A 61,419-nucleotide genomic window follows, 5' to 3' on the forward strand; every position below is an offset into this window, starting at 1 on the left:
GAGGAAGAGTGGGATTAGCTTTTCTGCCTCGGTAGTGAAAGTCATGTACCAGTTTTCCACCACGGTGAAGGCAGAGGGAAAACAAGGGCAGGATCGTCTGGGAGCTTCTGGTGACGCCATTCCACCAGTTTGCTGTAACCCGACTGCTCTGAAGACAAAGCAGTTGCCGGAATTGACTCCTGGAGATTGGCAGCTCCTCAGCGATGCCCTGCCATCGGTACCATTTGGTCAGCGGTCTAAAAAGGAGACATGGCCCAGCCCAAGTGGAGAGGACTAAACACGATGCGGTAATACAATTACTGAGAGAATGGACCAGACTGGAGTTGAGGAACCAGATACTATACCGGGGTACGTCGCTTCCGGACGGGCTTCGGTGTTCCCAGGTGATTCAGCTTCACAAGTATCACAGGATTGTGTTAAAGCCACTTGATGATGATTCCGGCCATTTGGGAATTGACAAGACCTATGGATCGCTCAGAGATCGCTTCTTCTAGTCCCGAATGAAGCCGGTGGACGAAGGGAACTGCAAGTCGTGCATTCGATGTATTCAGAGGAAGACGCTGCCTGCGAGGGTCGCTCTGTCGTCCCACCTGCCGAGTGCCCGGCCCCTTGACCTGGTGTGTATGGATTTCCTGTCAATCGAGCTAGATGTCAGCAGCAGGACGACTGTCTTGGTCATTACTGATCAATCCACCAGATATGGGCAAGCCTTCCCTACCAAGAATCAGAGGGCGTCCACGGCGGCCAAAGTGTTATGTGAGAATATTTGATTTATTGTGGACTCTCCAGATGGATGCAGGAACGGGAGGTTTGAGAGCAAGCTCATTCATGAGTTACTGAGCATGCTTGGGATGTCGAGGGTTACGTCTTATCACCCGCGCGGTGATCCCCCAACCCGAGAAAAGGACTCAGACTTGCTAGCTATGCTCAGAACCTTGGAGATCAGTAAAAAAGAACAAGTGGAGTTAATATAAGGCTATAGGAACATAAGACGTAGCAAAGAATTAGTCCATCTGTCTCATCGAGTCTGCTCGGCGTACAATCAAAGTTTCTCCCTTTTTGCTATCTCCTCAACCCCGGCCTTCTCCCCGTGACCTTTAATGCCGTGTCCAATCAAGAACCTATCAATCTCTGCCTTAAATACACCCAACGACCTGGCGTCCACAGTTGCATGTGGCAACAAATTCCACAGGTTCACCACCCTTCGGGTAAAGAAATTTTTCCGCATCTCTGTTGTGAAAGGGCGGCCCTCTATCCCGAGTCTCTACTATTCTCACGCACAATCGGAATCATCCTTTCCAAATCCACTCTGTCCTGACCTTTCAACATTCGAAAGGTTTCAATGAGATTCCTATGCTCGTTGAATCTATACTCAATATACTCTATACCCCCCCCCCCCATACTTCAGAATTCCAGAGAGTACAGACCTAGAGCCATCAAACATTTCTCATATGATACACGTACAACACGCTGAAGGAATATCTCATATGATAACCCTTTCATTTCTGGAATCATCCTTGTGAACCACCGCTGGACCATCGCCAAGCCAGCACATCTCTTCTACCATGAGTTCACAATACTCAAGGTGCGGCCACACCACTGCCTTATAAAGCCTCAGCCATACATACTTGCCCTTGTAATCGAGACCTCTTTAAATTAATGCCAACATGGCATCTGCCTTCCTCTCCACCGACTCAACCAGCAAGTTAACTTTCAGGGTGTTCTGCCCAAAGTCTCCCAAGATCCTCTGCATCTCAGATTCCTGGAGTTTAGAAATTGTCCGCACATTTATTTCTACTACCAGAATGCATGACCATGCATTCTCCAACACTGCATTTCGTTTGCCGATGAAATCCCCATCCCCGTCATCTCCAAGTCACCGACTGCAATATGGGACATCTGGTCCGCTGCTACGACTGCCCGCCGAATACTCCCCGGATAATCCCCATGTTTAGGCGCGAGGCGAGGTTGCCCATCGACCTTTGTTTTGGGACCCAGATATTTGTTTTTCATCCCAGGACATACTTGAAGTATGTGTCTGATATGAAAAGAGAGCTGAAATAAAAGGCTCATGAATCAGCCGAGGTCACGGCTGCCAACCGAATTCAAGGAAATTAGAGGAGGGATGATAAAAAAACGTGAGGTTCTCCCAATTCCTGCCGGGAGACCGAGTCCTCATAAGGAATTTGGCGCTACCTGGGAAGCATAAGTTGACTGATCTCTGGGCGGTTACGCCCTATGTTGCGGAGAGACAGATGTCAAACGTACCAGATTTTCGGTTAAAGCAGAGGATGTGAATTGGCCTATCAGGATTCTCCATCGGAGAACCACCATCTACCTCTGGGACAAGAGGTGTTTGTTGATACAGAACTTGACCTGGAATTTACACCAAGAAGAAGATTCTGCGGCGACGTGGAAATATACTGAAGGACCAGCAGCAGTAAAGATTAGATTAGTTCCCGTCCCTGAATGGGATGCGACCCTCAAGATGAAGATCTGCGGGTGTGGTATATGCTACCTTTTGCTAACTCCCATTTATTTGAGGAAGAGATTCCCAATCCTTCTCACGTTGAGGCAGGTGAAATTAGGGGTGGGGGGCGCTATCCGTGGCGAGGATCGGCTTCAGCTGGGATGTGAAGAGGATGAAGCGGAGTTCAGCCAACGGGCAGAGGGATCCGATAGCAAGAGGCCACGTGTGTTAGGTCAGGGGAAGGAAGACCGGAAGTCTCCCATGGAGCGCCTGAAACTGAAGAAGTAGATGCTGGGTACGGAGATCTCAAAGAATCAGTGGATACCCAGATATGCTGGCCCATGTAGCACCGGGGGAACGGACTACTACGGCTATCCCCCTAGTGAGGTATATCACTACCCTTTCCAAATGGACTGGAGGTGGTGACATCACGAAATCCCTTTGAAAGCGATGTTATTAAGACGATGTAACAATTTATTTTAAGGTGATGAGGGCATGACCATATTGGCGGATCAGAATGTGATGCTGAGGTTCCTGTTTTTAACTGTTATGCTGGGTGTATTTCATTTTGTTTTGTTTTGCACGAGCTGCTTGTATTCAGCTTATGCTTGGGGTATTGCTGAAGATAGGAGATGAGGAGAAATGTGTGTCATCAAATTAGGATGGTCGAACTGAAAAGGAGGTTTCCCTGGCGAGGATCAGTAAGATGGGCTAGGATACTTTAGGTTCGAGAGAGATGAAGAGAGACGACGCCGGAGAGAAAAAGTCGATGGATTCGACCCGGAGTGGGACCGTGATCCCAGGAATCCCGGGGTGAGATCGATGAAGTATCGATGACTTGGAGAAACCGTAAACTGCACCACTCGCACGTTAGTGTGTTTCATTAAAATGGGCCCTAGTTTTTTTCTTTTGTTCTTTTCCTTGCTAACCCTTTAGACAACTTAGGAATTATAAAGATACATATTTTCATTCGTTGCGGTGAACTGCCTGTTATTTCGTGGTAACAGGGTAGCGGTAATATTTTTAGGAGGGTAGCGAATTACACAGCTTCCTTACCAGCAGAGTGTTTGGGGGGGGGGGGAATTTCGCCTCAATCACACAAGTTTTGCAGGGCGGAGATTCTGTTCCATACACTTACGTAGCCGAGGAAACCGGAGTGTTTCAGTTGCTTATTGCTCATATTTATTTCTACTTTATTTTCATTCTGTGTGTCTTTTGGACAACAGTTCATCTAATTGCTGAGCAGAGCCTAGTCTCATTTGTATAAGCAGGGCATCACCGTGTGGTTTGTGCTTTTTTTTCCGATTTTTCAAGATCCTTCAATGTCATACCTTCCTCATTGCTGGGGAGAAAAATCCTGGCCCTCTAAGTAACCATTCCTGCCCCTGAGCCATCCAAGTCTCTAGAATGTGCACAACATCATAGCTCCAAGTGCAGATCCAAGCTTTAAGCTCACCGGCTTTTTTTTTCTATGATACTCCTTGCATTAAAATAGACACATATCAAACCTTTGGTCTGAGCGCATCCGTTCTCTATTAGCTACCCCTTGTAGTGTCTGCAAGCTTTTTCTATTTGCGATCCAACCGCCTCTTCCTCCATCTCTTCAGTTCGGTTTCCAAACACAGCAATTCCAGTTAAACTCTCCCCAGTAGCATTAGCAAACCTCCCTGCCAGGAAATTGGTCCCCCTGGGATCAAAGAGCATCCCTTCTTTTTCGTACAGGTCACCCTTGCCCCAAAAGTGCTCCCAGTGATCTAGAAATATGAATCCTTGCCCCCCGCTCGAATCCCTCAGCCACACATTTATCCTCCATTTCACTTTATTTCTATACTCACTGTCATGTGGCACAGGCAGTCATACCGCGACTACTACCTTTGTGTCCTGCTTCTCACCTTCCTTCTTAACTCTTTGTAGTATTCTTTCAGGACCCCTTCCATTTTCCTACGTATGTTGTCTGGTACCAATATGTACCACGACCTCTGGCTGTTCTCCCTCCCACGTCAGGATATCGTGGACGCGATCAGAAACACCCCGGGCACTAGCACCATAGTACAACTATCATCAGTGTGTCTTTCTTGCGTCCCCGGAATCGCCTAACTATCGATTCCCCTACTACTGCAGCCTTCCTCTTCCTTTTCTTACCCTTTTGAGCCACAGGGCCAAACTCCATGCCAGAGGTTTAGATACTGTTGCTTCCCCCAGGTAGGTACACCCACCGCCCCAAAACTACTCAAACAGGAGAACGTATTTTTCTTTCCTGCAGTACAATCAAACCTTGGTCAAGTACTGCAATATGCGTCCATATTGTAATATGCGTAAAGTTCCAGCATTATGGTAAAAGTCAGTACGTTGACAAATCAGATTTCTGCACTAAATCCAAGCCAAATTAATGACAGACAGCAGATTTTTTTTTAAAAGTAACGAGGCATTTACTGCTGCAGGCCAGAAGGCGAATTGTTAATGTGCGCAAATACATTGGTACGTATGGACAGGATTCCTCAAAAGGGACTTGATGCTGATCCGGGCAGATCAGCACAAAGGAGGGAAAGCAATACTGCCTCGGCAAGTTAATAGATTGTGTACATGCATGGCCAACGTACTGATGACTATAAACTACTGACATGCTAGCGTAGCGATTTTCAACGCCAGTGATGTGTTCAATTCTTACCGGTGTCTCTAAATTGATGAAATCCTGACAAAGGGTCTCGGCCCGAAACGTCGACAGCGTTTCCCTATAAATGCTGCCAAGCCTGCTGTGTTCCACCAGCATTTTCTGTGTGTTGTTGTCTCTAAATTGATGTTTATTTTCTGTTTTCTGTCAGAGATACAGAGCCAGAGCAATAAAGAGAACACTATCCTGAACATTTAATTTTTTTATGGTAGTTACGTCACTGTTTATTCGTTCCTTACTAATTACGTGCGGTGGTTATTTCCGTACAGACTCCGTAAGAGAGACCGGCACTATTCTCGAGTGGAGAATTCCCCTGGAGTTGTGCATAGAAATAAATGTAAAATGAACTGTTGGAGTAAATATACAGTTTATCCTATCGATCTGGACAAATTAATGGTTTGTATGATCTCTTCTTGCATCAGATTTTGCATTACCCCGGCAAATGCAATCATTAGATTGCAGGAAACTTTAACCGTTCCGTCCACTGACAGAGGACTGGGTCAGATGTTGATATGAGCATAAGTGTGACGAATAATTGTGTAATCATTGGATCGTAAGAAACTATAATTGCTGTGTCAACTGTTTGAGTAGTAAGTGGCATGTGTAATACTTGCCACGTTTGCAGTGATAGAGCCAGAAGGCAACTCATTGTGGATGGACGAGTGCACAAGAAAAATAACTAGAGAGCCACACATCTTGAAGCAGTTTTGGGGTCGTGGATTTATATACTGTGATAAAACTCTGGGGAACATTAAATCTCTGATGATGATGATGTAGAAAGGGACGCCTCGCGATGACAGCCGACTCGGCTGATATGAGGGAACTGAAAGAAGGGGGAAAAAACATTTTTTTTAAAGAAATGGCGAGAAAGAAGCGGACAATCCAGATAATTTTGGAAGATTAGTGGAGTTGTTAACTACGCCAGTATATTATGTGTCTCCAGAAATGGATGCAGAGAGACAGACAGAGGAAGACAGGGAGGGGGGGGGGGGAGAGAGAGAGAGAGAGAGAGGGAGAGAGAGAGAGAGAGAGAGAGAGAGAGAGAGAGAGAGAGAGAGAGAGAGAGAGAGAGAGAGAGAGAGAGAGAGAGAGAGAGAGACAGAGAGAGAGAGAGAGAGGAGCAATGGCGGAAGGAGAGGACGATGGAATAAAAAGTAAAGAAAGGATGAGAAAGAAAATTGAGAGAAAAAGTAGGAAACACATGTAATGCTTTGTAAGGTGTCACTGCTAATGTCATGGCCGCTCTGTAAGATTCCACTGCTAAGGCAATGGATTCTCTGTAGCCGCAATATTTGGCTTATGACAAAAGATAACAGGGGCTTTGGAACATTGAAGGTGCAGATCTTTAAACCGACTGTCTTACCACAAGAAAAACTGGAGCCCCAGCGATAGCAGGATATTTTCTGCATAGATTTTAGGAATGCGTTTCGAGAAGGTCCCATAGGGTAGACGGACACTCTGTTCAAATACATGCGAGCTGCTGCGATACTCATCGGCAGCAGTCTGAGCAACAGGAATGCCAAGTCAAGTCAGCCCGCTGGAACCCACTGCTAGATTTCACTGACATCCTTTGCTTGTATAGAAATATATTGCATTAATTTGAATGACTGCGTTCGTTTCAAGTTTAGAAATAACTGAAAAAGAATCACAAGGACTGAAGTTTTTTTTTTAAACTTTAATTTTAAATAAGCGTATTTTTACGTGTTTAATTAGCTGTATAACTTACTGGGCTTTGGCCAGTTCTGTCGGCGTTCATTGCTGCTTCCGTCCATTTACAATTCAAATCACGTGAAGGTGACAAATATCAACATTCAACTCAGCTATTGTCAAATGTTAACGGATCAGGGACGTGTTCGCGTTTTTTTCTTGCTCCTCACCAAGGCCAAATCGTCCGTCACGTCACTGGAGTGAAGACTGAACTGGTTTACACCCATTTTAACGTAAGGTCAATTGAGCAATCGTGCCTCTGTGGGTGAGATGTTACCGCATATCCAGCATTTAATCGGAACGCCTATTTGCGAGGAAGATCCGCATCAGCCGGTATATGAGGAATGAAACCACAACTTTTTGCGTATTAGCTCGAGCATGTAACAGCGGTATGATACTGAAAGTGCAAACTGAAAAATAATTGTCCGGTGCAAGTCTTCCCTTGATAAACTTAATCGGATTTATGTATCAACTAGTTCGTATACATATCTCGTATCTCAACGTTGCCATCAAACAATGCAATTTAGCATAAAACGGTGTTAAGCAAGTCGAGAAGCAAAACGACTACGTCCAAGGCAGAGCTGATCTCCACCATCGTTTCACCTTTCATGAAAGCTTGAATAATTACTGGTTGTTAAAATGATATCCCGTACAGTATGATCCCACTTATAAAGCAAAGTTGTAACCCAGTTGAGAGTATAAACGAGATCAATAAAATAAAATACCTTCCTGAAGAATTTTTAAACATTGTTTCCAGCTCCGAACGTGGCCCAACGCTGTGACATTACCTTTGAAACTGAGGGTAACCTCGTAACTGAACTGTTCATAACAAATTACCTTGGCGGTACCACTGAGCTCATTATATTCATGTAATTAAATGTAACCTATTTAGCTTTCATCCTGATATTACGGTTAAAATGTTTGATACAGTGGCAGAACATGCGATGTTCTGTCCGCAAAGTTCATTTCATAGCCATCTGCAATAAAAGAAACGGATTAGAATTCAAACAGTAGTAGCAACTGGATGTTGTTTAGATATAAATATGCAATATATTGTTCCATAACGAATATATTGTTAATACAAATCCCAAGAAGATATTTTCGTATCATATTTTAAAACAGTTTATGTCTTATTTTAAATGAAACAAATTTGTTATTTTGTATCTGTTTTCCCCATCTATCATTAGTTAATGCAGTAAAACAAAGGTAAACGCACCTGATTTCTTTCTGCTGAGAGCAAATGTCAACAACGTGTTGAAATTTTTCATGAGTGAATTGATTGGCATGTTTTCCTTCCTGACTGGAATTGCTCAGGTTCAGCTCCGTTAGCGAACTATTTGTACTGACGGCGGAGAAAAGTGTGTCCAGACAATCATCAGTAAGACGGTTGGAGTTCAGCCTGTATTGAAAGCAAGCGAAAATTGAAAACTGGACACACACACACACACACACACACACACACACACACACACACACACACACACACACACACACACACACACACACACACACACACACACACACACACACACACACACACACACACACACACAACACACACACATCCCTGTTGGCGGATGACTGAATATTTGCAGGTTTAAGATCTCATTAGATTGGCTGCACTTCAAATCTATTTTTTTTTATCAGCTTCATATTATGTGTCTAAATACTGATAAATAGAGGTGTCACTAGAAAACTTCTGCGAATCTCTGCGAGCCAGGAAGTATTTAACTAGTTCGATATCTCAGACTGAGATGCCAGATCACGATCGTCAGTGAAGAGGGCCTATAGATAATAACTTGCCTGTCCAATCACAGTGAAAAGTCCCTCCACCTTTAGCCTCACTTCAGATGAACTGTCGTCTTCTGCCGCTTTACCATTACTTCTTGTCGATTTACACTTTCCATCTATTTTTCATCTGTTTTCCAAGTATGCTTTTCTGTTAATAGGGTAGGTTAGTTCCTCTTTGATAACCAGATAGATATCCACCTCTCATATTTCAGCCCTGCCACTGAAATAACTCTCCCTACTATGTGTCGAACATCTCCCGTCAGCACTCTCATTCTGAATGCATAGTCTCTACCAGAATCTTTCCCTACTTTGATGTTGCCTGTTGCCAACCGACTTTGTTCTAAAGCTTGATTGATGCTTATCTGCTCATAAATAGAGTAGACTGTACGATAGCAATTGAAACGCTGTTGAGAAAATTAATAAACGGTGGTCGTCCGAATTATAGACCATTACTCACTCCAAAACTTGTATCTTGCAGTCACTTCTTTTCAGGATATTGACGAGGTGCTTCACTCCAGTGTCTTGTAGGTTATTGTGATTCAATCTAAGTATCCGATACAAACATGATTAACTAATTGATCCCGATAGAGAAAATTCAAAACTATATTGCATTAAGTCCTTCTGCTTACTTCACCACGATGCAGTGAAAGTAATTCAAAGTCAATTCTACAGAAGTTTTTATTAATTGAATATTCCTTTGAGCATAATTGCTGAACTTGAAATTAAATCTAATGTTTCACGAAATACGCATGCAGGATGTAATCGCACCTTCTGCCAACATGGATATTCAAACCACTAAAGCAAGTTAGGCATTAAAATCCGTTACATGCAGTTATAAAACACGCTCCACAACCCTTTCAAGTTCATGAGGTCGAATAACAAACAACCGAATACAGGCAAATGCTGGCATTGGCATCAGACCACCGTTTATTTGCTGAATTCCTATTTCAATCTAATACCATAGAACCATAGAACATTACAGCACATAAACAGGCCTTTAGGCCCTTCTTGGCTGTGCCGGACCATTTTTGTGCCTCGTCCCACTGACCTGCACCTGGCCCATATCCCTCCATACACCTCTCATCCACGTACCTGTCCAAGTTTTTCTTAAATGCTAAAAGTGAGCACGCATTTAACACTTCATCTGGCAGCTCATCACACACTACTACCGGTCTCTGCGTGAAGAGCCCCCCCCTCCCCCATGATCCCTTTAAATTTTTCCTCCTTCACCCTTAACCCATGTCTTCTTTTTATTTTTCTCCCCTGGCCTCAGTGGAAAAAGCCTGCTTGCATTCACTCTATCTAAACCCATTATAATTTTATATACCTCTATCAAGTCTCCCATCATTCTTCTACGCTCCAGGGAATAAAGTCCTAACCGATTCAACCTTTCTCTGTAAATCAGTTTTTCAAGTCCCGGCAACATAATTGTAAACTTTCTCTGCACTCTTTGAACCGCATTAATATTCTTCCTGTAATTCGGTGACCAAAACTGCACACAATACTCCATATTCGGCCTCACCAATGCCTCATACAACTTCACCATTACATTCCAACTCTTATACTCAATATTTTGATTTATAAAGGCCAATGTACCAAAAGCTCTCTTTATGACCATGTATCCCTGTGACGTCACTTTTAGGGAATTCTGTTTCCCTATTCCCAGATCCCTCTGTTCTACTGCACTCCTCAGTGCCCTACCATTTACATTGTACGTTCTACCATGTTGTTTTTTTTTCCCTTCCAAAGTGCAATACCTCATACTTGTCTGTATTAAACTCCATCTGACATTTTTCAGCCCATTTTTCCAGCTGGTCCAGATCCCTCTGCAAGCATTGAGAATCTTACTCACTGTCCACTGCACCTCCAAACTTTGTATCATCAGCAAATTTGCTGATCCAATCTGGATGATCCACTTTATCATCCAGATCATTGATATAGATGACAAATAACAAGGGAGCCAGCACTGATCCCTGTAGCACATCACTAGTGACAGGCCTCCACTTAGAGAAGCAATCCTCCACTACTACTCTCTGGCTTCTCCCATTGACACAATGTCTAATCCAAATTACTACCTCACCATGTATACCTAGCAACTGAATCTTCCTAACTAACCTCACATACGGAACCTTGTCAAAGGCCTAAATGAAGTCCATGTAGACAAAATCCACTGTCTTCGCTTCATCCACTTTCCTTGTAACCTCCTCGGAAAACTCTAATAGATTTGTTAAACATGACCTGCTACGCACAAAGCCGTGTTGATTCACCTTAATGAGTCCCTGTCTATCTAAATACGTATAGATCCTATCTCTTAGTACTCCTTCCAATAATTTACCTACTACCGCCGTCAAACTTACCGGCCTGTAATTTCCTGGATTACTTTTCGAGCCTGTATTAAACGACGGAACAACATGAGCTATCCTCCAATCCTGCGGCACCTTACCAGTAGATACCGACATTTTAAATATATCTGCCAGGTCCCCTGCAACTTCAACTACTTCAACTACTAGTCTACTTCAAGGTCCGAGGGAATACCCTGTCAGGTCCTGGGGATTTATCTGCTCTGATTTGCGTCAACACAGCAAGCACCTCCTCCTCTTCAATCTGTATAGGTTCCATGACCTCACTACTTGTTTGCCTTATTTCCATAGACTCCTTGCCAGTTTCCTTAGTAAATACAGACTCAAAAAACCCATTTAAGGTCTCTCCCATTTCTTTTGCTTGCATACACAGCCGTCTACTCTTATCTTCAAGAGGACCTATTTAATCCCTTACTATCATTTTGCTCTACCTGTCGAATATTTTAATATACCTGTCGAAACTCTTTGTATCATCCTTCACCTTGACCGCAAAAGCCACCTCATGTCTTTCTTTAGCCCTCCTGATTTAATTCTTAAGTATTTTTTGCACTTTTTATACTCCTCAAGCACCTTATTTGCTTCTTCTTTTCCGATACATGTCATACATCTCTCTCTTCTTATTTATCAGAGTTCCAATATCCCTAGAGAACCAAGGTTCATTATTCTTATTCACTTTGCCTTTAATCCTGACAGGAACATACCAACTCTGCACTCTCAAAATTGCTCCTTTGAAGGCTTCCCACTTACCAACGACATCCTTGTCAGAGAACAACCTGTCCCGATCCACGCTTTTTTGATCCTTCCTCATTTCTGCAAATTCGACCTTTTTTTCCAGATTAGAACCTCAAACCGGAGGACCAGATCTATCTTTATCGGTGATTAACTTGAAACTAATGGTGCTGTGATCACTGGAACTGCAGTATTCCCCTACACACATTTCCGTCACCTGTCCTAACGGTATGAGAGTCCCAAGTTGTCTGCTATCTCTGTAGAACTGCTCTTCCAATTCTCGTTGACTATTGGGTGGTCTATAATACAACCCCATTAATGTGGTCATACCTTTCTTGTTTCTCAGCTCCAACCATATGGCCTCGGTAGACAAGACCCCTAATCTGTCCTGCCTGAGCACTGCTGTAACATTACGAACGTCCCATCTGAAGCGCGAACGAAATAACACACGCAAGGCATTCACTCGGAAAGTCATTAAATATCCCCGGACGAAGAACAGCGTAAAGTAATCAAATGGATCTCATACAAGAGAATATCTGTAGAATCTGGAAATCCAAGCAATGCACACAAGATACTACAGGAACTCAGCAGGTCAGGCAGCATCTGTGAAAAAGCGTAGAAAGGAGGATTTAAACTTCTTCAGGCTAGGTATTCCGGCCCGAAACGTCAATTGTACTCTTTTTCATAGTCGTTCCCTGCCTTGCTGAGCTCCTGCAGCATTTTGTGTGTCCCTGTGCCACTGTGTGTTAATCTAAAACTTTCGAGTTTTGTCAACTTAGACCTGATTTAATTAACCGATTTAATGAGGCTAAGTGGATTGTCCCTTGCGTTATTAATTGCGGTGTTATTAATACACTTACCAGACCGTCATGGCCGTTTAAAGTTTATCAGTAAAAAAAACATATACATTACCTCAGTATTACACATTTGTGCAGCACAGGTTTCAGTTTCTGTATCTCCTCTGGCTCTGCGAGACATGAACTGAGATCCAACTCTTCAATCACATCAGAATAGATTAAACTTTCCGATAAGACTGTGCAGTCGAGAGGTTTGAGAATAAGTTGATTTAACTTAATTGTGGTAACGGAAGCCAGAAAATCCGTTAGTGCTTGGTTGTCTCCGAATTCAAGTAAACAGTGCAGTAAGTGTAAAAGCAGGCTTTGAGTACATTTCTGGTCCATCTTCGTCAGACGACTTTTAACACTCTTTGTGAGCCATTCTGAGATACACGAAGTAGCGTCGGAAGGGACTAAATCCAGTTCCATTTTCAAGCGATTGGCTGACTTCCGCGAAGACAGACCGACAAGAAAAAGTAAAAATGTCCTGAGGCTGTCGTGAGTGTCCCTACACGCTTCATCGAGTACCCCTATCAGTCGAAACCTTGGAGCATTTAAGATGTGCGTAAGTGCAGCGAGGAAGTCTCGGATAACGTAGTGTCTGAATTCGTAAACAACACCACTACTCTGTTTGTCTGGATCTTGGAACATAAAGACAGTGATAAAATTGTCGGGACAAGTCTTTAGTTCCCTTAACGCGTCGGCTTCAAACGAAAGTTTGTTACGTTTAATTCCTTTGTCGGCCAATTCGCCAACTTCACGTAGACACTTATGAGTTGTGTTCCTGTCGTACCCGCATATTTGCAGAAGCACTGTGACGTAGTCCAACAGCACCTGGGTCTGGTTTATGACGGGCATTGTTGCCTGTCCTTCTCTTTGTGGTTGGTGAAATTCCGGTGAGGAGGCGAGGGTGACGCAAAATAGAGGGTTACTACACATGTTCCGCAAGATATCACTCTGCTCAATCAGTTGTATAATTTCGTTTGTGTACTTCCCATGGCGGAGATGACGGCGGAAGTATTCTTTTACTTTCTCAGAAGTGAATCCCATTGCTTGGAATTTCGAATCTATTGCTACCTGACGCAGAGTCTCCTGGTTCCAGTGCCGGGTTGTGATCAGCACCGAGCAACCTCTCAGAAAGTCTCCGTCTAAAAGGCAGCGCAGGATGTCCGACACAAAACATACCGACTCTGTTCCTGAACATTTGTATGGTGCATCGAGGTGTCTTTCATTATCGGAGAAAATAAAGGACCGATACAATCGGTCCAAATCATCAAATATAAATAATAGGCTTTTGGGTTCTTTCCACAGATGATCGAGATAATTCTCCAAGTAAGGATATGCTTCAAGGATCAATGTTCTTAACGTTATTCTACCTTTTATTGCATTTAGGTTCTGAATTTTGAAATGAAAGACACAACTGAACTCTTCATATTTCATTCCCATGGCCCAGTCATAGATTATCTTCTGTACAAAGGTGTTTTTCCCAGTCCCGGTAGCCCCATAGACGACATGTATGCTGGTCTCATCAGCATCGCTGTTGCTTCTTTTGAGTATTTCATGCATCTCAACTTCAGGAACCTCTCTTTTATTTTCTCCTGTTCCACCTTCATGCTCATATTGTGTCACGGTAATTCTTGGTTCAGTGTAGAGATCAGAAAATAAACGCGGACTGGGCAAATTCAGTTTCATACTCTGACTTTGGAGATTGTGTCTGTGTTGGAGTATCACGTCTGGAAGAAACAAATAAAAATAAACAACCTGAATGATTGTGATTTGTTCCATCATAGACACGTTTAGTTGTGTCGTAAAGAAAGGGTGATTACAAATCGGCAAAGAGCTGTATTCCTGTGAGTGCTGGGCAGGCTTATTGAGACGGAAAGGATTATTATCGTGCAGCAGCTCTCAGCTCAAGAGACTGCAATTGATGAAATGCGTAGGTAAATGTTAGCTACAAAAGGAGTGTCTGTTGGAGGAGGGTCCACAGACATCACCGGTAAACTGCCGGAACAAAATTGGCATCTGTTTGTCTTCTCAGATGCTGCCCGTCCGGCAGAGATCCACTAGCAATATCCTTCTGCTTATTGAGATAAGGAAACGAAGCGCCTGTTTAATTCTTCGAAACGCAATCAGTGTCTGATTAAAGCTTACTCACCACCGATCTTTCCCTCATCCTGCGACGTGCCTGGCTTGTCGTCTCGTACGGCAGTTACCCGGTCTTCACCGGTCATCTCCGCAGCCTCGGCTTTGCTTTCGTGCTTATCTTCGGCAGGTGTAATTTTCGCTGTGTATAAAATATCCTCTTCGCTTTCTATATTTTGCAGGTCACATCTGTCAGACACATTCACGCTGGCAAGTTGCTCTTCTGATTCTGTATCTTGATCTGCGTCCTTTCTACAAGTGTTCCCGCTATCTCCTGCAGGTAAATATTAAATAGCATAAGAGAGTCGTATCCAGAGAGACACTTCCGATTATCGGGATCTGGGAATAACAGTAGGGCTTGCGGTGATGAAATACTCTAAAACCCGCTGGACTTATAATTTGGCATTATGTCAACTGTGTCTGCCTGTACCGGCCTACATGGCGATCAACTCTAACTTGCTTTGTTGATGTTCCGAGTTAATATGTCACCGGTATCAGAGTGCAACGCAGTAATACCGAACGCTATTAGCAAGACTTTATAATAAGCTAGAAATGAATGGCACTATCAGACCTATCTAAAATCGGATCAACTGTAATACCGTGTCAGTTCTCGGCAACTCTCAATTCCCCATCTGTCGAAATTTGATCTACCATCGTTTTACTTTTCAGTGTGATTCTGTCCGTCACTGCATTCGAGGGTGGAAACTAATATCAACGTCACATCAATAGATTTTCAAACACAGTGGAACTTGATTTTCCTTCGTTTGAGTCAGACGTTTTCCCAAATCATTGGTATCGTCCGATAGCGTCTTAGCGTCTACTCATTTTACCGGGTACTTTCCACTTCGGACAGCGACTAAACTTCATTTGGAGTTTGAGGAGGTTTGGCATGTCAATAAGTGCACACGAAAACTTCTATATCTGTAACATGGAGAATGTTCTGACAGGCTGCATCACTGTTTGGTATGGGGCGGGGCTACTGCAAAAGACCGAAAGAAGCTGCAGAGGGTTGTAAATTCTTCGGCTTCATCTTAGGTACAGGCCTACAAATTCCCCAGGGCATCTTCAGGAATCTGCATCTCAGAAAAACAGTGTCCTTTATTAAGTGCAGCCAGCACGCAGGGCATGCCCTTTTCTCACTATTATCACAGGGTAGGAGATACAGAAGCCTGAAGGAACACAGTGAGAGATTCAGGATCGAATCTTCCCCTCTGCCATCCAATTCCTAAATGGGCATTCAACCCTTGGACAATACCTCCTTTTTTCAATATACCATATTTCTGTTTTGCACGATTAATAATCTATTCAACATAGGTATTGTGTAAATGATTTATAAATTGTTATTATTATTATTCTATTATTATTATATTCATTTAATTTTCTTCCTTATTACTTAGTACATTAAACTGCTGCTGCTAAGTTAACATTTTCCACGTCACATGCCGGTGATAATTAGCCTAGTTCTGATTATGATTCTGATTCTGAAATTTCGTGTCATGGGATTTTAACGAGTAAAACCATGCGCTGACTTAACAATAGATTAACGACTCTGGCATTATATGGCGCAATTCAAAGAGTAATTTATCAGACATTTTGCACCTGGTTAGGATAGTGTCTTACTATAATGACCCCTCACCTCCATTATCAGCATGGTCTTCACCATCCGCAGGTCCGCTTTTCTCATCGTCGGCAGCTTCTACTTCTGTTGCTATTCTGTCTGGTGTACTGCCGTCTGATTCATTACCGGTGTCAAGATTTTCCTTTGTTTCTGTATCAGACCGGGATTGGGATAGGGATTAAAACGTTTGGATATCTGCAAATTTCTCTCTCATTTGGCAAAGCAGAGGCGCCGGACAAGTCGTTCTTTGAACCTAGGGCTAATTTAAAATTTAAATGAGGGCGAAACGGGACAACGCGATAGGGCAGCTGAAAAGCTCCCAGGGCATCTTCAGGGAACTCTGCCTCAGAAATCAGCATCCATTATTAAGGACAACTAGCATTCAGGGAATGACCTTTCCGCATTGTTACCAACGGGATGGAGATTCCGTACCCTGAGAGCCCACGCTGAGTTATTCAGGAAGAGCATCTTCCGCCATTCGATTCCTCAGTGCGCATTGAACACTTGGACAATACCTATGTAGACTAAAAACTGCCGGAAGACAAATGGCATCTTTTTGTCTCCTCAGATCATTCCTGCCCGGCAGATATCCACTAGCAACTTCTCTCTGCTCATTCAAATAAATTAAAAAGAAGCGCCTGCTTAATTTGTAAAGGATTTCGAAAGACAATCAGTGTCGTATTAAAGCTTACTCACCATCTCTCCACCCCCCATCCTTCGATGTCTTAGGCTTTTCGTCACGCAAGCCAGTTCGCCGAACTTTATCGGTCATTTCTGCAGCATCGAGTTCACTTTCGATACTGGCACTGTTCTTATCCTCGGTCCGTCTTGTTTTCTCTTTGTCTACAATACATTCTACTACTTCTATATTTTGTAGAGCATTTTTTTCGGACTCATTTACGCTGGCAGTTTGTTCAGGGTCGTGATCTGACTCTATTCTGTCAGTGATCCCGCCAACGCCTGCATTAAATTATAAATACAATAAGGGAACAACATTTAGAGAAGCACTTTCAACTGGGTGTGATAAATACCATTTGGGCTACCGATAATATACTTAATATTCATAATATATTAACTGTGCAAGAGAAGGATAATCCTTAGAGCTTCTACAGGCTGGTTAAGATCAAAAGAATAGTAAGGGATAAAATTGGTCCTCTTGAAGATCAGAGTGGTCGGCTATGTATGGAAGCAAAATAAATTGGAGAGATATTAAATGTTTGTTTTTTTGCATCTGTATTTGCTAAGGAAACTTGAGTGGAGTCTATGGAAACAAGGCAAACAAGTAGGGAGGTCATGGAACATACAGATTAAAGAGGATGAGGTGCTTGCTGTCTTGTGGCAAATCAGGGTATATAAATCCCCAGTACCTGACAGGGTATTCCCTCGGAACTTGAAGGAGACAGGAGTTGAAATTGCAGGGGCCCTGGCAGAAAGATTTACAATGTCGATATCCACGGGTCAGGTCCCGGAGGATTGGAGGATAGCTCATGTAATTCCGTTGTTTAAAAAAGGCTCAAAAAGTAAGCCAGGAAATTATAGGCCGGTAAGTTTGACATCGGTAGTAGGTAAGTTATTTGAAGGAATACTAAGAGATAGGATCTACAAGTACTTGGATAGACAGGGACTTATTAGAAAAAGTCCGAAAGGCTCTGTGCGTGGTAGGTCATGTGTAACCAACCTATTAGAGTTTTTCGAGGAAGTTACCAGGAAAGTGGATGAAGGGAAGGCAGTGGATGTTGTCTACATGGACTTCAGTAAATCCTCTGACAAGGTCCCACATGGGAGGTTATTTAGGAAGATTCAGTCGCTAGTTATACATGGAGAGGTTGTAAATTGGATTAGACATTGGCTCAGTGAATAATAGCCAGGGTGTGGAGGCCTGTGACTAGTGGTGTGCCGCAGTGATCAGTGCCAGGTCCATTGTTAATTGTCATCTATATCAATGATCTGGATGATAATATAGCACATTGGATCAACAGATTTGCTGATGATACAAGGATTGGATGTGTTGTGGACAGTGAGGAAGGTTTTCAAAGCTTGCAGAGGGATCTGGACCAGCTGGAGGAATGGGCTGAAAAATGGCAGATGGAGTTTAATGCGGACACGGGTGAAGTATTGCACTTTGGAAAGTCAAACCAAGGTAGAACATACAAGGTAAATGTTGGGACACTGAGGAGTCCAGTAGAACAGAGGGATCTGGGAGTACAGATACAAAATCCCCTAAAAGTGGCGTCACAAGTAGATAGGATTGTAAAGAGACCTTTTGAAACATTGGCCTTTCTAAATAAAAGTATTGAGTATAAGAGTTGGAATGTAATGGTGAGGTTGTGTAAGACATTTGGTGAGACCGAATTTGGAGTATTGTGTGCAGTTTTGGTCACCTGATTACAGGAAAGATATTAATAAGGTTTAAAGAGTGCAGACAAGGTTTACAAGGATGTTGCTGGGACTCTAGAAACTGAGTTACAGAGATAGGTTGAATAGATTACGGCTTTATTCCAGGGAGCGTAGGAGAATGAGGGGTGATTTGATAGTATATAAAATTATGATGGGTATAGATAGGGTAAAGGCAAGCAGGCTTTTTCCAGGGTAGAAGAAGACCAGAGATGGGTTAAGGGTGAAGGGGGAAAAGTTTAAAGGGAACATTAGTGTGGCCTTCTTCATCCAGAGAGTGATGGGAGTGCGGAATGAGCTGCGAGATGAAGTGGTGAATGCGGGCTCAATTTTGACATTTAATAAAACACTTGGACAGGTGTATGGAGGAGAGGTGTTTGGAGGGATATGGCCAGGTGCAGATCAGTGTGACTAGGCTGAAAAATAGATCGGCACAGCCAAGAATGGTCAAAGGCCTGTTTCTGTGCTGCAATATTCTATGGTTCTATTATTCCATGAAAGATCATTCACTATCGGATTCGGTGGGAAGCAACACTCGTCCGTTTGATACGAGCACCACAGTTTTCAGCCCGAGATTTTCACTTTCCTTGTGCATTGTCCCATTCTAAAATTCAGTGTATGTGACGCTGCCTGATGTATAATATTTGGCATTATTTCACCTGCGTATATGAGGATCAACTCTAATCTGACTTTGTCTATCGCTGCACCGAGTTAATAGGTCACGGGTATCAAAGCAGGAAGGCAAGACGATATTAGCAAGAATGTGGAAGAAACTCCAAGCCAATTGCAGTTTCCGGTATCGGTAAGGTTTATCTAAAATCGTCTTATCTCGTTCACTGCGTCAGTTCTCTGCATCTCTCGGTTCCCCATCTGCCGAAGGTTGAGCGATTTTAAATTTACTTTGTATCTCTGATTCCGTGCGTCACTACGTTCGACGATGCAAATTTATAAAACACAGTGGAACTTACTTCCTTTCCGTCTGAGTCGGATGTTTGCCCAAATCACTAGTATCGAAGGATAGCTCCTTAGCTTCAACCCTTTTCACCATGTACCTTTCCCCGTTATATTTGAGAGCTCTGCATCCTCTTTTGAAAGCTTACTACACTGCATTTACAGCTCTTACCATCATTTGTCAACGTTTTCCCTCTCAGTGTTAGCTGACACTGCCCTACAGACACTTTAAAAATAAACGGGAATTGCAGAACACAGATCGTGTTGAAAAAAATGCACCACTATGTATATTTGCGCTGTTTTGGTTCAAAGTAATGAAACAGCGCAGTAAGTGCGAGAATCAATGGTAATTGCTGGATTTATAACAGTGTGTCATTTATTAATGCATGCGTTTTCAAATTATTATAAAGGAGGAATGAGTGGCCCCCTAATCTATTCTAAAAAAACAAACGTGGTATATTTTTGTCTCCTCAGATCCTGCCCGTCTGGGGGAGATCCACCAGCAATTTACTTCTGCGTATTGAGATTTAAAATAAACGAAGCACCTTCTTAATTTGTAAGGTTCTTCGAAAAGCAATCAGTGTCTGATTAAAGCTTACTCACCATCTATCCTTTCCCCACCGTCCGATGTGCCAGGCCTGTCGTCTCGTACGCCAGTTACCGGATCTTTACAGGTCATTTCCGTCGCCTCGGCTTCACAAGCATTACCAGCACCGTGCCTATCTCCGGCAGGTGCTGTTTTCGCTTTGTCTGCAATATCTTCTTCTCTTTCTATATTTTGTATGGCAGCTTTGTCAGACTCACTCACGCTGGCAGGTGGTTCTTTTGCTTCTGGGTCGTGATCTGAGGCCATTCTGCAAGCGACCCTTCCAAAACCTGCAGGTAAGTATTAAATAGAATAACGGTGTAACATCGGGAGAGGCACATTCGCTTATCTGGATCCGGGAATATCAGTTGTGCTTGCAGTAATGATACACGGACAATCCAATAATATATAAACTTGGCACGAGAGTTCAATCACCAACGGATGCGGAGGGAGGAGGCAACACTTGGCAGGAGACTTCACTAGTCTGTTTGATACGAGCTGCACAGTTTCAGCACAGATACCTTTTTTATGGTGAGTTCTCCTGTTCTAAAATACTGTACTTTTTTGGCATTATTCCACCTGTGTGTACCTGTATATGCCTAAATAGCGATCAACTCTAACCTGAGTTTGAGTTTTGATGCACCGAGTTAACATTTCACCGGTATCAGAGTTCAAGGCGGCAATGCCGGACGCTATTATCAGGAATTTGAAATAAGCTTGAAAACTATCGAGTATCAGGTATAGGTAAGGTGCACCTAAAATCGGCTCAACTGCTCTATATCGTGTCATTTCTCTGCAACTCTCAGGTCCCCATCTGTAGAATGTTGATCTACCATCGCTTTACTTGTATCTGTGTTTCTGTGCGTCACTACATTCGAGGGTGGAAAGTAATATCAACGACTTTTCAATAGATTTTCAAACACAGTGGAACGTGATTTTCAAAGGCAACACGAGTGAGTCTGCCGATACTGGAAATAAATAAAAGCACAAAATGCTGGCAGAACTCAGCAGGCCAGACAGCATCAATGGGAGGAGGTAGTGACGTCGTTTCGGGTCGAAACGCTTCATCAGGAAAACCTCCTGATTGAAGGGTTTCGGCCCGAAACGTCGTCACTGACTATAGCTCAGCATTTAATGCCATCAATGGCACAATCCTGATTGAGAAGTAACAGAAACTGGGCTTCAGTAACTCTCCCTGTATCTTCGACTTCCGAACCGGAAGAGCACAGTCTGTGCGGTTCCGTGATAACATATCTTCTCGCTGACGGTCGACAGTAGTTGACCTCAGAGGTGCGTGTTCTCAGCTTAGCAGACTGCTCTACTCTCTATGTGCTGTGCGGCTACGCACACATCAAATACCATCTATTGGTTTGCAAACGATGCCACACTTTTTGGTAGAATCTCAGCATGATAGGAGAGTGTACACAGGAGTGAGGTATGCCAACTAGTGTAGTGGTGCCGCAGCGAGAACCTGGCACTGAACGGCAGTGAGACGGAAGAGCTGATTGTGGACTTCAGGAAGCTTAAGACGAAGGAACACGTAAGCATTTTCATAGAAGGATCAGAAGTGGAGACAGTGAGCTGTTTAAAGTTCCTGGGTCTCAAGTCCTCTGACAATCTAACCCGTTCCCAACATATCGATGCAGTCATAAATAGACCTGGACAGTGAATAAACATCATTTGGAGTTTGTGGAGATTTGGTATGTCAATAAATGCAATCAAAAACTTCTATAGATGTACCATGGAGAATATTCTGACAGGCTGCATAACAGTTTGGTATGGGGCGGGGCTACTGCAAAAGACCGAGAGAAGCTGCAGAGGGTTGTAAATTCATCGGCTTCATCTTAGGTACAGGCCTACAAATTCCCCAGGGCATCTTCAGGAATCTGCGTCTCAGAAAAACAGTGTCCTTTTTTAAGTGCAGCCAGCACGCAGGGCATGTCGTTTTCTCACTATTATCACAGGGTAGGAGATACAGAATCCTGAAGGCACATAGTGTGAGATTCAGGATTAGATTCCCCCCCCCCCCCCGCTGCCATCCGATTCCTAAATGGGCATTCAACCCTTGGACAATACCTCCTTTTTTCAATATACCATATTTCTGTTTTGCACGATTAATAATCTATTCAACATAGGTATTGTGTAAATGATTTATAAATTGTTATTATTATTATTCTATTATTATTATATTCATTTAATTTTCTTCCTTATTACTTAGTACATTAAACTGCTGCTGCTAAGTTAACATTTTCCACGTCACATGCCGGTGATAATTAGCCTAGTTCTGATTATGATTCTGATTCTGAAATTTCGTGTCATGGGATTTTAACGAGTAAAACCATGCGCTGACTTAACAATAGATTAACGACTCTGGCATTATATGGCGCAATTCAAAGAGTAATTTATCAGACATTTTGCACCTGGTTAGGATAGTGTCTTACTATAATGACCCCTCACCTCCATTATCAGCATGGTCTTCACCATCCGCAGGTCCACTTTTCTCATCGTCGGCAGCTTCTACTTCTGTTGCTATTCTGTCTGGTGTACTGCCGTCTGATTCATTACCGGTGTCAAGATTTTCCTTTGTTTCTGTATCAGACCGGGATTGGGATAGGGATTAAAACGTTTGGATATCTGCAAATTTCTCTCTCATTTGGCAAAGCAGAGGCGCCGGACAAGTCGTTCTTTGAACCTAGGGCTAATTTAAAATTTAAATGAGGGCGAAACGGGACAACGCGATAGGGCAGCTGAAAAGCTCCCAGGGCATCTTCAGGGAACTCTGCCTCAGAAATCAGCATCCATTATTAAGGACAACTAGCATTCAGGGAATGACCTTTCCGCATTGTTACCAACGGGATGGAGATTCCGTACCCTGAGAGCCCACGCTGAGTTATTCAGGAAGAGCATCTTCCGCCATTCGATTCCTCAGTGCGCATTGAACACTTGGACAATACCTATGTAGACTAAAAACTGCCGGAAGACAAATGGCATCTTTTTGTCTCCTCAGATCATTCCTGCCCGGCAGATATCCACTAGCAACTTCTCTCTGCTCATTCAAATAAATTAAAAAGAAGCGCCTGCTTAATTTGTAAAGGATTTCGAAAGACAATCAGTGTCGTATTAAAGCTTACTCACCATCTCTCCACCCCCCATCCTTCGATGTCTTAGGCTTTTCGTCACGCAAGCCAGTTCGCCGAACTTTATCGGTCATTTCTGCAGCATCGAGTTCACTTTCGATACTGGCACTGTTCTTATCCTCGGTCCGTCTTGTTTTCTCTTTGTCTACAATACATTCTACTACTTCTATATTTTGTAGAGCATTTTTTTCGGACTCATTTACGCTGGCAGTTTGTTCAGGGTCGTGATCTGACTCTATTCTGTCAGTGATCCCGCCAACGCCTGCATTAAATTATAAATACAATAAGGGAACAACATTTAGAGAAGCACTTTCAACTGGGTGTGATAAATACCATTTGGGCTACCGATAATATACTTAATATTCATAATATATTAACTGTGCAAGAGAAGGATAATCCTTAGAGCTTCTACAGGCTGGTTAAGATCAAAAGAATAGTAAGGGATAAAATTGGTCCTCTTGAAGATCAGAGTGGTCGGCTATGTATGGAAGCAAAATAAATTGGAGAGATATTAAATGTTTGTTTTTTTGCATCTGTATTTGCTAAGGAAACTTGAGTGGAGTCTATGGAAACAAGGCAAACAAGTAGGGAGGTCATGGAACATACAGATTAAAGAGGATGAGGTGCTTGCTGTCTTGTGGCAAATCAGGGTATATAAATCCCCAGTACCTGACAGGGTATTCCCTCGGAACTTGAAGGAGACAGGAGTTGAAATTGCAGGGGCCCTGGCAGAAAGATTTACAATGTCGATATCCACGGGTCAGGTCCCGGAGGATTGGAGGATAGCTCATGTAATTCCGTTGTTTAAAAAAGGCTCAAAAAGTAAGCCAGGAAATTATAGGCCGGTAAGTTTGACATCGGTAGTAGGTAAGTTATTTGAAGGAATACTAAGAGATAGGATCTACAAGTACTTGGATAGACAGGGACTTATTAGAAAAAGTCCGAAAGGCTCTGTGCGTGGTAGGTCATGTGTAACCAACCTATTAGAGTTTTTCGAGGAAGTTACCAGGAAAGTGGATGAAGGGAAGGCAGTGGATGTTGTCTACATGGACTTCAGTAAATCCTCTGACAAGGTCCCACATGGGAGGTTATTTAGGAAGATTCAGTCGCTAGTTATACATGGAGAGGTTGTAAATTGGATTAGACATTGGCTCAGTGAATAATAGCCAGGGTGTGGAGGCCTGTGACTAGTGGTGTGCCGCAGTGATCAGTGCCAGGTCCATTGTTAATTGTCATCTATATCAATGATCTGGATGATAATATAGCACATTGGATCAACAGATTTGCTGATGATACAAGGATTGGATGTGTTGTGGACAGTGAGGAAGGTTTTCAAAGCTTGCAGAGGGATCTGGACCAGCTGGAGGAATGGGCTGAAAAATGGCAGATGGAGTTTAATGCGGACACGGGTGAAGTATTGCACTTTGGAAAGTCAAACCAAGGTAGAACATACAAGGTAAATGTTGGGACACTGAGGAGTCCAGTAGAACAGAGGGATCTGGGAGTACAGATACAAAATCCCCTAAAAGTGGCGTCACAAGTAGATAGGATTGTAAAGAGACCTTTTGAAACATTGGCCTTTCTAAATAAAAGTATTGAGTATAAGAGTTGGAATGTAATGGTGAGGTTGTGTAAGACATTTGGTGAGACCGAATTTGGAGTATTGTGTGCAGTTTTGGTCACCTGATTACAGGAAAGATATTAATAAGGTTTAAAGAGTGCAGACAAGGTTTACAAGGATGTTGCTGGGACTCTAGAAACTGAGTTACAGAGATAGGTTGAATAGATTACGGCTTTATTCCAGGGAGCGTAGGAGAATGAGGGGTGATTTGATAGTATATAAAATTATGATGGGTATAGATAGGGTAAAGGCAAGCAGGCTTTTTCCAGGGTAGAAGAAGACCAGAGATGGGTTAAGGGTGAAGGGGGAAAAGTTTAAAGGGAACATTAGTGTGGCCTTCTTCATCCAGAGAGTGATGGGAGTGCGGAATGAGCTGCGAGATGAAGTGGTGAATGCGGGCTCAATTTTGACATTTAATAAAACACTTGGACAGGTGTATGGAGGAGAGGTGTTTGGAGGGATATGGCCAGGTGCAGATCAGTGTGACTAGGCTGAAAAATAGATCGGCACAGCCAAGAATGGTCAAAGGCCTGTTTCTGTGCTGCAATATTCTATGGTTCTATTATTCCATGAAAGATCATTCACTATCGGATTCGGTGGGAAGCAACACTCGTCCGTTTGATACGAGCACCACAGTTTTCAGCCCGAGATTTTCACTTTCCTTGTGCATTGTCCCATTCTAAAATTCAGTGTATGTGACGCTGCCTGATGTATAATATTTGGCATTATTTCACCTGCGTATATGAGGATCAACTCTAATCTGACTTTGTCTATCGCTGCACCGAGTTAATAGGTCACGGGTATCAAAGCAGGAAGGCAAGACGATATTAGCAAGAATGTGGAAGAAACTCCAAGCCAATTGCAGTTTCCGGTATCGGTAAGGTTTATCTAAAATCGTCTTATCTCGTTCACTGCGTCAGTTCTCTGCATCTCTCGGTTCCCCATCTGCCGAAGGTTGAGCGATTTTAAATTTACTTTGTATCTCTGATTCCGTGCGTCACTACGTTCGACGATGCAAATTTATAAAACACAGTGGAACTTACTTCCTTTCCGTCTGAGTCGGATGTTTGCCCAAATCACTAGTATCGAAGGATAGCTCCTTAGCTTCAACCCTTTTCACCATGTACCTTTCCCCGTTATATTTGAGAGCTCTGCATCCTCTTTTGAAAGCTTACTACACTGCATTTACAGCTCTTACCATCATTTGTCAACGTTTTCCCTCTCAGTGTTAGCTGACACTGCCCTACAGACACTTTAAAAATAAACGGGAATTGCAGAACACAGATCGTGTTGAAAAAAATGCACCACTATGTATATTTGCGCTGTTTTGGTTCAAAGTAATGAAACAGCGCAGTAAGTGCGAGAATCAATGGTAATTGCTGGATTTATAACAGTGTGTCATTTATTAATGCATGCGTTTTCAAATTATTATAAAGGAGGAATGAGTGGCCCCCTAATCTATTCTAAAAAAACAAACGTGGTATATTTTTGTCTCCTCAGATCCTGCCCGTCTGGGGGAGATCCACCAGCAATTTACTTCTGCGTATTGAGATTTAAAATAAACGAAGCACCTTCTTAATTTGTAAGGTTCTTCGAAAAGCAATCAGTGTCTGATTAAAGCTTACTCACCATCTATCCTTTCCCCACCGTCCGATGTGCCAGGCCTGTCGTCTCGTACGCCAGTTACCGGATCTTTACAGGTCATTTCCGTCGCCTCGGCTTCACAAGCATTACCAGCACCGTGCCTATCTCCGGCAGGTGCTGTTTTCGCTTTGTCTGCAATATCTTCTTCTCTTTCTATATTTTGTATGGCAGCTTTGTCAGACTCACTCACGCTGGCAGGTGGTTCTTTTGCTTCTGGGTCGTGATCTGAGGCCATTCTGCAAGCGACCCTTCCAAAACCTGCAGGTAAGTATTAAATAGAATAACGGTGTAACATCGGGAGAGGCACATTCGCTTATCTGGATCCGGGAATATCAGTTGTGCTTGCAGTAATGATACACGGACAATCCAATAATATATAAACTTGGCACGAGAGTTCAATCACCAACGGATGCGGAGGGAGGAGGCAACACTTGGCAGGAGACTTCACTAGTCTGTTTGATACGAGCTGCACAGTTTCAGCACAGATACCTTTTTTATGGTGAGTTCTCCTGTTCTAAAATACTGTACTTTTTTGGCATTATTCCACCTGTGTGTACCTGTATATGCCTAAATAGCGATCAACTCTAACCTGAGTTTGAGTTTTGATGCACCGAGTTAACATTTCACCGGTATCAGAGTTCAAGGCGGCAATGCCGGACGCTATTATCAGGAATTTGAAATAAGCTTGAAAACTATCGAGTATCAGGTATAGGTAAGGTGCACCTAAAATCGGCTCAACTGCTCTATATCGTGTCATTTCTCTGCAACTCTCAGGTCCCCATCTGTAGAATGTTGATCTACCATCGCTTTACTTGTATCTGTGTTTCTGTGCGTCACTACATTCGAGGGTGGAAAGTAATATCAACGACTTTTCAATAGATTTTCAAACACAGTGGAACGTGATTTTCAAAGGCAACACGAGTGAGTCTGCCGATACTGGAAATAAATAAAAGCACAAAATGCTGGCAGAACTCAGCAGGCCAGACAGCATCAATGGGAGGAGGTAGTGACGTCGTTTCGGGTCGAAACGCTTCATCAGGAAAACCTCCTGATTGAAGGGTTTCGGCCCGAAACGTCGTCACTGACTATAGCTCAGCATTTAATGCCATCAATGGCACAATCCTGATTGAGAAGTAACAGAAACTGGGCTTCAGTAACTCTCCCTGTATCTTCGACTTCCGAACCGGAAGAGCACAGTCTGTGCGGTTCCGTGATAACATATCTTCTCGCTGACGGTCGACAGTAGTTGACCTCAGAGGTGCGTGTTCTCAGCTTAGCAGACTGCTCTACTCTCTATGTGCTGTGCGGCTACGCACACATCAAATACCATCTATTGGTTTGCAAACGATGCCACACTTTTTGGTAGAATCTCAGCATGATAGGAGAGTGTACACAGGAGTGAGGTATGCCAACTAGTGTAGTGGTGCCGCAGCGAGAACCTGGCACTGAACGGCAGTGAGACGGAAGAGCTGATTGTGGACTTCAGGAAGCTTAAGACGAAGGAACACGTAAGCATTTTCATAGAAGGATCAGAAGTGGAGACAGTGAGCTGTTTAAAGTTCCTGGGTCTCAAGTCCTCTGACAATCTAACCCGTTCCCAACATATCGATGCAGTCATAAATAGACCTGGACAGTGAATAAACATCATTTGGAGTTTGTGGAGATTTGGTATGTCAATAAATGCAATCAAAAACTTCTATAGATGTACCATGGAGAATATTCTGACAGGCTGCATAACAGTTTGGTATGGGGCGGGGCTACTGCAAAAGACCGAGAGAAGCTGCATAGGGTTGTAAATTCAGTCGGCTTCATCTTAGGTACAGGCCTACAAATTCCCCAGGGCATCTTCAGGAATCTGCGTCTCAGAAAAACAGTGTCCTTTTTTAAGTGCAGCCAGCACGCAGGGCATGTCGTTTTCTCACTATTATCACAGGGTAGGAGATACAGAATCCTGAAGGCACATAGTGTGAGATTCAGGATTAGATTCCCCCCCCCCCCGCTGCCATCCGATTCCTAAATGGGCATTCAACCCTTGGACAATACCTCCTTTTTTCAATATACCATATTTCTGTTTTGCACGATTAATAATCTATTCAACATAGGTATTGTGTAAATGATTTATAAATTGTTATTATTATTATTCTATTATTATTATATTCATTTAATTTTCTTCCTTATTACTTAGTACATTAAACTGCTGCTGCTAAGTTAACATTTTCCACGTCACATGCCGGTGATAATTAGCCTAGTTCTGATTATGATTCTGATTCTGAAATTTCGTGTCATGGGATTTTAACGAGTAAAACCATGCGCTGACTTAACAATAGATTAACGACTCTGGCATTATATGGCGCAATTCAAAGAGTAATTTATCAGACATTTTGCACCTGGTTAGGATAGTGTCTTACTATAATGACCCCTCACCTCCATTATCAGCATGGTCTTCACCATCCGCAGGTCCACTTTTCTCATCGTCGGCAGCTTCTACTTCTGTTGCTATTCTGTCTGGTGTACTGCCGTCTGATTCATTACCGGTGTCAAGATTTTCCTTTGTTTCTGTATCAGACCGGGATTGGGATAGGGATTAAAACGTTTGGATATCTGCAAATTTCTCTCTCATTTGGCAAAGCAGAGGCGCCGGACAAGTCGTTCTTTGAACCTAGGGCTAATTTAAAATTTAAATGAGGGCGAAACGGGACAACGCGATAGGGCAGCTGAAAAGCTCCCAGGGCATCTTCAGGGAACTCTGCCTCAGAAATCAGCATCCATTATTAAGGACAACTAGCATTCAGGGAATGACCTTTCCGCATTGTTACCAACGGGATGGAGATTCCGTACCCTGAGAGCCCACGCTGAGTTATTCAGGAAGAGCATCTTCCGCCATTCGATTCCTCAGTGCGCATTGAACACTTGGACAATACCTATGTAGACTAAAAACTGCCGGAAGACAAATGGCATCTTTTTGTCTCCTCAGATCATTCCTGCCCGGCAGATATCCACTAGCAACTTCTCTCTGCTCATTCAAATAAATTAAAAAGAAGCGCCTGCTTAATTTGTAAAGGATTTCGAAAGACAATCAGTGTCGTATTAAAGCTTACTCACCATCTCTCCACCCCCCATCCTTCGATGTCTTAGGCTTTTCGTCACGCAAGCCAGTTCGCCGAACTTTATCGGTCATTTCTGCAGCATCGAGTTCACTTTCGATACTGGCACTGTTCTTATCCTCGGTCCGTCTTGTTTTCTCTTTGTCTACAATACATTCTACTACTTCTATATTTTGTAGAGCATTTTTTTCGGACTCATTTACGCTGGCAGTTTGTTCAGGGTCGTGATCTGACTCTATTCTGTCAGTGATCCCGCCAACGCCTGCATTAAATTATAAATACAATAAGGGAACAACATTTAGAGAAGCACTTTCAACTGGGTGTGATAAATACCATTTGGGCTACCGATAATATACTTAATATTCATAATATATTAACTGTGCAAGAGAAGGATAATCCTTAGAGCTTCTACAGGCTGGTTAAGATCAAAAGAATAGTAAGGGATAAAATTGGTCCTCTTGAAGATCAGAGTGGTCGGCTATGTATGGAAGCAAAATAAATTGGAGAGATATTAAATGTTTGTTTTTTTGCATCTGTATTTGCTAAGGAAACTTGAGTGGAGTCTATGGAAACAAGGCAAACAAGTAGGGAGGTCATGGAACATACAGATTAAAGAGGATGAGGTGCTTGCTGTCTTGTGGCAAATCAGGGTATATAAATCCCCAGTACCTGACAGGGTATTCCCTCGGAACTTGAAGGAGACAGGAGTTGAAATTGCAGGGGCCCTGGCAGAAAGATTTACAATGTCGATATCCACGGGTCAGGTCCCGGAGGATTGGAGGATAGCTCATGTAATTCCGTTGTTTAAAAAAGGCTCAAAAAGTAAGCCAGGAAATTATAGGCCGGTAAGTTTGACATCGGTAGTAGGTAAGTTATTTGAAGGAATACTAAGAGATAGGATCTACAAGTACTTGGATAGACAGGGACTTATTAGAAAAAGTCCGAAAGGCTCTGTGCGTGGTAGGTCATGTGTAACCAACCTATTAGAGTTTTTCGAGGAAGTTACCAGGAAAGTGGATGAAGGGAAGGCAGTGGATGTTGTCTACATGGACTTCAGTAAATCCTCTGACAAGGTCCCACATGGGAGGTTATTTAGGAAGATTCAGTCGCTAGTTATACATGGAGAGGTTGTAAATTGGATTAGACATTGGCTCAGTGAATAATAGCCAGGGTGTGGAGGCCTGTGACTAGTGGTGTGCCGCAGTGATCAGTGCCAGGTCCATTGTTAATTGTCATCTATATCAATGATCTGGATGATAATATAGCACATTGGATCAACAGATTTGCTGATGATACAAGGATTGGATGTGTTGTGGACAGTGAGGAAGGTTTTCAAAGCTTGCAGAGGGATCTGGACCAGCTGGAGGAATGGGCTGAAAAATGGCAGATGGAGTTTAATGCGGACACGGGTGAAGTATTGCACTTTGGAAAGTCAAACCAAGGTAGAACATACAAGGTAAATGTTGGGACACTGAGGAGTCCAGTAGAACAGAGGGATCTGGGAGTACAGATACAAAATCCCCTAAAAGTGGCGTCACAAGTAGATAGGATTGTAAAGAGACCTTTTGAAACAATGGCCTTTCTAAATAAAAGTATTGAGTATAAGAGTTGGAATGTAATGGTGAGGTTGTGTAAGACATTTGGTGAGACCGAATTTGGAGTATTGTGTGCAGTTTTGGTCACCTGATTACAGGAAAGATATTAATAAGGTTTAAAGAGTGCAGACAAGGTTTACAAGGATGTTGCTGGGACTCTAGAAACTGAGTTACAGAGATAGGTTGAATAGATTACGGCTTTATTCCAGGGAGCGTAGGAGAATGAGGGGTGATTTGATAGTATATAAAATTATGATGGGTATAGATAGGGTAAAGGCAAGCAGGCTTTTTCCAGGGTAGAAGAAGACCAGAGATGGGTTAAGGGTGAAGGGGGAAAAGTTTAAAGGGAACATTAGTGTGGCCTTCTTCATCCAGAGAGTGATGGGAGTGCGGAATGAGCTGCGAGATGAAGTGGTGAATGCGGGCTCAATTTTGACATTTAATAAAACACTTGGACAGGTGTATGGAGGAGAGGTGTTTGGAGGGATATGGCCAGGTGCAGATCAGTGTGACTAGGCTGAAAAATAGATCGGCACAGCCAAGAATGGTCAAAGGCCTGTTTCTGTGCTGCAATATTCTATGGTTCTATTATTCCATGAAAGATCATTCACTATCGGATTCGGTGGGAAGCAACACTCGTCCGTTTGATACGAGCACCACAGTTTTCAGCCCGAGATTTTCACTTTCCTTGTGCATTGTCCCATTCTAAAATTCAGTGTATGTGACGCTGCCTGATGTATAATATTTGGCATTATTTCACCTGCGTATATGAGGATCAACTCTAATCTGACTTTGTCTATCGCTGCACCGAGTTAATAGGTCACGGGTATCAAAGCAGGAAGGCAAGACGATATTAGCAAGAATGTGGAAGAAACTCCAAGCCAATTGCAGTTTCCGGTATCGGTAAGGTTTATCTAAAATCGTCTTATCTCGTTCACTGCGTCAGTTCTCTGCATCTCTCGGTTCCCCATCTGCCGAAGGTTGAGCGATTTTAAATTTACTTTGTATCTCTGATTCCGTGCGTCACTACGTTCGACGATGCAAATTTATAAAACACAGTGGAACTTACTTCCTTTCCGTCTGAGTCGGATGTTTGCCCAAATCACTAGTATCGAAGGATAGCTCCTTAGCTTCAACCCTTTTCACCATGTACCTTTCCCCGTTATATTTGAGAGCTCTGCATCCTCTTTTGAAAGCTTACTACACTGCATTTACAGCTCTTACCATCATTTGTCAACGTTTTCCCTCTCAGTGTTAGCTGACACTGCCCTACAGACACTTTAAAAATAAACGGGAATTGCAGAACACAGATCGTGTTGAAAAAAATGCACCACTATGTATATTTGCGCTGTTTTGGTTCAAAGTAATGAAACAGCGCAGTAAGTGCGAGAATCAATGGTAATTGCTGGATTTATAACAGTGTGTCATTTATTAATGCATGCGTTTTCAAATTATTATAAAGGAGGAATGAGTGGCCCCCTAATCTATTCTAAAAAAACAAACGTGGTATATTTTTGTCTCCTCAGATCCTGCCCGTCTGGGGGAGATCCACCAGCAATTTACTTCTGCGTATTGAGATTTAAAATAAACGAAGCACCTTCTTAATTTGTAAGGTTCTTCGAAACGCAATCAGTGTCTGATTAAAGCTTACTCACCATCTATCCTTTCCCCACCGTCCGATGTGCCAGGCCTGTCGTCTCGTACGCCAGTTACCGGATCTTTACAGGTCATTTCCGTCGCCTCGGCTTCACAAGCATTACCAGCACCATGCCTATCTCCGGCAGGTGCTGTTTTCGCTTTGTCTGCAATATCTTCTTCTCTTTCTATACTTTGTCTGGCAGCTTTGTCAGACTCATTCACGCTGGCAGGTTGTTCTTTTGCTTCTGGGTCGGGATCTGAGGCCATTCTGCAAGCGACCCCTCCAAAACCTGCAGGTAAGTATTAAATTGAATAACGGTGTAACATCTGGAGAGGCACATTCGCTTATCTGGATCCGGGAATATCAGTTGTGCTTGCAGTAATGATATACTGAAAATCCAATAATATATAAACTTGGCACGAGAGTTCAATCACCAACGGATGCGGAGGGAGGAGGCAACACTTGGCAGGAGACTTCACTAGTCTGTTTGATACGAGCTGCACAGTTTCAACACAGATACCTTTTTTTTATGGTGAGTTCTCCTGTTCTAAAATACTGTACTTTTTTGGCATTATTCCATCTGTGTGTACCTGTATATGCCTAAATAGCGATCAACTCTAACCAGAGTTTGAGTTCTGATGCACCGAATTAACATTTCACTGGTATCAGAGTTCAAGGCGGCAATTTCGGACGCTATTATCAGGAATTTGGAATAAGCTTGAAAACTACCGAGTATCAGGTATAGGTAAGGTGCACCTAATATCAGCTCAACTGCTCTATATAGTGTCATTTCTCTGCAACTCTCAGGTCCCCATCTGTAGAATGTTGATCTACCATCGCTTTACTTGTATCTGTGGTTCTGTGCGTCACTACATTCGAGGGTGGAAACTAATATCAACGACTTTTCAATAGAATTTCAAACACAGTGCAACTTGATTTTCAAAGGCAACACGAGTGAGTCTGCCGATGCTGGAAATAAATAAAAGCACAAAATGCTGGCAGAACTCAGCAGGCCAGACAGCATCTATGGGAGGAGGTAGTGACGTCGTTTCGGGTCGACACCCTTCATCAGGAAACCCTCCTGATTGAAGGGTTTCGGCCCGAAACGTCGTCACTGACTATAGCTCAGCATTGAATGCCATGAATGGCACAATCCTGATTGAGAAGTAACAGAAACTGGGCTTTAGTAACTCTCCCTGGATCTTCGACTTCCGAACCGGAAGAGCACAGTCTGTGCGGTTCCGTGATAACATATCCTCTCGCTGAGGGTCGACAGTAGTTGACCTCAGAGGTGCGTGTTCTCAGCTTAGCAGACTGCTCTACTCTCTATGTGCTGTGTGGCTACGCACACATCAAATACCATCTATTGGTTTGCAAACGATGCCACACTTTTTGGTAGAATCTCAGCATGATAGGAGAGTGTACACAGGAGTGAGGTATGGCAACCAGTGTAGTGGTGCCGCAGCGAGAACCTGGCACTGAACGGCAGTGAGACGGAAGAGCTGATTGTGGACTTCAGGAAGCTTAAGACGAAGGCACACGTAAGCATTTTCATAGAAGGTTCAGAAGTGGAGAGAGTGAGCAGTTTAAAGTTCCTGGGTGTCAAGTCCTCTGACAATCTAACCCGTTCCCAACATAACGATGCAGTCATAAATAGACCTGGACAGTGAATAAACATCATTTGGAGTTTGAGGAGATTTGGTATGTCAATAAATGCAATCAAAAACTTCTATAGATGTACCATGGAGAATATTTTGACAGGCTGCATAACTGTTTGGTATGGGGCGGGGCTACTGCAAAAGACCGAAAGAAGCTGCAGAGGGTTGTAAATTCAGTCGGCTTCATCTTAGGTACAGGCCTACAAATTCCCCAGGACATCTTCAGGAATCTGCGTCTCCGAAAAACAGCGTCCATTATTAAGTGCAGCCAGCACGCAGGGCATGCCCTATTCTCACTAGTATCACAGGGTAGGAGATACAGAAGACTGAAGGAACACAGTGAGAGATTCAGGATCAGATTCCTCCCCTCTGCCATCCGATTCCTAAATGGGCATTCAACCCTTGGACAATACCTCCTTTTTTCAATATACCGTATTTCTGTTTTGCACGATTAATAATCTATTCAACATAGGTATTGTGTAAATGATTTATAAATTGTTATTATTATTGTTATTATACAATTATTATTATATTCATTTAATTTTCTTCCTTATTACTTAGAACATTAAACGGCTGCTGCTAAGTTAACATTTTCCACGTCACATGCCGGTGATAATCAGCCTAGTTCTGATTATGATTCTGATTCTGAAATTTCGTGTCATGGGAGTTTAACGAGTAAAACCATGCGCTGACTTAACAATAGATTAACGACTCTGGCATTATATGGCGCAATTCAAAGAGTAATCTATCAGCCATTTTGCACTTGGTTAGGATAGTGTCTTACTATAATGACCCCTCACCTCCATTGTCAGCATGGTGTTCATCATCCGCAGGTCCTCTTTTCTCATCGTCGGCAGCTTCTACTTCTGTTGCTATTCTGTCTGATGTACTGCCGTCTGATTCATTGCCGGTGTCAAGATTTTCCTTTATTTCTGTATCAGACCGGGATTGGGATAGGGATTAAAACGTTTGGATATCTGCAAATTTCTCTCTCAGTTGGCAAAGCAGAGGCGCCGGACAAGTCGTTCTTTGAACCTAGGGCTATTTAAAAATTTAAATGAGAGCGAAACGGGATCACGCGATAGGGCAGCTGAAAAGCTCCCAGGGCATCTTCAGGGAACTCTGCCTCAGAAAGGCAGCGTCCATTATTAAGGAGAACTAGCACTCAGGGAATGACCTTTTCGCACTGTTACCAACGGGATGGAGAATCAGAACCCTGAGAGCCCTCGCTGAGTTATTCAGGAAGAGCATCATCCGCCATCCGATTCCTCAGTGCGCATTGAACCCTTGGACAATACCTACGTAGCCGAAAAACTGCCGGAACACAAATGGCATCTTTTCTGTCTCCTCAGATCATTCCTGCCCGGCAGATAGCCACTAGCAACTTCTCTCTGCTCATTCAAATAAATTAAAAAGAAGAGCCTGCTTAATTTGTAAAGGATTTCCAAAGACAGTCACTGACGTATTAAAGCATACTCACGAACTATCCTTCCCCCATCCTTCGATGTCTTAGGCTTTTCGTCACGCAAGCCAGTTCGCCGAACTTTATTGCTCATTTCTGTAGCATCGAGTTCACTTTCGTGACTGGCACTGTTCTTATCCTCGGTCCGTCTTGTTTTCTCTTTGTCTACAATACCTTCTACTAGTTCTATATTTTGTAGCGCACTTTTTTCGGACTCATCTACGCTGGCAGTTTGTTCTGGGTCGTGATCTGACCCTACTCTGTCAGTGATCCCGCCAAAGCCTGCATTAAATTATAAATACAATAAGGGAATAACATTTAGAGAAGCACTTTCGACTGGGTGTGAGAAATACCATTTGGGCTTCCGATAATATACTTAATATTCATAATATTTTAACTGTACAGGAGAAGGATAATCCTAAGAGCATAATCTACAAGGTTGTTAAGAGCAAAAGGATAGTAAGGGATAAAATTGGTCCTCTTGAAGATCAGAGTGGTCGGCTATGTATGGAAGCAAAATAAATGTGAGAGATATTAAATGTTTGTTTTTTTTTTGCATCTGTATTTGCTAAGGAAACTGGAGTGGAGTCTATGGAAACTAGGCAAACTAGTAGGGAGGTCATGGAACTTATACAGATTACTGAGGATGAGGTGCTTGCTGTCTTGTGGCAAATCAGGGTAGATAAATCCCCAGTACCTGACAGGGTATTCCCTCGGAACTTGAAGGAGACAGGAGTTGAAATTGCAGGGGCCCTGGCAGAAATATTTTCAGTGTCGATATCCACGCTCAAGTCCCGGAGGATTGGAGGATAGCTCATGTAGTTCCGTTGTTTAAAAAAAGATCTAAATGTAAGCCAGGAAATTATAGGCCGGTAAGTTTGACATCGGTAGTAGGTAAATTATTGGAAGGAATACTAAGAGATAGGATCTACAAGTATTTGGATAGACCAGGACTTAATAGAAAAAGTCCGAATGGCTTTGTGCGTGGTAGGTCATGTTTAACCAACCTATTAGAGTTTTTCGAGGAAGTTACCAGGAAAGTGGATGAAGGGAAGTCAGTGGATGTTGTCTACATGGACTTCAGTAAATCCTTTGACAAGGTCCCACATGGGAGGTTAGTTAGGAAGATTCAGTCGCTAGGTATACATGGAGAGGTAGTAAATTGGATTAGACATTGGCTCAATGAATAATAGCCAGGGTGTGGAGGCCTGTGACTAGTAGTGTGCCGCAGTGATCAGTGCTAGGTCCATTGTTAATTGTCATCTATATCAATGATCTGGATGATAATATAGCACATTGGATCAACACATTTGCTGATGATACAAATATTGGAGGTGTTGTGGACAGTGAGGAAGGTCTTCAAATCTTGCAGAGGGATCTGGACCAGCTGGAGGAATGGGCTGAAAAATGGCAGATGGAGTTTAATGCGGACAATTGTGAAGTATTGCACTTTGGAAAGTCAAACCAAGGTAGAACATACAAGGTAAATGTTCGCACACTGAGGAGTGCAGTAGAACAGAGGGATCTGGGAGTACAGTTACATAATCTCCTAAAAGTGGCGTCACAAGTAGATAGGATTGTAAAGAGACCTTTTGGTACATTGGCCTTTATAAAAAAAAGTATTGAGTATAAGAGTTGGAATGTAATGGTCTGGTTGTGTAAGACATTTGGTGAGACCGAATTTGGAGCATTGTGTGCAGTTTTGGTCACCTGATTACAGGGAGGATATTAATAAGGATTAAAGAGTGCAGACAAGGTTTACAAGGATGTTGCCGGGACTTGAGAAACTGAGTTATAGAGATAGGTTGAATAGATTAGGACTTTATTCCCTGGAGCGTAGGAGAATGAGGGGTGATTTGATAGTATATAAAATTATGATGGGTATAGATAGGGTGAATGCAAGCAGGCTTTTTCCTGGGGTGAAGAAGACCAGAGGTCATGGGTTAAGGGTGTAGGGGGAAAAGTTTAAAGGGAGCATTAAGGGGGCCTTCTTCACCCAGAGAGTGGTGGGAGTGCGGAATGAGCTGCGAGATGAAGTGGTGAATGCGGGCTCACTTTTGACATTTAATAAAACACTTGGACAGGTGTATGGATGGATATGGCCAAGGTGCAGATCAGTGTGACTAGGCTGAAAAATAGATCGGCACAGCCAAGAATGGCCAAAAGGCCTGTTTCTGTGCTGCAATATTCTATGGTTCTATTGTGTTTCATGAAAGATCACTCAACATCTGATTCGGAGGGAAGCAACACTCGACCGTTTGATACTAGCACCACAGTTTTCAGCCCGAGATTTTCACTTTCCTTGTGCATTGTCCCATTCTATAATACAGTGTATGTGACGCTGCCTGATGTATATTTCTTGGCATTATTTCTCCTGCGTATATGAGGATCAACACTAATCTGACTGTGTCTTTCGCTGCACCGAGTTAATAGGTCACGGGTATTAAAGCAGGAAGTCAAGACTATATTAGCAAGAATGTGGAAGAAACTCCAAGCCAATTGCAGTTTCCGGTATCGGTAAGGTTTATCTAAAATCGTCTTATCTCGTTCTCTGTGTCAGTTCTCTGCATCTCTCGGTTCCCCATCTGTCGAAGGTTGAGCGATTTTACTTTGTATCTCTGATTCCGTGCGTCACTGCGTTCGACGATGCAAATTTATAAAGCACAGTGGAACTTACTTCCTTTCCGTCTGAGTCGGATGTTTGCCCAAATCACTGGTATCGAAGGATAGCTCCTTAGCTCCTACGCTTTTTACCATCTACCTTTCCCCGTTATATTTGAGAGCTCTGCATCTTCTTTTGAAAGCTTACTACTCTCCATATACAGCTATTACCATCATTTGTCAACGTTTTCCCTCTCAGTGTTAACTGACACTGCCCAACAGACACTTAAAAAAAAAAATCGGGAACTGCAGAACAGAGATCGTGTTGAAAACAAATGCACCGTTATGTGTATTTGCGCTTTTTTGGTTCAAAGTAATGAAACAGCGCTGTAAGTGCGAGAATCAATGGTAATTGCTGTATTTATAACAGTGTGTCATTTATTAATGCATGCATTTCCAAATGAAAATAACCGAGGACTGAGTGGCCTCATAATCTATTCTAAAAAAACAAACGTGGTATATTTTTGTCACCTCAGATCCAGCCCGTCTGGGGGAGATCCACCAGCAATTTACTTCTGCGTATTGAGATTTTAAAAAAACGAAGCACCTTCTTAATTTGTAAGGTTCTTCGAAACGCAATCAGTGTCTGATTAAAGCTTACTCACCATCTATCCTTTCCCCACCGTCCGATGTGCCAGGCCTGTCGTCTCGTACGCCAGTTACCGGATCTTTACATGTCATTTCCGTCGCCTCGGCTTCAAAGGCATTACTAGCACCGTGCCTATCTCCGGCAGGTGCTGTTTTCGCTTTGTCTGCAATATCTTCTTCTCTTTCTATATTTTGTATGGCAACTTTGTAAGACTCATTCACGCTGGCATGTTGTTCTTTTGCTTCTGGGTCGTGATCTGAGGCCATTCTGCAAGCGACCCCTCCAAAACCTGCAGGTAAGTATTAAATAGAATAACGGTGTAACATCTGGAGAGGCACATTCGCTTATCAGGATCCGGGAATATCAGTTGTGCTTGCAGTAATGATACACTGACAATCCAATAATATATAAACTTGGCAAGAGAGTTCAATCACCAACGGATGCCGAGGGAGGAGGCAACACTTGGCAGGAGTCTTCACTAGTCTGTTTGATACGAGCTGCACAGTTTCAACACAGATACCTTTTTTATGGTGAGTTCTCCTGTTCTAAAATACTGTACTTATTTGGCATTATTCCACCTGTGTGTACCTGTATATGCCTAAATAGCGATCAACTCTAACCTGAGATTGAGTTTGGATGCACTCAGTTAACATTTCACCGGCATCAGAATTCAAGGCAGCAATGCCGGACGCTGTTATCAGGAATTTGGAATAAGCTTGAAAACTATCGAGTATCAGGTATAGGTAAGGTGCACCTAAAATCGGCTCAACTGCTCTATATAGTGTCATTTCTCTGCAACTCTCAGGTCCCCATCTGTAGAATGTTGATCTACCATCGCTTTACTTGTATCTGTGGTTCTGTGCGTCACTACATTCGAGGGTGGAAACTAATATCAACGACTTTTCAATAGATTTTCAAACACAGTGGAACTTGATTTTCAAAGGCAACACGAGTGAGTCTGCCGATGCTGGAAATAAATAAAAGCACAAAATGCTGGCAGAACTCAGCAGGCCAGACGGCATCTATGGGAGGAGGTAGTGACGTCGTTTCGGGTCGAAACCCTTCATCAGGAAACCCTCCTGATTGAAGGGTTTCGTCCCGAAACGTCGACACTGACTATAGCTCAGCATTTAATGCCATCAATGGCACAATCCTGATTGAGAAGTAACAGAAACTGGGCTTCAGTAACTCTCCCTGGATCTTCGACTTCCGAACCTGAAGAGCACAGTCTGTCCGGTTCCGTGATAACATATCCTTTCACTGACGGTCGACAGTAGTTGACCTCAGAGGTGCGTGTTCTCAGCTTAGCAGACTGCTCTACTCTCTATGTGCTGTGTGGCTACGCACACATCAAATACCATCTATTGGTTTGCAAACGATGCCACACTTTTTGGTAGAATCTCAGCATGATAGGAGAGTGTACACAGGAGTGACGTATGCCAACTAGTGTAGTGTGCCGCAGCGAGAACCTGGCACTGAACGGCAGTGAGACGGAAGAGCTGATTGTGGACTTCAGGAAGCTTAAGACGAAGGAACACGTAAGCATTTTCATAGAAGGATCAGAAGTGGAGACAGTGAGCTGTTTAAAGTTCCTGGGTGTCAAGTCCTGTGACAATCTAACCCGTTCCCAACATATCGATGCATTCATAAAGAGGTCTGGACAGCGACTAAACATCATTTGGAGTTTGAGGAGATTTGGTACGTCAATAAATGCAATCAAAAACTTCTATAGATGTACCATGGAGAATATTCTGACAGGCTGCATAACAGTTTGGTATGGGGCGGGGCTACTGCAAAAGACCGAAAGAACCTGCAGAGGGTTCTAAATTCAGTCGGCTTCATCTTAGGTACAGACCTACAAATTCCCCATGACATCTTCAGTAATCTGCGTCTCAGAAAAACAGCGTCCATTATTAAGTGCAGCCAACACGCAGGGCATGCCCTTTTCTCACTATTATCACAGGGTAGGAGATACAGAATCCTGAAGGCACATAGTGAGAGATTCAGGATTAGATTCCTCCCCTCTGCCATCCGATTCCTAAATGGGCATTCAACCCTTGGACAATACCTCCTTTTTTCAATATACCATATTTCTGTTTTGCACGATTAATAATCTATTCAGCATAGGTATTGTGCAAATGATTTATAAATTGTTATTATTTTTATACTATTATTATCATATTCATTTAATTTTCTTCCTTATTACTTAGTACATTAAACTGCTGCTGCTAAGTTAACATATTCCACGTCACATGCCGGTGATAATCAGCCTAGTTCTGATTCTGATTCTGATTCTGAAATGTAGTGTCATGGGATTTTAACGAGTAAAACCATGCGCTGACTTAACAATAGATAAACGACTCTGGCATTATATGGCGCAATTCACAGAGTAATGTATCAGCCATTTTGCACCTGGTAAGGATAGTGTCTTACTATAATGACCCCTCACCTCCATTGTCAGCATGCTGTTCATCATCCGCAGGTCCTCTTTTCTCATCGTCGGCAGCTTCTACTTCTGTAGCTATTCTGTCTGGTGCACTGCGGTCTGATTCATTGCCGGTGTCAAGATTTTCCTTTATCTCTGTATCAGACCGGGATTGGGATAGGGATTAAAACGTTTGGATATCTGCAAATTTCGCTCTCAGTTGGTAAAGCAGAGGCGCCGGACAAGTCGTTCTTTGAACCTAGGGCTATTCTAAAATTTAAATGAGGGCGAAACGGGGCAACGCGATAGGGCAGCTGAAAAGCTCCCAGGGCATCTTCAGGGAACTCTGCCTCAGAAAGGCAGCGCCCATTATTAAGGACAACTAGCACTCAGGGAATGACCTTTCCGCATTGTTACCAACGGGATGGAGATTCGGAACCCTGAGAGCCCACGCTGAGTTATTCAGGCAGAGCATCTTCCGCCATCCGATTCCTCAGTGCGCATTGAACCCTTGGACAATACCTATGTAGCCTAAAAACTGCCGGAAGACAAATGGCATCTTTTTGTCTCCTCAGATCATTCCTGCCCGGCAGATATCCACTAGCAACTTCTCTCTGCTCATTCAAATAAATTAAAAAGAAGCGCCTGCTTAATTTGTAAAGGATTTCGAAAGACAATTAGTGTCGTATTAAAGCTTACTCACCATCTCTCCACCCCCCATCCTTCGATGTCTTAGGCTTTTCGTCAAGCAAGCCTGTTCGCCGAACTTTATCGGTCATTTCTGTAGCATCGAGTTCACTTTCGTTACTGGCACTGTTCTTATCCTCGGTCCGTCTTATTTTCCCTTTGTCTACAATACTTTCTACTAGTTCTATATTTTGTAGCGCATTTTTTTCGGACTCATTTACGCTGGCAGTTTGTTCTGGGACGTGATCTGACTCTATTCTGTCAGTGATCCCGCCAAAGCCTGCATTAAATTATAAATACAATAAGGGAATAAAATTTAGAGAAGCACTTTCGACTGGGTGTGAGAAATACCATTTGGGCTTCCGATAATATACTTAATATTCATAATATATTAACTGTGCCGGAGAAGGATAAACATAAGAGCTTAATCTACAGGGTTGTTAAGTGCAAAAGGATAGTAAGGGATAAAATTGGTCCTCTTGAAGATCAGAGTGGTCGGCTATGTATGGAAGCAAAATAAATGGGAGAGATATTAAATGTTTGTTTTTTTTTTTGCATCTGTATTTGCTAAGGAAACCGGAGTGGAGTCTATGGAATCAAGGCAAACAAGTAGGGAGGTCATGGAACATACAGATTAAAAAGGATGAGGTGCTTGCTGTCTTGTGGCAAATCAGGGTAGATAAATCCCCAGTACCTGACAGGGCATTCCCTCGGAACTTGAAGGAGACAGGAGTTGAAATTGCAGTGGCCCTGGCAGAAAGATTTACAATGTCGAAATCCACGGGACAGGTCCCGGAGGATTGGAGGATAGCTCATGTAGTTCCGTTGTTTAAAAAAAGTCTCAAAAAGTAAGCCAGGAAATTATAGGCCGGTATGTTTGACATCGGTAGTAGGTAAGTTATTGGAAGGAATACTAAGAGATAGGATCTACAAGTATTTGGATAGACAGGGACTTTTTAGAAAAAGTCCGAATGGCTTTGTGCGTGGTAGGTCATGTTTAACCAACCTATTAGTGTTTTTCGAGGAAGTTACCATGAAAGCGGATGAAGGGAAGGCAGTAGATGTTGTCTACATGGACTTCAGTAAATCCTTTGACAAGGTCCCACATGGGAGGTTAGTTAGGAAGATTCAGTCGCTAGGTATACATGGAGAGGTAGTAAATTGGATTAGACATTGGCTCAGTGAATAATAGCCAGGGTGTGGAGCCCTGTGGCGAGTAGTGTGCCGCAGGGATCAGTGCCAGGTCCATTGTCCATTTTCATATATATCAATGATCTGGATGATTATATAGCACATTGGATCAACAAATTTGCTGATGATCCAAAGATTGGAGGTGTCTTGGACAGTGAGGAAGGTTTTCAAAGCTTGCAGAGGGATTTGGACCAGTTGCAGGAATAGGCAGAAAAATGGCAGATGGAGTTTAATGCGGACAAGTGTGAAGTATTGCCCTTTGGAAAGTCAAACCAAGGTAGAACATACAAGGTAAATGTTGGGACACTTAGGAGTGCAGTAGAATAGAGGGATCTGGGAGTACAGATACATAATCCCCTAAAAGTTGCGTCACAGGTAGATAGGTTGTAAAGAGACCTTTTGAAACATTGGACTTTCTAAATCAAAGTATTGAGTATAAGAGTTGGAATGTAATGGTGAGGTTGTATAAAACATATGGTGAGACCGAATTTGGAGTATTCTGTGCAATTTTGGTCATCTGATTACTGGAAAGATATCAATAAGGTTTAAAGAGTGCAGACAAGGTTTACAAGGATGTTGCCGGGACTTGAGAAACTGAGTTACAGAAATAGGTTGAATAGATTACGACTTTATTCCCTGGAGCGTAGTAGATTGAGGGGTGATTTGATAGTATATAAAATTATGATGCGTATACATAGTGTGAATGCAAGCAGGCTTTTTCCAGGGGAGAAGAAGACCAGAGGTCATGGGTTAAGGGTGAAGGGGGAAAAGTTTAAAGGGAACATTAGGGTGGCCTTCTTCACCCAGAGAGTGGTGGGAGTGCGGAATGAGCTGCGAGATGAAGTGGTGAATGCGGGCTCACTTTTGCCATTTAATAAAACACTTGGACAGGTGTATGGATGAGAGGTGTTTGGACGGATATGGCCAGGTGCAGATCAGTGTGACTAGGCTGAAAGATAGATCGGCACAGCCAAGAATGGCCAAAGGCCTGTTTCTGTGCTGCAATATTCTATGGTTCTATTGTGTTCCATGAGAGATCAATCACCATCGGATTCGGAGGGAGGCAACACTCGTCTGTTTGATACGAACACCACAGTTTTCAGCCCGAGATTTTCACTTTCCTTGTGCATTGTCCCATTCTAAAATACAGTGTATTTGACGCTGCCTGATGTATATTTTTTGGCATTATTTCACCTGCGTATATGAGGATCAACTCTAATCTGACTTTGTCTTTCGCTGCACCGAGTTAATAGGTCACGGGTATCAAAGCAGGAAGGCAAGACTATATTAGCAAGAATGAGGAAGAAACTCCAAGCCAATTGCAGTTTCCGGTATCGGTAAGGTTTATCTAAAACCGTCTTATCTCGTTCTCTGTGTCAGTTCTCTGCATCTCTCGGTTCCCCATCTGCCGCAGGTTGAGCGATTTTAAATTTACTTTGAATCTCTGATTCCGTGCGTCACTACGTTCGACGATGCAAATTTATAAAACACAGTGGAACTTACTTCCTTTCCGTCTGAGTCGGATGTTTGCCCAAATCACTAGTATCGAAGGATAGCTCCTTAGCTTCTACGCTTTTTCCCATGTACCTTTCCCCGTTATATTTGAGAGCTCTGCATCCTCTTTTGAAAGCTTACTACTCTGCAATTACAGCTCTTACCATCATTTGTCAACGTTTTCCCTCTCAGTGTTAGCTGACACTGCCCTACAGACACTTAAAAAAAAAAAATCGGGAACTGCAGAACAGAGATCGTGTTGAAAAAAATGCACCATTATGTGGATTTGCGCTGTTTTGGTTCAAAGTAATGAAACAGCGCTGTAAGTGCGAGAATCAATGGTAATTGCTGTATTTATAACCGTGTATCATTTATTGATGCATGCATTTCCAAATGATAATAACCGAGGACTGAGTGGCCTCATAATCTATTCTAAAAAAACAGACGTGGTATATTGTTGTCTCCTCAGGTCCTGCCCGTCTGGGGGAGATCCACCAGCTATTTACTTCTGCGTATTGAGATTTATAAAAAACGAAGCACCTTCTTAATTTGTAAGGTTCTTCGAAACGCAATCAGTGTCTGATTAAAGCTTACTCACCATCTATCCATTCCCCGCCGTCCGATGTGCCAGGCCTGTCGTCTCGTACGCCAGTTACCGGATCTTTACCGGTCATTTCCGTCGCCTCGGCTTCACAAGCATTACCAGCACCGTGCCAATCTCCGGCAGGTGCTGTTTTCGCTTTGTCTGCAATATCTTCTTCTCTTTCTATATTTTGTATGGCAGCTTTGTCAGACTCATTCACGCTGGCAGGTGGTTCTTTTGCTTCTGGGTCGTGATCTGAGGCCAGTCTGCAAGCGACCCCTCCAAAACCTGCAAGAAAGTATTAAATAGAATAACGGTGTAACATCTGGAGAGGCACATTCGCTTATCTGGATCCGGGAATATCAGTTGTGCTTGCAGTAATGATACACTGACAATCCAATAATATATAAACTTGGCACGAGAGTTCAATCACCAACGGATGCGCAGGGAGGAGGCAACACTTGGCAGGAGACTTCACTAGTCTGTTTGATACGAGCTGCACAGTTTCAACACAGATACCTTTTTTTATGGTGAGTTCCCCTGTTCTAAAATACTGTACTTTTTTGCCATTACTCCATCTGTGTGTACCTGTATATGCCTAAATAGCGATCAACCCTAACCTGAGTTTGAGTTTTGATGTACCGAATTAACATTTCACCCGCATCAGATTTCAAGGAGGCAATGCCGGACGCTATTATCAGGAATTTGGAATAAGCTTGAAAACTATCGAGTATCAGGTATAGGTAAGGTGCACGTAAAATCGGCTCTACTGCTCTATATCGTGTCATTTCTCTGCAACTCTCAGGTCCCCATCTGTAGAATGTTGATCTACCATCACTTTACTTGTATCTGTGGTTCTTTGCGTCACTACATTCGAGGGTGGAAACTAATATCAACGACTTTTCAATAGATTTTCAAACACAGTGGAACTTGATTTTCAAAGGCAGCACGAGTGAGTCTGCCGATGCTGGAAATAAATAAAAGCACAAAATGCTGGCAGAACTCAGCAGGCCAGACAGCATCTATGGGAGGAGGTAGTGACGTCGTTTCGGGTCGACGCCCTTCATCAGCAAACCCTCCTGATTGAAGGGTTTCGGCCCGAAACGTCGTCACTGACTAGAGCGCAGCATTCAATGCAATCAATGGCACAATCCTGATTGAGAAGTAACAGAAACTGGGCTTCAGTAACTCTCCCTGGATCTTCGACTTCCGAACCGGAAGAGCACAGTCTGTGCGGTTCCGTGATAACATATCCTCTCGCTGACGTTCGGCAGTAGTTGACATCAGAGGTGCGTGTTCTCAGCTTAGCAGACTGCTCTACTCTCTATGTGCTGTGTGGCTACGCACACATCAAATACCATCTATTGGTTTGCAAACGATGCCACACTTTTTGGTAGAATCTCAGCATGATAGGAGAGTGTACACAGGAGTGAGGTATGCCAACTAGTGTAGTAGTGCCGCAGCGAGAACCTGGCACTGAACGGCAGTGAGACGGAAGAGCTGATTGTGGACTTCAGGAAGCTTAAGACGAAGGAACACGTAAGCATTTTTATAGAAGGATCAGAAGTGGAGAGAGTGAGCAGTTTAAATTTTCTGGGTCTCAAGTCCTCTGACAATCTAACCCGTTCCCAACATATGGATGCAGTCATAAAGAGGCCTGGACAGCGACTAAACATCATTTGGAGTTTGAGGAGATTTGGTATGTCAATAAATGCAATCAAAAACTTCTATATCTGTACCATGGAGAATATTCTGACAGGCTGCATCACTGTTTGGTATGGGGCGGGGCTACTGCAAAAGACCGAAAGAAGCTGCAGAGGGTTGTAAATTCATCGGCTTCATCTTAGGTACAGGCCTACAAATTCCCCAGGGCATCTTCAGTAATCTGCGTCTCAGCAAAACAGTGTCCTTTATTAAGTGCAGCCAGCACGCAGGGCATGCCCTTTTCTCACTATTATCACAGGGTAGGAGATACAGAATCCTGAAGGAACACAGTGAGAGATTCAGGATTAGATTCCGCCCCTCTGCCATCCGATGGCTAAATGGGCATTCAACTCTTGGACAATACCTCCTTTTTTCAATATACCGTATTTCTGTTTTGCACGATTAATAATCTATTCAACATAGGTATTGTGTAAATGATTTATAAATTGTTATTATTATTATTCTATCATTATTATATTCATTTAATTTTCTTCCTTATTACTTAGTACATTAAACTGTTACTGCTAAGTTAACATATTCCACGTCACTTGCCGGTGATAATCAGCCTAGTTCTGATTATGATTCTGATTCTGAAATTTCGTGTCATGGGATTTTAACGAGTAAAACCATGCGCTGACTTAACAATAGATTAACGACTCTGGCATTATATGGCGCAATTCAAAGAGTAATCTATCAGCCATTTTGCACTTGGTTAGGATAGTGTCTTACTATAATGACCCCTCACCTCCATTGTCAGCATGGTGTTCATCATCCGCAGGTCCACTTTTCTCATCGTCGGCAGCTTCTACTTCTGTTGCTATTCTCTCAGGTGTATTGCCGTCTGATTCATTGCCGGTGTCAAGATGTTCCTTTATTTCTGTATCAGACCGGGATTGGGATAGGGATTAAAACGTTTGGATATCTGCAAATTTCTCTCTCAGTTGGCAAAGCAGAGGCGCCGGGCAAGTCGTTCTTTGAACCTAGGGCTATTTTAAAATTTAAATGAGGGGGAAACGGGACAACGCGATAGGGCAGCTGAAAAGCTCCCAGGGCATCTTCAGGGAACTCTGCCTCAGAAAGGCAGCGTCCATTATTAAGGACAACTAGCACTCAGGGAATGACCTTTTCGCACTGTTACCAACGGGATGGAGATTCAGAACCCTGAGAGCCCACTCTGAGTTATTAAGGAAGAGCATCTTCCGCCATCCGATTCCTCAGTGCGCATTGAACCCTTAGACAATACCTATGCAGCCGAAAAACTGCCGGAAGACAAATGGCATCTTTTTGTCTCCTCAGATCATTCCTGCCCGGCAGATATCCACTAGCAACTTCTCTCTGCTCATTCAAATAAATTAAAAAGAAGCGCCTGTTTAATTTGTAAAGGATTTCGAAAGACAATCAGTGTCGTATTAAAGCTTACTCACCAACTCTCCACCCCCCTTCCTTCGATGTCTTAGGCTTTTCGTCACGCAAGCCAGTTCGCCGAACCTTATCGGTCATTTCTGTAGCATCGAGTTCACATTCGTTACTGGCACTGTTCTTATCCTCGGTCCGTCTTGTTTTCTGTTTGTCTACAATACCTTCTACTAGTTCTATATTTTGTAGCGCACTTTTTTCGGACTCATTTGAGCTGGCAGTTTGTTCTGGGTCGTGATCTGACTCTATTCTGTCAGTGATCCCGCCAAAGCCTGCATCAAATTATAAATACAATAAGGGAATAAAATTTAGAGAAGCACTTTCGACTGGGTGTGAGAAATACAATTTGTGCTCCCGATAATATATTTAATATTCATAATATATTAACTGTGCAAGAGAAGGATAATCCTAAGAGCTTCTACAGGGTTGTTAAGAGCAAAAGGATAGTAAGGGATAAAATTGCTCCTCTTGGAGATCAGAGTGGTCGGCTATGTATGGAAGCAAAATAAATGGGAGAGAGATTAAATGTTTGTTTTTTTGCATCTGTATTTGCTAAGGAAACTGGAGTGGAGTCTATGGATGCAAGGCAAACAAGTAGGGAGGTCATGGAACATACAGATTAAAGAGGATGAGGTGCTTGCTGTCTTGTGGCAAATCAGGGTAGATAAATCCCCAGTACCTGACAGGGTAATCCCTCGGAACTTGAAGGAGACAGGAGTTGAAATTGCAGGGGCCCTGGCAGAAATATTTCCAATGTCCATATCCACGGGTCATGTCCCGGAGGATTGGAGGATAGCTCATGTAATTCCGTTGTTAAAAAAAGGCTCAAAAAGTAAGCCAGGAAATTATAGGCCGGTAAGTTTGACATCGGTAGTAGGTAAATTATTGGAAGGAATACTAAGAGATAGGATCTACAAGTATTTGTATAGACAGGGACTTATTAGAAAAAGTCCGAATGGCTTTGTGCGTGGTAGGTCTTGTTTAACCAACCTATTAGAGTTTTTTTCGAGGAAGTTACCAGGAAAGTGGATGAAGGGAAGGCAGTGGATTTTGTCTACATGGACTTCAGTAAATCCTTTGACAAGGTCCCACATGGGAGGTTAGTTAGGAAGATTCAGTCGCTAGGTATACATGGAGAGGTCGTAAATTGGATTAGAGATTAGCTCAATGAATAATAGCCAGGGTGTGGACGCCTTTGACTAGTGGTGTGCAGCAGTGATCTGTGCCAGGTCCATTGTTAATTGTCATCTATATCAATGATCTGGATGATAATATAGCACATTGGATCAACACATTTGCTGATGATACAAAGATTGGAGGTGTTGTTGACAGTGAGGAAGGTTTTCAAAGCTTGCAGAGGGATTTGGACCAGCTGGTGGAATGGGCAGAAAAATGGCAGATGGAGTTTAATGCGGACAAGTGTGAAGTATTGCACTATGGAAAGTCAAACCAATTAGAACATACAAGGTAAATGTTGGGACACTGAGGAGTGCAGTAGAACAGAGGGATCTGGGAGTACAGATACATAATTCCCTAAAAGTGGCGTCACATGTAGATAGTGTTGTAAAGAGACCTTTTGAAACATTGGCCTTTCCAAATCAAAGTATTGAGTATAAGAGTTGGAATGTAATGGTGAGGTTGTGTAAGACATTTGGTGAGACCGAATTTGGAGTATTGTGTGCAGTTTTGGTCACCTGATTACAGGAAGGATATCACTAAGGTTTAAAGAGTGCAGACAAGGTTTACATGGATGGTGCCGGGACTTGAGAAACTGAGTTATAGAGATAGGCTGAATAGAATAGGACTTTATTCCCTGGAGCGTGGGAGAATAAGGAGTGATTTGATAGTATATAAAATTATGATGGGTATAGATAGGGTAAATGCAAGCAGGATTTTTCCAGGGGAGAAGAAGGCCAGAGGTCATGGGTTAAGGGTGAAGGGGGAAAAGTTTAAACGGTACATTAGGGGGGCCTTCTTCACCCAGAGAGTGGTGGGAGTGCGGAATGAGCTGCGAGATGAAGTGGTGAATGCGGGCTCACTTTTGACATTTAATAAAACACTTGGACAGGTGTATGGATGAGAGGTGTTTGGAGGGATATGGCCCAGGTGCAGATCAGTGTGACTAGGCTGAAAAATAGATCGGCACAGCCAAGAATGTCCAAAGGCCTGTTTCTGTGCTGCAATATTCTATGGTTCTATTGTGTTCCATGAGAGATCAATCACCATCGGATTCGGAGGGAAGCAACAGTCGTCCGTTTGATACGAGCACCACAGTTTTCAGCCCGAGCTTTTCACTTTCCTTGTGCATTTTCCCATTCTAAAATACAGTGTATGTGACGCTGCCTGATGTATATTTTTTGGCATTATTTCACCTGCGTATATGAGGATCAACTCTAATCTGACTTTGTCTTTCGCTGCACCGAGTTAATAGGTCATGGGTATTAAAGCAGGAAGGCAAGACTATATTAGCAAGAATGTGGAAGAAACTCCAAGCCAATTGCAGTTTCCGGTATCGCTAAGGTTTTTCTAAAATCGTCTTATCTCGTTCTCTGTGTCAGTTCTCTGCATCTCTCGGTTCCCCATCTGCCGAAGGTTGAGCGATTTTAAATTTACTTTGTATCTCAGATTCCGTGCGTCACTACAATCGACGATGCAAATGTATAAAACACAGTGGAACTTACTTCCTTTCCGTCTGAGTCGGATGTTTGCCCAAATCACTAGCATCGAAGGATAGCTCCTTAGCTTCTACGCTTTTTACCATGTACCTTTCCCCGTTATATTTGAGAGCTCTGCATCCACTTTTGAAAGCTTACTACTCTGCATTTACAGATCTTACCATCATTTGTCAACGTTTTCCCTCTCAGTGTTAGCTGACACTGCCCTACAGACACTTTAAAAAAAATCGGGAACTGCAGAACAGAGATCGTGTTGAAAAAAATGCACCATTATGTGTATTTGCACTGTTTTGGTTCAAAGTAATGAAACAGCGCAGTAAGTGCGAGAATCAATGGTAATTGCTGTATTTATAACAGAGTATCATTTATTAATGCATGCATTTCCAAATGATAATAACCGTGGACTGAGTGGCCTCATAATCTATTCTAAAAAAACAAACGTGGTATATTGTTGTCTCCTCAGATCCTGCCCGTCTGGGGGAGATCCACCAGCAATTTACTTCTGCGTATTGAGATTTTAAAAAAACGAAGCACCTTCTTAATTTGTAAGGTTCTTCGAAAAGCAATCAGTGTCTGATTAATGCTTACTCACCATCTATCCTTTCCCCACCAACCGATGTGCCAGGCCTGTCGTCTCGTACGCCAGTTACCGGATCTTTACAGGTCATTTCCATCGCCTCGGCTTCACAAGCATTACCTGCACCGTGCCTATCTCCGGCAGGTGCTGTTTTCGCTTTGTCTGCAATATCTTCATCTCTTTCTATATTTTGTATTGCAGCTTTGTCAGACTCATTCACGCTGGCAGGTGGTTCTTTTGCTTCTGGGTCGTGATCTGAGGCCAATCTGCAAGCGACCCCTCCAAAACCTGCAGGTAAGTATTAAATAGAATAACGGTGTAACATCTGGAGAGGCACATTCGCTTATCTGGATCCGGGAATATCAGTTGTGCTTGCAGTAATGATACACTGAAAATCCAATAATATATAAACTTGGCACGAGAGTTCAATCACCAACGGATGCGGAGGCAGGATTCAACACTTGGCAGGAGACTTCACTAGTCTGTTTGATACGAGCTGCACAGTTTCAACAAAGATACCTTGTTTTTAAGGTGAGTTTTCCTGTTCTAAAATACTGCAATTTTTTTTTTGGCATTATTCCATCAGTGTGTACCTGTATATGCCTAAATAGCGATCAACTCTAACCTGAGTTTGACTTTTGATGCACCGAATTAACATTTCACCGGTATCAGAGTTCAAGGTGGCAATGCCGGACGCTATTATCAGGAATTTGGAATAAGCTTGAAAACTATCGAGTATCAGGTATAGGTAGGTGCACCTAAAATCAGCTCAACTGCTCTATATCGTGTCATTTCTCTGCAACTCTCAGGTCCCCATCTGTAGAATGTTGATCTACCATCGCTTTACTTGTATCTGTGTTTCTGTGCGTCACTACATTCGAGGGTGGAAACTAATATCAACGACTTTTCAATAGATTTTCAAACACAGTGGAACTTGATTTTCAAAGGCAACACGAGTGAGTCTGCCGATGCTGGAAATAAATAAATGCACAAAATGCTGGCAGAACTCAGCAGGCCAGACAGCATCTATGGGAGGAGGTAGTGACGTCGTTTCGGGTCGACACACTTCATCAGGAAACCCTCCTGATTGAAGGGTTTCGGCCCGAAACGTCGTCACTGACTATAGCTCAGCATTTAATGCCATCAATGGCACAATCCTGATTGAGAAGTAACAGAAACTGGGCTTCAGTAACTCTCCCTGGACCTTCGACTTCCGAACCGGAAGAGCACCGTCTGTGCGGTTCCTTGATAACATATCCTCTCGCTGACGGTCGACAGTAGTTGACCTCAGAGGTGCGTGTTCTCAGCTTAGCAGACTGCTCTACTCTCTATGTGCTGTGTGGCTACGCACACATCAAATACCATCTATTGGTTTGCAAACGATGCCACAGTTTTTGGTAGAATCTCAGCATGATAGGAGAGTGTACACAGGAGTGAGGTATGCCAACTGGTGTAGTGGTGCCGCAGCGAGAACCTGGCACTGAACGGCAGTGAGACGGAAGAAATGATTGTCGACTTCAGGAAGCTTAAGACGAAGGGAGACGTAAGCATTTTCATAGAAGGATCAGAAGTGGAGAGAGTGAGCAGTTTAATGTTCCTGGGTGTCAAGTCATCTGATGATCTAACCCGTTCCCAACATATCCATGCAGTCATAAAGAGGCCTGGACAGCGACTAAACATCATTTGGAGTTTGAGGAGATTTGGTATGTCAATAAATGCAATCAAAAACTTCTATAGATGTACCATGGAGAATATTCTGACAGGCTGCTTAACTGTTTGGTATGGGGCGGGGCTACTGCAAAACACCGAAAGAAGCTGCAGAGGCTTATAAATTCATCGGCTTAATCTTAGGTACAGGCCTACAAATTCCCCAGGGCATCTTCAGTAATCTGCGTCTCAGAAAAACAGCGTCCATTATTAAGTGCAGCCAGCACGCAGGGCATGCCCTATTCTCACTATTATCACAGGGTAGGAGACACAGAATCCTGAAGGCACATAATGAGAGATTCAGGATTAGATTCCTCCCCTCTGCCATCCGATTCCTAAATGGGCATTCATCCCTTGGACAATACCTCTTTTTTTCAATATACCATATTTCTGTTTTGCACGATTAATAATCTATTCAACATAGGTATTGTGCAAATGATTTATAAATTGTTATTATTATTATACTATTATTATTATATTCATTTAATTTTCTTCCTTATTACTTAGTACATTAAACTGCTGCTGTTAAGTTAACATTTTCCACGTCACATGCCGGTGATAATCAGCCTAGTTCTGATTCTGATTCTGATTCTGAAATTTCGAGTCATGGGATTTTAACGAGTAAAACCATGCGCAGACTTAACAATAGATAAACGACTCTGGCTTTATATGGCACAATTCTCAGAGTAATCTATCAGAAATTTTGCACCTGGTTAGGATAGGGTCTTACTATAATGAAACCTCACCTCCATTATCAGCATGGTGTTCATCATCGGCAGGTCCTCTTTTCTCATCGTCGGCAGCTTCTACTTCTGTTGCTATTCGATCTGGTGTACTGCCGTTTGATTCATTGCTGGTGTCAAGATTTTCCTTTATCTCTGTATCTGACCGGGATTGGGATATGGATTAAAACGTTTGGATATCTGCAAATTTCAATCTCAGTTCGTAAAGCAGAGGCGCCGGACAAGTCGTTCTTTGAACCTAGGGCTATTTTAAAATTTAAAGTAGGGCGAATCGAGACAAAGCGATAGAGGAGCTGAAAAGCTCCCAGGGCATCTTCAGGGAACTCTGCCTCAGAAAGGCAGCGTCCATTATTAAGGAGAACTAGCATCAGGGATTGACCTTTTCCGCATTGTTACCATCGGGATGGAGATTCAGAACCCTGAGACCCCACGCTGAGTTATTCAGGAAGAGCGTCTTCCGCCATCCGATTCCTCAGTGCGCATTGAACCCTTGGACAATACCTATGTAGCCGAAAAACTGACGGAAGACAAATGGCATCTTTTTGTCTCCTCAGATCATTCCTGCCCGGCAGATATGCACTAGCAACTTCTCTCTGCTCATTCAAATAAATTAAAAAGAAGCGCCTGCTTAATTTGTAAAGGATTTCGAAAGACAATCACTGATATTAAAGCATACTCACGAACTATCCTTCCCTCATCCTTCGATGTCTTAGGCTTTTCGTCACGCAAGCCAGTTCGCCGAACTTTATCGCTCATTTCTGTAGCATCGAGTTCACTTTCGTTACTGGCACTGTTCTTATCCTCGGTCCGTCTTGTTTTCTCTTTGTCTACAATACCTTCTACTAGTTCTATATTTTGTAGCGCATTTTTTTCGGACTCATTTAAGCTGGCAGTTTGTTCTGGGTCGTGATCTGACTCTAATCTGTCAGTGATCCCGCCAAAGCCTGCATCAAATTATAAATACAATAAGGGAATAACATTTAGAGAAGCACTTTCGACTGGATGTGAGAAATACCATTTGGGCTTCCGATAATACACTTAATATTCATAATATATTAACTGTGCAGGAGAAGGAAAATCCTAAGAGCTTAATCTACAGGGTTGTTAAGAGCAAAGGGATAGTAAGGGATCAAATTGGTCCTATTGAAGATCAGAGTGGTCGGCTATGTATGGAAGCAAAATAAATGGGAGAGATATTAAATGTTTAGTTTTTTTTTGAATCTGTATTTGCTAAGGAAACTGGAGTGGAGTCTATGGAAACAAGGCAAACAAGTAGGGAGGTCTTTGAACTTATACAGATTAAAGAGGATGAGGTGCTTGTTGTCTTGTGGCAAATCAGGGTAGATAAATCCCCAGCACCTGTCAGGGTATTCACTCGGAACTTGAAGGAGACAGGAGTTGAAATTGCTGGGGCCCTGGCAGAAATATTTACAATGTCGATATCCACGGGTCAGGTCCCGGAGGATTGGAGGATAGCTCATGCAGTTCCGTTGTTTAAAAAAGGCTCAAAAAATAAGCCAGGAAATTATAGGCCGGTAAGTTTGACATCGGTAGTAGGTAAATTATTGGAAGAAATACTAAGAGATAAGATGTACAAGTATTTGGATAGACAAGGACTTATTAGAAAAAGTCCGAATGGTTTTGAGCGTGGTAGGTCATGTTTAAGCAACCTATTAGAGTTTTTCGAGGAAGTTACCAGGAAAGTGGATGAAGGGAAGGCAGTGGATGTTGTCAACATGGACTTCAGTAAATCCTTTGACAAGGTCCCACGTGGGAGGTTAGTTAGGAAGATTCAGTCGCAAGGTATACATGGAGAGGTAGTAAATTGGATTAGACATTGGCTCAATGAATAATAGCCAGGGTGTGGTGGCCTGTGTCTAGTGGTGTGCCGCAGTGATCAGTGCTAGGTCCATTTTTAATTGTCATCTATATCAATGATCTGGATGATAATATAGCATATTGGATCAACAAATTTGCTGATGATACAAAGATTGGAGGTGTTGTGCGCAGTGAGGAAGGTTTTCAAAGCTTGCAGAGGGATCTGGACCAGCTGGAGGAAAGGGCTGAAAAATGGCAGATGGAGTTTAATGCGGAAAAGTATGAAGTATTGCACTTTGGAAAGTCAAACCAAGGTAGAACATAAAAGGTAAATGTTGGGACACTGAGGAGTGCAGTAGAACAGAGGGATCTGGAAGAACAGATACATAATCCCCTAAAAGTGGCGTCACAAGTAGATAGGATTGTAAAGAGACCTTTCGAAACATTGGCCTTTCTAAATCAAAGTATTGAGTTTAAGAGTTGGAATGTAAAGGTGAGGTTGTGTAAGACATTTGGTGAGACCGAATTTGGAGTATTGTGTGCAGTTTTGGTCACCTGATTACAGGAAGGATATTAATAAGGTTTAAAGAGTGCAGACAAGGTTTACAAGGATGTTGCCAGGACTTGAGGAACTGAGTTACAGAGATAGGTTGAATAGATTACGGCTTTATTCCCTGGAGCGTAGGAGAATGAATGGTGATTTGATAGTATATAAAATTATGATGGGTATAGATAGGGTGAATGCTAGCAAGCTTTTTCCAGGGGAGAAGAAAACCAGAGGTCATGGGTTAAGGGTGAAGGGGGAAAAGTTTAAAGGGAACATTAGGGGGGCCTTCTTCACCCAGAGAGTGCTGCGATTGCGGAATGAGCTGCGAGATGAGGTGGTGAATGCGGGCTCTCTTTTAACATTTAATATAACACTTGGACAGGTGTATGGATGAGAGGTGTTTGCAGGGATATGGCCAGGTGCAGATCAGTGTGACTAGGCTGAAAAATAGATTGGCACAGCCAAGATTGGCCAAAAGGCCTGTTTCTGTGCTGCAATATTCTATGGTTCTATTGTGTTCCATGAGAGATCAATGACCATCGGATTCGGAGGGAGGCAACACTCGTCCGTTTGATACGAACACCACAGTTTTCATCCCGAGATTTTCACTTTCCTTGTGCATTGTCCCATTCTAAAATACAGTGTATGGGACGCTGCCAGATGTATATTTTTTGGCATTATTTCACCTGCGTATATGAGGATCAACTCTAATCAGACTTTGTCTTTCGTTGCACCGAGTTAACAGGTCACGGGTAATTAAGCAGGAAGGCAAGACTATATTAGCAATAATGTGGAAGAAACTCCAAGCCAATTGCAGTTTCCGGTATCGGTAAGGTTTATCTAAAATCGTCTTATCTCGTCCTCTGTGTCAGTTCTCTGCGACTCTCGGTTCCCCATCTGCCGACGGTTGAGCGATTTTAAATTTACTTTGTATCTTTGATTCCGTGCGTCACAGCGTCGACGATGCAAATTTATAAAACACAGTGGAACTTACTTCCTGTGAGTCTGAGTCGGATGTTTGCCCACATCACTGGTATCGAAGGATAGCTACTTAGCTTCTACGCTTTTTACCATGTACCTTTCCCCGTTATATTTGAGAGCTCTGCATCCTCTTTTGAAAGCTTACTACTCTACATTTACAGCTCTTACCATCATTTGTCAACGTTTTCCCTCTCAGTGTTAGCTGACACTACCCTACAGACACTTTAAAAAAAAAATCGGGAACTGCATAACAGAGATCGTGTTGAAAAAAATGCACCATTATGTGTATTTGCGCTGTTTTGGTTCAAAGTAATGAAACAGCGCAGTAAGTGCGAGAATCAATGGTAATTGCTGTATTTATAACAGTGTATCATTTATTAATGCATGCATTTCCAAATGATAATAACCGAGGACTGAGTGGCCTCATAATCTATTCTAAAAAAAACAAACGTGGTGTATTTTTGTCTCCTCAGATCCTGCCCGGCTGGGGGAGATCCACCAGCAATTTACTTCTGCCTATTGAGATTTAAAAAAAAAACGAAGCACCTTCTTAATTTGTAAGGTTCATCGAAACGCAATCAGTGTCTGTTTAAAGCTTACTCACCATCTATCCTTTCCCCACCGTCCGATGTGCCAGGCCTGTCGTCCCGTACGCCAGTTACCGGATCTTTACAGGTCATTTCCGTCGCCTCGGCTTCACAAGCATTACCAGCACCGTGCCTATCTCCGGCAGGTGCTGTTTTCGCTTTGTCTGCAATATCTTCATCTCTTTCTATATTTTGTATTGCAGCTTTGTCAGACTCATTCACGCTGGCAGGTGGTTCTTTTGCTTCTGGGTCGTGATCTGAGGCCAATCTGCAAGCGACCCCTCCAAAACCTGCAGGTAAGTATTAAATAGAATAACGGTGTAACATCTGGAGAGGCACATTCGCTTATCTGGATCCGGGAATATCAGTTGTGCTTGCAGTAATGATACACTGAAAATCCAATAATATATAAACTTGGCACGAGAGTTCAATCACCAACGGATGCGGAGGCAGGATTCAACACTTGGCAGGAGACTTCACTAGTCTGTTTGATACGAGCTGCACAGTTTCAACAAAGATACCTTGTTTTTAAGGTGAGTTTTCCTGTTCTAAAATACTGCAATTTTTTTTGGCATTATTCCATCAGTGTGTACCTGTATATGCCTAAATAGCGATCAACTCTAACCTGAGTTTGACTTTTGATGCACCGAATTAACATTTCACCGGTATCAGAGTTCAAGGTGGCAATGCCGGACGCTATTATCAGGAATTTGGAATAAGCTTGAAAACTATCGAGTATCAGGTATAGGTAAGGTGCACCTAAAATCAGCTCAACTGCTCTATGTCGTGTCATTTCTCTGCAACTCTCAGGTCCCCATCTGTAGAATGTTGATCTACCATCGCTTTACTTGTATCTGTGTTTCTGTGCGTCACTACATTCGAGGGTGGAAACTAATATCAACGACTTTTCAATAGATTTTCAAACACAGTGGAACTTGATTTTCAAAGGCAACACGAGTGAGTCTGCCGATGCTGGAAATAAATAAATGCACAAAATGCTGGCAGAACTCAGCAGGTCAGACAGCATCTATGGGAGGAGGTAGTGACGTCGTTTCGGGTCGACACCCTTCATCAGCAAACCCTCCTGATTGAAGGGTTTCGGCCAGAAACGTCGTCACTGACTAGAGCGCAGCATATAATGCAATCAATGGCACAATCCTGATTGAGAAGTAACAGAAACTGGGCTTCAGTGACTCTTCCTGGATCTTTGACTTCCGAACCGGAAGAGCAGAGTCTGTGCGGTTCCGTGATAACTTATCCTCTCGCTGACGGTCGACAGTAGTTGACCTCAGAGGTGCGTGTTCTCAGCTTAGCAGACTGCTCTACTCTCTATGTGCTGTGTGGCTACGCACACATCAAATACCATCTATTGGTTTGCAAACGATGCCACACTTTTTGGTAGAATCTCAGCATGATAGGAGAGTGTACACAGGAGTGAGGTATGCCAACTAGTGTAGTGGTGACGCAGCGAGAACCTGGCACTGAACGGCAGTGAGACGGAAGAGCTGATTGTGGACTTCAGGAAGCTTAAGACGAAGGAACACGTAAGCATTTTCATAGAAGGATCAGAAGTGGAGACAGTGAGCTGTTTAAAGTTCCTGGGTCTCAAGTCCTCTGACAATATAACCCCTTCCCAACATATCGATGCAGTCATAAATAGACCTGGACAGTGAATAAACATCATTTGGAGTTTGTGGAGATTTGGTATGTCAATAAATGCAATCAAAAACTTCTATAGATGTACCATGGAGAATATTCTGAGAGGCTGCATAACTGTTTGGTATGGGGCGGGGCTACTGCAAAAGACCGAAAGAAGCTGCAGAGGGTTGTAAATTCATCGGCTTCATCTTAGGTACAGGCCGACAAATTCCCCAGGGCATCTTCAGGAATCTGCGTCTCAGCAAAACAGTGTCCTTTATTAAGTGCAGCCAGCACGCAGGGCATGCCGTTTTCTCACTATTATCACAGGGTAGGAGATACAGAATCCTGAAGGCACATAGTGAGAGATTCAGGATTAGATTCCTCCCCTCTGCCATCCGATTCCTAAATGGGCATTCAACCCTTGGACAATACCTCCTTTTTTCAATATACCATATTTCTGTTTTGCACGATTAATAATCTATTCAACATAGGTATTGTGTAAATGATTTATAAATTGTTATTATTATTATTCTATTATTATTATATTCATTTAATTTTCTTCCTTATTACTTAGTACATTAAACTGCTGCTGCTAAGTTAACATTTTCCACGTCACATGCCGGTGATAATTAGCCTAGTTCTGATTATGATTCTGATTCTGAAATTTCGTGTCATGGGATTTTAACGAGTAAAACCATGCGCTGACTTAACAATAGATTAACGACTCTGGCATTATATGGCGCAATTCAAAGAGTAATTTATCAGACATTTTGCACCTGGTTAGGATAGTGTCTTACTATAATGACCCCTCACCTCCATTATCAGCATGGTCTTCACCATCCGCAGGTCCACTTTTCTCATCGTCGGCAGCTTCTACTTCTGTTGCTATTCTGTCTGGTGTACTGCCGTCTGATTCATTACCGGTGTCAAGATTTTCCTTTGTTTCTGTATCAGACCGGGATTGGGATAGGGATTAAAACGTTTGGATATCTGCAAATTTCTCTCTCATTTGGCAAAGCAGAGGCGCCGGACAAGTCGTTCTTTGAACCTAGGGCTAATTTAAAATTTAAATGAGGGCGAAACGGGACAATGCGATAGGGCAGCTGAAAAGCTCACAGGGCATCTTCAGGGAACTCTGCCTCAGAAATCAGCATCCATTATTAAGGACAACTAGCATTCAGGGAATGACCTTTCCGCATTGTTACCAACGGGATGGAGATTCCGTACCCTGAGAGCCCACGCTGAGTTATTCAGGAAGAGCATCTTCCGCCATTCGAT

General features: G+C 42.9%; 2 protein-coding genes across 2 annotated transcripts; both read right to left on the minus strand.

Annotated features, from left to right (window-relative positions):
• Positions 1 to 6,836: 6,836 nt before the first annotated feature.
• LOC140722859 (uncharacterized) lies at positions 6,837 to 48,321 on the minus strand. The gene is made up of 21 exons (XM_073037499.1): positions 48,179 to 48,321; positions 45,761 to 46,033; positions 42,494 to 42,757; positions 41,815 to 41,946; positions 39,382 to 39,654; positions 36,134 to 36,397; positions 35,454 to 35,585; positions 33,012 to 33,284; positions 29,760 to 30,023; positions 29,082 to 29,213; positions 26,643 to 26,915; positions 23,391 to 23,654; positions 22,713 to 22,844; positions 20,273 to 20,545; positions 17,021 to 17,284; positions 16,343 to 16,474; positions 14,720 to 14,980; positions 12,641 to 14,297; positions 9,097 to 9,183; positions 8,065 to 8,247; positions 6,837 to 7,825 (listed from the first exon to the last, which is right to left on the minus strand). The coding sequence occupies exons 1-21, from the start codon at positions 48,240 to 48,242 to the stop codon at positions 7,816 to 7,818; spliced, it is 5,607 nt and encodes a 1,868-aa protein (XP_072893600.1). The 5' UTR covers positions 48,243 to 48,321; the 3' UTR covers positions 6,837 to 7,815.
• Positions 48,322 to 48,865: 544 nt separating this feature from the next.
• On the minus strand, positions 48,866 to 60,444 carry LOC140722860 (uncharacterized). Its single transcript, XM_073037500.1, has 6 exons — positions 60,357 to 60,444; positions 58,518 to 58,790; positions 55,248 to 55,511; positions 54,571 to 54,708; positions 52,133 to 52,405; positions 48,866 to 49,137 (listed from the first exon to the last, which is right to left on the minus strand). Exons 1-6 carry the CDS (start codon positions 60,442 to 60,444, stop codon positions 48,866 to 48,868), a joined length of 1,308 nt encoding a protein of 435 aa, XP_072893601.1.
• Between the last annotated feature and the right edge of the window lie 975 nt (positions 60,445 to 61,419).

Source organism: Hemitrygon akajei, unplaced genomic scaffold, assembly GCF_048418815.1.
Source record: "Hemitrygon akajei unplaced genomic scaffold, sHemAka1.3 Scf000091, whole genome shotgun sequence".
NCBI lineage: Eukaryota > Metazoa > Chordata > Chondrichthyes > Myliobatiformes > Dasyatidae > Hemitrygon > Hemitrygon akajei.

Bases quoted from the DNA above. Each gene is read 5' to 3' on its own strand.
- LOC140722859 (XM_073037499.1), bottom strand. From the start codon at position 48,242: ATGAGAAAAGTGGACCTGCGGATGATGAACACCATGCTGACAATGGAG. The intron at 30,024-33,011 runs GTGAGTAAGCTT...AATTTAATGCAG, and splicing joins CGGTGGGGAAAGGATAGATG to GCGTTGGCGGGATCACTGAC. The intron at 14,298-14,719 runs GTGAGTAAGCTT...TGTTTCTTCCAG, and splicing joins GGATGAGGGAAAGATCGGTG to ACGTGATACTCCAACACAGA.
- LOC140722860 (XM_073037500.1), bottom strand. From the start codon at position 60,444: ATGCCCTGCGTGCTGGCTGCACTTAATAAAGGACACTGTTTTGCTGAG. The intron at 58,791-60,356 runs GTACCTAAGATG...ACTTACCTGCAG, and splicing joins CCTGGGGAATTTGTCGGCCT to GTTTTGGAGGGGTCGCTTGC. The intron at 52,406-54,570 runs GTGAGGTTTCAT...ACTTACCTGCAG, and splicing joins ACACCATGCTGATAATGGAG to GTTTTGGAGGGGTCGCTTGC.